The 72,089-nt window shown below is 44.6% G+C and overlaps 1 long non-coding RNA gene across 1 annotated transcript; it reads left to right on the top strand.

Moving 5' to 3' along the window:
• Positions 1-35,552: 35,552 nt before the first annotated feature.
• LOC123638288 lies at positions 35,553-40,854 on the top strand. Its single transcript, XR_006735290.1, has 3 exons — positions 35,553-35,569; positions 38,105-38,254; positions 40,841-40,854. It is a non-coding gene; the product is annotated as an uncharacterized LOC123638288 (long non-coding RNA).
• The last annotated feature ends 31,235 nt before the right edge of the window (positions 40,855-72,089 follow it).

Here is a 72,089-nt window from a genome sequence, read left to right as displayed (position 1 = left end):
ACTCACAGTGGCTGAAATCAGGGGCTGTGCTGTCCAGGCACCTGGCACCTGGCACCTGGCACCTGGCCTCTGTCCCCCACTCTCTCCAGTTGCATTGTCAAACTCTTTCCTCTCTCCTGAGGTTTTATTGTCTGGTGTTTTCTTTTTGCTGTAGCCTTTTACAATCTTCCATTTATATATAACACACTGTTTTAAAATGTAGGTTTTATTATTATTCCAGTATGGCGCGACTGACAGATCAGGAGACAACTGTCATTGAAATGAGAGCTTGTTATACATTCGGAGCCCAAGAAAGGAGGGCACCATGCCACTCCATGGGGGCGGGTGGCACAGGGTCAGTCAGGAGGCAGAGGGAGTGAGGGGGACATGGGCGTGAGACTTTATTGTGGTTTCCAAAGGAAGAAATGTAGAAGGCAAGGTAAGCATGTTTGGGATTAGCTAGGGTGAATAATTCCAGTAGGCTGTGGGGCACAGGGACTGTCCCTTGTGTCTGGTGGCTGGTCTGAGCTGATCAGGGCAGGTGGCTAATAGGCCAGAGTGTAAGAGCCCAAGGAAGGAGGTGGTGGGGGTGTGTGCTGTGGACTGGTCGGTTTGCATGTGAGAAGCATCTTACAGACTGGTCCTGTGCTAGCGCTAGGAACTAGCTAGCCCTGGAAGGGGCAGCAAGGCCCCACATGTCCAAACTTCAGAATAAAAAGACATGCTTAATACACACATATTCTTCATGGAATAGAAAGAATTACAAGGGCAGTACTTCAGTTTCTTCAATGCTGTTCCCCCATGTGCCACCGTCTTTTTCTCTCTCTATTTTTTCCCTTTACCAGTCACAAAGTTAATTCTCTTTAAGAGGATTTCTTTTCAACCAACCCATGACCTCCGACACTATGCCATCTCTTGTGTTGAACACCCCATATGACCAGACATGGGCCTACTACATCTATTTATTTACGACTGTATTTAGGAACCATTTTTTATGGATCTGCCTCTCCCTAGATCAGGGGCAGAAGCCATGGTTATTTAATTTGGTAGCCCCAATGCTCTCCATAGTACCTTGTACATAGTCAGGATTCAATATAGGTCTGTTAAAATAAATGTTGATTAAGGAATATATCTTATGGTATCAGGCCAAGATTCTTCTTTGGCCAATCATCAAGCTTTATCGTTGAAAAGAAAATCTTTTGGAAGAAAACAACTCGCTCAAGGTTGCACAACAAAGAGTAGAAGAGGCAATGTTAGAACCTGTTGTCGAAACCACAAGGGGCTTTCAGCCTAAGTCCAGTTGCTCTTTGCATAAAGACCCAGTTATTTAGATGAGGCTTGCCAAGGAAGAAAGGAATTTTTTGATATCACAGACATCTTACCAGGAGAATGGGAGAAGCTGCCTCAAATCCTCTCCAGGAACAGAGATCCCGGGCTTTTAAAGGAGGGGCCACGAGCTTTGGGGCAGGTCTTGGTGTAACTAACAATTCCATCGGTGCCTTGGGGGCAGAGGGGGATGGTGAGTTTTGGTATCAGGAAGTCTGCCCAGAGGCCTTCAGAATCTCAGCTCCTTTGTCTTGGAGAAAATCCACTATTTCTGGGAAACAATTCATAATGTCAAGTGGTTAGTTAAGGGAGAGGATTATAAAAAAACATATAGGGGGTCACTGAAATTTGTTCATGGGGCCGGTTACAAACCCATGTTTGTTGGAGTTACAGATTGGAGTGACATTAAAAGATGATCATTATGACAGTTAATTTGGATATTTTAATGATACTGGGCCAGAAATTTTTAGAATATGCAAAGTCTGTCTTCAAGTAGTTTTACCTCTGAACAAGGCCCCCAAAGTGAAATATATGCATGAAAAAATAGCGTGCAAAGCCAAGCAACGCTTTGTTTTCAGCTGGAACTTCAGCCACCAAAACAGGATGTGTCCATATGAACTGGGCCAGGTCCTAAGTGAGCTCTGCCTAAAATCAAAGTAGACAGGCCTGACGTCATTTGTTTCTTCCCCAAATCTAAGCCTTTACTGCATCACCCTGAAGAAAAGAAAGGCCAGTCGAAACTTCCAGAAGGTGCCAGAGAGTAAGCGAGAGCTCTGGCCTAGGTTTCTGACCCAGACTTTCTTAGGCCAGCCAGGCTCCCAGTCCATGGGGGAAGAAACATTTAGAGCTGTAAGAGAAGGATCACTTCAGCCAGGAGGAAGGAGGGGCCGGGTCAGGGGCGAGCCCACCTTTTACTATCCCATGCCTCGGTCCAGGACACCCACTACTATCTTGGCCAATGAAACGTCACAAACATGACCAAGGAGAGCAACATCTCCTTTTGAGAAAGAAGCTTTCCCTGCTCCTCAGAGGAAAGGAGGGTAAGAGAGAGCTTTCAGTTCTTTCTGGAAGCAGGTGGAACCCAGTTCTTCCAGGTCTGGCCAAGCCCCAGCACATTGCCTCAGGGTAGGAACTGTAATTTAATTCCACTTCTGCTAGATCTTCACCTTGCAATCAGATTACCTCCCTGTGTAATGAAGTCCCTCCATTGATCAAAACAGGTGACAGTGTTAAGGTTTTCATCTCCACAGAGAAGGAGTGGAATGTATGTGTAGCAAAGCTGATTACACAATTAACCATAATGCATACAACATGGTGTGGGAATTCTTAAGCAACCACTCATTCTGCTAGGCAGAAAATGTTCTTAGATCTTGAGAATTAAAGTCTACTCTAGCCTATACATGTGGATCCACACTTCATGTAAAAACACAACTGCCCTATGTCCTAGTGGTGGTGGAAATGTCTATTTCCCTTAGTTTAAACCACATATTGCTTTTCTTTTCCCTACAAGGCTAACGTTCTGTCACTTCCTTTAGTCGTGAGGCCCCCTCCCCTCCTCTCCAGTGCGCATTCTACTGGGATCCCCAGAAAACCAATTTTGACTAATTTCATCGAACTCCATTCATAAAGCTACACCACAATGTCCTTTCTTGCCTCCTTTTCTATGTCCTAAGTCTTAATACTTATGCACATACTTTTGTCCCATTACATAAAGTTGAGTAGCCAATTCCAGCTCTCAGTACCTTGTATTCATGCCCCACACAGTCTGGTTCTCTTCTTGTTTATTTCTTGGAGTGGATACTTCTTGAGATAGGGATCATTTCTGGAGCTTTGGTTGGAATCCCCCAGGGCCCAGTCAAGAGCAGTTCTCTGTGCAGAATGAGCGTTCAACAAACATTAACTGACTGATGGTGATGATGTAAATGACGATGTACTCACAGTTGGTAGAAAAAAACAAACATTTAGCCTTCTTGCCTACTTTTGCTGGATTACTTTTTCTTACGGTGTTATAATAGTTACCTTCTAGTACTCTTTCTTCAGCTTAGCTAAGGATTCTTCCCTTAGTTTAGATACTTTCTCCAGATGTTGGAAGTTATTAGACATGAAAAAACATACATGACCCTGATTTGATTAAAGAGCATATTAATAAAAAGCCAATTATTCTGTCTAATACAAATGTGTATTAATTTTATGTTATGTGCAAATATTTAGGCATGGATCCGTGTACACATACATCCATTAAACTAGTCAAATACCTAAATTAAAAATGGCAAGCCAAAAAAAATTCTGAGTGCAAAGGTGTGATTGCTTTGAAAATAGCCAATTTAGAAAAGTTTGGCCTTTAATTGGCCAAGTTAAACAAGGGACAATTACTACTAACTTGGTCCCTAAAGATTGGCTCTAATCATGTCATGTTTAACTTGGCTGGTTAAATTGCAAATAGCGTTATCCTTTTCTGATTTGGTTCATTTGGCTAATATAGTGTCTTTCTGTGACTTTTTCTTTCCTTAGTTGGCCTTTTCTGTGAATGGAAACTCCATGGATTAGGAAATACCATACCTATTTTTCTTAAAAAAATAGAAAAACGTATGTGTGGCTTTTGTTTTTGTTTTAAAGAATCTCTGATATAACTTTATGAGCTCATAGTCATAAAAACATCACAGGTCCATCACTAAATTAGTATGTACATGTCAAAAGTCTTTATAGACTTCATATCTCAAAATACTTTTGCATATTTTTGTTTTGCTTCATGTTATAGGTGAAGAAGAATGTTATTATTGTACTAACTTTAACTTCTTGTGTTACTGAGAGAGAAGTAGTTTAACTTCCACATTCAATGTTAAATTAGTTCAAGGATGCCACACAATTCCACGAGGACACAGACAAGGATGGTTAAATATTTATCTCAATTTCCATCTAAGAGCATCAGAATTGAGAGAAGCCCAATTTCTTAGTTCAGAATGGCCAATTGCATGCATATTAGATGAAGAGGGCATCTAATTTCATATATACCATGGAATGCATCAACCTAAGAAATAGGAAATTGTTTTCTCTGGTAGAGAAACACACATATACACGCATGTGTGTAAACACTCATTTATTTACTATAAACAATAAACATTTAAAGAATGACTACAATGTGTTGGGCTCTGTATTAGGCACTGGATGTGCAGAAATGAGTAAGACAGTCTTAAGCCTGTGATATCTAGTATATGTTTGCATTGGATTATTTGCACTTGACAAGTCAGGGAAAAAAATGGCTTCAAATTCCAAACTTTAGCTCTCTATGCCTCTTTTCAATTTATAACAAATAGTATGATTGGTCTTCCGCATCTCTCCCTTGCATACCACCACCTGATTCTGTTTGCCCCCCACTCCCCGTGACATTCCATCTTCTACTTCAGTTTCCACTGTTCTCCTGCTCTCTCTAACCTCAACATGAACTCTCAGGGAAGAGCTAATTAGTCTACCCTGGTTACAAGGAATTGTCTAATAAGAACTCTCTATATTAACCCTCCCATGGTTATTTACCCTGAGGCAGAGCTAGCAAAAAATGCTCATGAAAGAAAGACAATTTTCAGATACCTTCAGGTACATTATTTACTTGTGAATGAGCCACAGCTACCAAGTCATTTTCCATCTGAATTCACAGCTAAATCACTTAACCATTTCCACATTTTATATTCCTCCAAATCAAGACCTCCTTTCAGGTCAAAAACTGTGTTGGGGACATGGAAGGGAGGAGAGGGGATCCCCACGGTGTTCCGAGTTTACCCACTGGGCATGGGGATGGTCCGGTCTGCACATTTATTATCACAAGTACTATCCTGATGTGGCTTGATCTGATGTACCGACAGTCCCCAACTTATGATGGTTCGACTTAAAAATTTTCAACTTTATAATGGTGCAAAGCAATAAGCTTTCAGTAGAAACTGTACTTTGAATTTTGAATTTTGATCTTTTCCTAGGCTAGTGATATATGGTATGACATTGTCTCGAGAAGCTGCGCAGTGGCCGCGACCCCAGCTGCCAGTCAGCCACAGGATCACGAGAGTGAAAACTGACGCTGTACAGTGCACTGTGCTGCCAGGTGATTTTGCCCAGCTGCAGGAAAATGCAAACTGTCTGGGCACATTTAAAGGAAGCCAGGCTAAGCCCTGATGTTCTGTAAGTTAGGTGTATTAAATGCATTTTGGACTTAAGGTATTTCCAAATTACAACCGGTTTATGGGGATGTAGCCCCATCACAAGTCAAGGAGCATCTGTATTATTTCTGAAGGACCCAGGCCTGTGGCCTACATTGATAAATTCTGTGCGTCAGCGCACTGCTCTATTGTGCAATTTTGACTTTCAGGTACACACAAAGTAATAAAATGATTCTGTATGTGAAATGCCTGTTAGGCATGCTGGTCATTCCACGTACAAGCAAGAGATCCAACAAATAAAAACCAGCCAACAAATAATGAATGCAGCATGAGGACCAGAAAGCCCAAAGTTACAGAATGGTCAATGGTATAGACTAGAAACTATAAATAATAATTTTGCAATTAAAACAGAATTTTTTCTTCTGGGATTCAGGAGAAGGTATCTATGGCTGCAGTCCCCAACCCCTGGGCCACAGACCCATACTCGGTGGCCTGTTAGGAACTGGGCTGCCTGAGCTCTTCCTCCCCCATATCCCCTCACCCCTGCCCGGTCCATGGAAAAATTGTCTTCCATGAAACTTGGGAACTGGGTGCAGAGCAGGAGGTGAGTGGCAGGCATTCAAGTCAAGGTTCATCTGTATTTACAGCCACTCCCCATCACTACCTGAGCTCTGCCTACTCTTTGCCCCCATGACCCACCATCTGTGGAAAATTGTCTTCTATGAAACCAGTCCTTGGTGCCAAAAAGTGTAGGAACCACTGATCTGTGGGATATGGTGATATACATTGCCAGGAATGCCTGACACTATAGGCAGGTTTTTGTTGTTTTTCCAACCAAATCTTACCAAGAGTAAGTAGGTAACAAGGAGGTAATCCCATAAAAGTTGAGGGACAAGAGGTCGAGCCCTGCCCCCATCACACACATGAGCTGCACACACACACACACACACACACACACACACACACACACACACACTCTTTCATGCGCACATACCCATGCTGTGGCCCCTGAGGAGGCTTCAGAGAGCATAGTCAGAAAATCTCTGCCTTAGATATTTACCCTAATAGAGCTTAAAGCAATAATAGCTGGGCTTGGCTTGGTGCCAAACTGTAAGTTTGTAATTAGTTCCAGAAAAAGAAAAAGATACTCAAATCAAAAATGAGTTTAGGAGGGAGGGAGGAGTCTGATTTGGAATGTCTGTCTGCATGTGCTTAGAAATCATGTCTGAAATACCGGCAATCTTGAGTCCTGGGTTTAACTTTGACTACTAACTAATCTTGTGACCTTGAACAAGTTACTTAAGCTCCTCTATTTCTCATATTTGTCCCTCAATTTTCTCATGTTGGTAATGATAGAATTGCAGCAAATGATCTCTGTCTACAAACGTTTATGGAGCTGCTGTGTGCTACCATATGTAGAAAAATACATTCCAAAGACAAATATGAGGGGGCCTGAAAATTCTTTCCCATGAATATCCAGTTTACTGGGCAATAAATAAAAGGAGAAAACAAGGTCATATTGCAAAATACAGCCTGTCATTTTCAATGACTCTGAGTCATCTTTCATCAAGTGGTCCCTTCCGGTTGTGGAACCAATTCTTAGAATTAGGGGGAATTTACAACATGGAGTTTCAACTTCATCACATCTCGTAAGCTGCCATCCATCCATAGGGAAAAGGGATCCAGCAGCGGGACCAATCGAAGTCTGATGCTATGAGATCTGGCTGGTCACTCTATGTGCAGGACCTTGGTCTCCTCCCTTTTCTGGATTTCCCATACAGCATGAACCAGGGCATCGCTGGACAAGAGCAGCATGCCATTGGGGGTAGACCAAAGCCAAGTGACTGATGATGATTCAGAGCTCCATGCACATGCTCTAGCATTCATCACACAACTATGTGAGACAACCTTGAGGGACAGAACCCCTTGGAAGGTCCCCAGAACATATTCAATCGCTTTCTGCCCAAAGTTATCTTGTCCAACTCCTGTTGGAGCTCTTACCTTCACTTCTTCTGTTTGTTTGGCTGCTACCTTTCTATTCAGTTCTTTATTTCCCCCAGTAGAAGCAAGAAGTTTTCAAATTGTACGTTTGTCCTCACAGAAAATATTGACTATATATTCTGAATGTTGTAGTCAGCCTAATGAAAATGAAATCCATATCAAAGACATATAGTCAACAGGCACATTGAAACATGCTTCAAGATGATTCCAAGTATGTTTACATATCATTCAACTCATTCTCAACTAAACCATCCCTTTTGGGAAAGATCTTCTGAGACATCCTATTATAACAATGCTGGTACTATTAATTTCTGAAATTATTTGAGAACCAGCCTTCCTTAATTAGCTTGGCTAATTGCAATTTTCTTATGTAAGATTAAGAATGTTCACCTTGACATTGGATTTTATGGGTTATGTAGGTTCAAGTGAATAATCAGGGCAGTTTGTAAAATTTAAGATCATGTTCTACGTGGAGAAAGAAGGAAAACATAGGGTTTTCTTTCTTTAATACAATGCTGAAACCAATCGTTTATTCATTCAACATTTATCAAGCAATTACTATGTGTCAGGCATAGTTCTAAGCACAGAGTAGACAGAAAAGAGTAAAACCATCTAATCCTGTGAATTTTGTTGTAAGGGTATTTTGAACATAGGCAACCTGTGATCGAGAAGGATAGATTTGAGGAGTTACATTCAGTCATGCCTTCTCAAAGTCTTAGTACGACTGTATGTAATGGAAACAAGAACTCTGATGTTTTTTCAGAATTACCAGTACGACAAAAATGGGCCAAAAATAGAATAGATAGTGGAAATTGCCTATATTTAATACATTTCTATAGTATTAGTTATTTTGCACAGCAAATTCTCACCTGAACTTACATTTTTGTCACAAAGAAATGTTACCCAGTAAAACAATCAAATCAAAATTATCTATCCTAAGAAAGAGCATGACATAATAGAAAAGGCAATAAATAGCTCTCTTCTCTCCTTCTGAGCATGAGGAATTATCCCTGAACTTCAGTGAAGCTCAGTTTTTTTCTTGGTAAAATGAAAGAAATAAATTGTTCCACCTTGGAATTAAGTAGCATTTGTAATTACTGTCATCTTCTGAGACAGGCTAAATTCATGAGGGCAGAGACCACGCTATCTGCTCCCTGTGCTATCCCAAGTGCCTCGCTTAGTTACAAAGTCTGCAAGACACTCAGAAATATTTGTGGAAAGACAGTAAGTATTTGTTAAAGATTATTGGGAAGGTGAGATGAGAAAATAGGTGACAGATGACTGGAACATTGCAAAACATTATTCTTAAATTAAAGAATTCACTTTACATCCTGCTGTTTTGAGATTTTGCAGATTTGGTAAACTGAGTTGCTCACCAAAAACACTTCTGGGCCCAAATTTTTGTGAATAAAATCTTAGTAACCAGCTGCACTAGCGGTTTCCCAGTTTTGCCCTGAGAGGATCTATCATTCCTGGGCATTTTAAAACAAGGTTTCAAAGTGAAACTTCATCTAAGTCCCTGAGAGCATAGTCTTCCATTGGCACCAAGATGGGATTTTGTGATACCCAGTGGGGAACTCGTGGACTCCATAAGTTTTGCCAAGTCTGGCTTTGAAATAAACTCTTTACACAACTCAGGGCCGGGATGCAGAGCCACACAAACTTAAATTAAGGGAAGATTTAGACAGGCCTCCTGGAGAGCCCCATCACAGTGAGTCATGTAGCTTTAAGCAGTAATCAGTCCCGCCCTGTTGTTCTTCAGAAGAAATCAATTTCTTTCCCAGCTGCCAAGCACAGCATTTCTTCATCCAAGTTCACTGAAGTTGGTTTCCTTCAAGGGGGGTGTTCATCACCGTCCCCCACCATCTTCCAGGCGGAGGGTTCTGCTGAGTAATCCCTCGCTCAGGGCTGGAGCCCAGGCGAGCTCAGTGTTGGAAGGAGAAACACTTTCTGTGAAGGTCCCTTTAAAACAACCGCCCTCACAAATTACCTGTGACACCTCTGGCCCCCTCACATCTTGCCTCCACCTCCACCCAGGACCCAGGTGGCAGCGCTGGCTGTGAGCCCCACATCTCTGTGCCGTATAAGACCAAGTCACCAGCAGCCGGCAGGCTCCGTCTCATGACTTAGCCGGTTCCCAGACATGACCCTGGCTCTACCGCCCGTGAGCGCCTGCCACTTCCATCCCAAGCCAAACCTCACTCCAGACAATGACTCGTAGAGGTCCCCTCTGAGCTCTGATCACAGATATCCGTAGAGAGCTGGTTCCTGACACCTCTGCAACACTGCCCAAGTTAAACATGATGACCACGCAGTCTGGTGTCACGTCTGAAGTATTTCATTTATTTCCCTTCAGGGGCAGCAATAATATATTTTTTTTCTCCCTCAATGAATGCCCCATTGAAACCTCGAAGGGAAGACAACTAACTGTGAAGGACATTTACCATCGGCATATAAGTTCCGAGGTTTATGATGTGTCTGAGAGAACCAGACACAGAGACCTTACACTGGGCACTTAGGATTTTCTGGAAAGCCAGCAGCGCCCTGCTCACACCTGGAGCCCTGCGGAGTGTTCCCGACTGGCGATTGCAGCCAGATGTCACACTTAACCATTGATGCTCAGTTTCTGGGCACTGGGTGACGTGAGACCGAGACAGGACCCTGGGGAAGTTTCGTGTAGGGAGATGTTCTCAGCGAGCATGCGTGCGTACGCAGGTATGTGTACACTGTGTGTGTCCATGTGTGCATGTGTGTGTGCGTACACATCGTGTGTGTGCATGTGTATAAAGGGGAAGAATTCTTGCAGGGAAGGATTAACTTTTCAGCAGTTCTAGGGTACCCAGAAGACACACCTGACGACAGTGGTTAGAGGGAAACACTCTTTCAAGCGCTTCTGAAGGTTCACAGGTTGTCCCTGGAGAGGAGGGTACAAGCAGAGATGCTCCCCTCACCCCATCTCACCTCCTCGCCTCAGTGTCGTTTTCAGCTCCCTACTGGAAGGGAGCAGAGCTGCCCTGCCCCTCTGCCAGCCCAGTGCAACCCCTGGAGGAGCCTGCCTGAGCCACCTCCCTGCTTCCTGCAGACACTCCCAGCCCCGCACCCGCCGGCTGGGTGACTGTCACAGCAGGGAAGGCCCCCTGGGTCCATCCACAGCCCGGGGCAAGGCCAGCACTGACAAACACCAAACAGCTGGAGGAGAACAAGGGAGACTTGGGAAGTGACCCTCACAATGAAGCCAAAGCCAACACTGGGCTGAAACAAAATGACACTTTATCAACCATTGGAAAAATGGGCCACTACTGCTCAGTCCTAAGGAATAGGAGTGGTATTTATTCAGTTTTGATTTTGAAACCATTTCAGACTTAGAGAAAAGTTGCAATAGAACAAAAAATTCCCAAAATAACTTCACCGAGAATCCCCAAATGTGAATATTTTGCCTTTACCACATTTCTTTGTCATATTCTATGTGTGTTTGCAGGTGACTATACATATATATCATTTTAATAATATACCTAAGACATATAATTTTCTTTTCTGAACTTTTTGAGTTTAAGGTGCAGGCATTATGCCGTTTTACTCCTAAATTCTTTCGATACTATTATCTAATTTATAGACTTTGTCCAAAGTTCTTTCATTGTCCTAGTCATATCCTTTATAGCAAAATAAAGTATTTTTTTTCTGGCTCAGGATCCAGTCCAGGATCATGTGCTGCATTTAACTATTTTGTCTCTTTGGTCTCCTTGAAACTAGAATAGTTCTGAAGTCTTTCTTTGTCTTTCATGAACTTGAACTTTTTGTAGAATGTCCCCGAATTCGGATTTGTGTGCTGTTTCCCCATGAGTAGATTCAGACAGTGCGCTTTGGGCAGGAATGCCACAGAGGGGTGTGACATCCTCATGCCTCACATCAGTAGGCAGGATGTTGATTTGTCTGGGAAGTGGTGCAGTTAACTTTGATCACTTGGTTGAAGTTCACCCTGCTCTGGGTTTCTCCACTATAAAGTTACTATTTTCACCTTTGTAACTAAAAATAATCTCATGGTGAGATACTTTATATTAGGTAAATATCCTGTTTGTCATCAAGCTTTCACCAGGTTTTCACTGGCTTTAGCAACCATTGGTGATTCTTGCCTGAATCATTTCTAACCATGATGTTTAGCAAATGATAATTTCCTCATATCATTATTCCTGCTACACTTATTAGTTGGCTTTCCACTTTCCTTTCGCTCCTATTTTTTTTGTTCTTTATTTATATCAGTGTGGACTCGTGGATTCTTATTTTATTCAATAGATAATAATCTGCTAATGTGGTACTGATAGTTAAACAGTGACAGCAAAACACTGGGATCTGAGAGGCCATATGGAAGTGTGGCCTGACTTTTAATGGTCCTGGGATAGGGTTGCCATAAAGAGAACTGAGAAATGGAGCTTGAGGCAAATGAGACATTGATTTGGATTGTGGTCAAGAAAGAAAATTGAGGCCAAGGGCTCCACGTGGAGCTGTCCATAGCAGGTGGAGTCAGGAAATCGTATCTTATCCAGAAACCCAACATTCTGGGCCTTCAGATGGCTGCTGTGCCACGTGGGAGTCAGATACAGCGGGGTTGGATGGCATCTGGTCAACTTGAGGGCCATGAAGATCAGGTTGGCAGAAGCTTCACTGATTTTGGAATTGATTTGACTCTCACAAAAGACAAGCTGGCTGTTCATGGGACAGTGACGAAATGTGAATTAAAGGTTACCTGAGGTCACGAGGAGAGGCCTTCCGAAGCAATTTCTGTCAGCATTCCAGACTCTGGAGCTCACTCATCATGTGATCTGCCTCCTGCTCGCCTCTTCTTTCTCACCAACCTCTTACCTTGATCACTTTTGACTTACTCATTGTCGTGTGCCTTAGGCACTCGGGGCATTGCTTTATCCAGAAGACTGGTCCTCATACCTGAGGATTTCCCTTACTGAACACTTCTTAGAACTGGGTATACCTGCCCATGCTCACCTGTGAGTTATGATTTGGAGGAACTGCGAAGGGCCCTCTGTTGGTCAAAACTCTTTAGTCGCAAGCAACAGAAATCAACTTGAGCTCATTTAAACATAAAAAGACATTGCACACATAAACAGCTGTCAGAAGGAACCCAGGAGCAGAAATGTCAAGAGACCTTGGGAAAAGATTAAATCAGATCTGAGAGCTGACCAGACCCTCTGTGTTTTTGTCTTTGTGACTTTTGATGTCAGCTTCATTATCTTCTCTTCCTCCTGCAGACTGAGTTTCCCTGCTTCCCTGGTCCACGTGGAGGAATCCGCCTGCCCCTTTGCATGTGGAGTTTACAGGGGATGGCACCAGTCAGATTTCAGAGAAAGAGGAATCTTCGTGCATTAGGCAGATCACCCTCTGGGGCTATTACTCTCAAATTTCCCTCATTTGTGTTTTAGATTTCACTGTTTGTAAGTCACTATTTTGTGTTAGAAATCTTTGATTAAGTATATTTAATAAAATTTCAAATGATTTAAAAGTAAATTGTTGAAAAGAACAACAGAAAATAAAACCTATATGCATAATTTATCATCTGGTGACAGTAGTGTAAATATTTTGGTATATATTCTTCTATCCTTAACTTTGTGTGTGTTTATTAACCATATGAGTATATTATACATCTACTGTTTTATACCTTGCTAGTCCCACTTAATAGCACCATGCTACTTTCACATTTACATTTCTTCTGAGACACAATTTGTAATGGTTGTATGGTATTCCTTCATATGGCTGTGCCATCATTTAACCAATTCTCTGTGTATTACACATTCTTTGGGGTGCCCATTTGGTTCACAAGCCAACTCAGAGAATTAATTGCCCTTGTCCAAGAGCTATGATATCATTTTGACTCTGTGTCCTGCCAACAACTTGATTTTGGATTTCTGGCCTCCAGAACTGTGAGAGAGTAAACTTCCATTGTTTCCAGCCACCCAGCTTGTGGCACTGTGTTATGACAGCCACAGGAAAGGAACACAGGTCCCTTCCTGGGTCCAGCTGCGTCATTGTCCTTGGACTCAGGCAAGAGGGGGTCCCTGCCTTGGGACACCTGCTTCCCCTGTCTTCCAGCCAGGCCCTCCCATGGGGCTAAGAAGGGCACACGAATGAACCCCATGTCCTCCCCACTTAAACCACACTCTGGTAACCAGGATCCCTGAATTCCCAACCCAAATGGCCTAAACCAGCTTAAGGGTTCTGTGGACCCCTCCCCCAGGTCTATCCCCTCAAAGGCATTTCACGTTGCTGGTCCACAGCGTGCAGGGACTGTGCACCTCGAGGTCCAAATAGTAGGCAAAAGTGGTCTTTTGTGGGAGGTGCAGATGGACTTGAATGTGCAGGCTGGTGGGTGTGACGTGTGAGCAAGGTCCCTCGGATGCCGGGCACAGCAGGAGGTACAAAGAGGAGAGTGGGTTGGGAACCCGGGACCAGGAGGCCAGGGGACCAAGGACCAGAGTCTGGCTCCCCGTGGGCCGTATTTTCTGAGATGTCTGGTGCTGCAGGTTGTTTTCAAGGAATATCTGTCGAGGTAGGAAGCCAGAACATCATGTTTAACGGCTCCTCAGCTTGGTGGATAACTTTTAAATACTTCACCTCTGGAATGCGGCCCTCCATTTGTCCTCTCACCCGCCAGCCGCAAATGTCAAAGGCGGCCTGCCCTGCCGCTGCGCTCAGCCTCACTCCCGCCAGACAGGCTTATCTTTGTATCACCAGCACCCCCTGTTTCTTTCAAAGCCGGCTGGTCTTGGCTTCTGTTTCTTGCCTCTATAAAATCTTAGTATACTCTATTTTAAAAATTTAAGTTATTTTTAGTTTGTTGCCATTATACATTATACTACAGTGAACATCCAAGTGCATACATTTTGTTACATATTTCCACTTATTTCCTTAAGATAAAGTCCTAGAAAGGGAATAACTGAATCAATGGGTGTGCAGATCTGTAAGACTTTTCATATACCAAATTCTCCCCCCCGGACCGTGTAGAAGAGAATGCCTATTCTCTTCATCCTTGAAGGCAATTAAAAATACCTTTTAGGCCTTTTTTTTTAACTTCAAATGTATGAAGTTATTAGTGTCGATGAGTTAATCGAATCACGTTTCTGCTCAATGGAACGTTCTGTTAATAGAAAATAGTGGGCCCTGAGCGTGGGGATATGCAGGACTTGCTAAAAGGGTTTAAAAGGCACAGACAGGGGAGGAAGGTGAAGAAGAACATCCCTTACCTTGCAGCTTTGCCCACAGCAGGCCCTTACCCTTCCACCTGGAGGATTCCTATTTCCCTTTAATGTCACCGAGGGTGCCTTTCAAACAGTGATTTGGAGGGAGACTCCCAGGGGTACCTACATCTGACCTTGCACATCTCATTTTTGTTTTCTGGAGAGGTGGAAGGGACAGTAGTGGTAAAATGATGGAAGGGCACCAGTATCTTTTCTGCTTCTGAAAATCAGAGTGGCCTGTCTCATCACTCCGTTGCAAGGACAAGGATGAAAGTGTAAGGATGGAATAGCAGAGTGTGCAGCTGAAGTGTAATATTGCTGTCACCAGCGTGGGGGGAGAGCAGGGACTTTTTTCAAAGGAGTTGACAAGGGCTATCAGAGCATACAGGTTAGAGGGGAGGAAGAAGAGCCATTATTTCAAAACTAAAAAGAGTAGAAAGCCAAAGATATTAGTCATCTACTATCTTTCTGGGCAGTTAAGTTAAATTAAAACTCACCCTCATATTCTTCCCAGGTTGACTGATATACACACACACACACAAACACACACATGCACGCACACACGCTCATACACGGGCTGCACACAATTCTTCAGCCTCTGCCTGTGGAAACAAAATCAATATCATGCTACACATAAAACACCTATTTAATCTAAAATTGCATTTTATAGTCCATTTACCCTGCCAGAGTAGCCCAAAGTCAGTCACTTCTTTCTGTTCATTTCCAAGCCGCAGCTCACTTCTCATTGTTCTCCCTGTCAGTGCTAAACTTGTGAAGGGGCTTTGAAACCGACAAGAAAAGCTGCAAGAGAGAAACTGCAGCGGCGAGACCCTGGGTGAAAAAGGAGCGTGAGCGCGTGCGCACTCTAGCACGCTCACACACATGCCTCTAAGCTGGCATATATTTCTTTAGATTTTTTTGTTCTTCCAATGCACTGTAGCATGACAAAAGAAGGAAGAAAAAGAAATAGAAGCCTCAGAAGACTATGTGCATGTGTGTGCGTGTGCATACGCATCCACGCAGTTCTATGTGTTGGGCACATGGGTTATGATGTTGATACTGCAGACATATAATCAAAGTGATGTCCATAAAGTGTATGCTCTGCCTTAGGGGCCTGTGTTTTACTTGAGTAATCCATCCCTCAGTCAGTGGATTCAGTCCTTGCATGATGTATCACAGTCTAATTTGTTCTTTATGTAAGAAAAACAAAATTCCAACCAAGCTGAGCTAAAGCAGGCTGAGCGAACACCTGTCGTCTGAAGCATCGTGTGTATAGTTCAGAGGTTTCCAAAAGACCTTGATTATAGTTACTCCATGTGGCAGTGACAAACTCATTCCATAAATGCATGTGGATGAGATATTCAGCTTTCTTTAGCTTCCTTGAACTCAATTTCTATTCTGAGCCTCCATCTGTCCAGGTGATTGAACACGATCTTGGTCATTTCAGGGTCCCTCCCCATCTCCCGTGTGAATTCCAGGGTGATGATGTCGTACCAAGGTGCCAGGCAGCATAAGGGTCCCCATTGCTCTGTATTCACATTGGCATCCACTGAGATGCTGTTGCCTGGCCTGGTCCTCCGACATCCATCCACACAGATGGCTGCATCGTCCCCTGCTGCTCCAGTGTCCTGTCTTCCTCCAGTCACAGGATTGTCCCACTGCTCCTACCCACCCTGGGATACCAAGAAATCTGGGACGCCCCAGCCACCTCCCTTTCTCTCCCAGACACATGGGATTCTTTGGCTGCACCCTTCTCTGGCTGCCTAAGGCTCCATCTGGAACCCACATAGCCTCTCCACTGCAGGCCACCTTCCCCGCAAGGCTCTCCCCAAGAGGGAGGCTTAGGCTTTCCCTGTGCTCACGTGCCTCCAACGCCCCTGGGGCCCAGTGCCCTCTCAACAGATGCAGGTCTTGGCTTAGTGACCTGTTTCTCTTCTCCGATTCACTGCTCATCTCCGGTTTGGGGAATGCTTTCTGATCTGTAGAAGTTGTAGCAGCTTCCTTTCCTTGTCCCTTTGTGCCCATCTCCTGGCTTCTGTGTGCATTTGCTTTTAATGGTGTGCACCCATGACTGTCTCCTGAGACCTGCCCTTGCAGCCACTTTGCCTATGTCCATGCACTGCTAGAGAGCCTGAAGTGTCTGAGTTTATACCCAAACTCCCCCACTCCCACGGTGGTCTTTAGCCAAAACTGATGGGTGAGGGAATGTGAAAGCTCAGCTCTCTTCTCCCGAGTTAGCACAAGTTCCAAGGCATAGTCATGCTCAGAGCTCTCTTGAGGGATCAGGCTGAAGCTAGGATCGCACCCTCGCTTGGCTTCTTCCCCTTCCATAGCGGACATGGTGGTGTGCCATCCAGATCCAGCTTGGGGACTGAGGGACTTAGCCTCCAGCTACTGGGCATGCAGCCCTCAGCTCAGAGTCCTCATGGAATTGCCTCAGCTGAAGTTGCCTCCACCCAAAGAGATGTCCCTCCTCGGGGCAGCCCTCATCCGATGCCTGGGTGATGCAGAAGTATAAAGACCCAAATGCCTTGTCCCAGTCTGGGACAACTCTGAAGGGTCACTCCAGCTTCCGAGCTCTCCTTGTGGCCGAAGCCTTTCTTGAGGCTGCCCCACAGCCCACCTTCTACCCAGTCCTGCCAACGGCCCTTCCTTTTGGCAGATGGAAACACCAAGTATGTATTGTAACAAACTTCCTGCACCTTAACAAGCAGGTTGGTGCAGAGGTCAGAGCATTGGCGAGCCTGTCCTGCTACTTGCAGGAGGTGCTATCACCGGCAAAAGACTCCGTTTCCCTCTACCTCAGTTTTCTCATCTGTAATAATACCTATCTATCTGAGTTGTAGAGAGAAGCAAGAAAGATTTTTAAAAATTGCTTTAAATAGTGCCTAGCACATAGAAAGTTTTCAGTAAATGCTAGCTATTTTATAATGCATGCAAGGTCTTTGCATTTTTTCTGAGGGCAAGACTGGTAAAATTTAAAAGCTGGGAAAAAATGTCAAGCTTCACCTAGGTCATCGCTTCCTGAGATAATGAATTTGGAAGTTGAACTTGAAAGAAGGGAACCAGTAAAAGGAAGAGCAGGCAGAAGGACAGGGGGGTAATTGGTTAATATTTCAGAATAGTATCCTGTTATATCTACTTAGATTCTTTCATCTTGGAATAAGCTTATGCATGTAACATGGGAAAACCATCTAGTTAACTTGAGATAAGGTTTTTTTAAAATCAGAAATCATAATGTTTGGTGACCATCTTCAGATCCTTAAAGTGCTGTTTAGTCAAACTTCAAGTGCTAAGTTTTCAATTAAACCATTCCAATTCCAAACAGGATCACAGGAAGAAAAAAAAAAGAAAGAAAGAAACCATCAAATTAGTTGAAACGTGTAGAAATAGCTTCATTTGGTGGGAGGGGAGGAAAAAGAAGGGGTTAGTTCTCTGTTAACTTGACAATGAATCTACCCCCAAAACAAGGTTGTTTCCTGTCAGAGGGCTATTTTGGACTCTGCAGATGCCAAAAAAATAAGGCCTCTTTCACCCACAGCAGGTGTGCACGTAACACTTGGCTCCTGGCTCTCGGGTATAAAACAACAGCTTTAGGAATTGCCTGCTAATTGAAAAACAAGCCTAAGACACTCACCCCTTCTAACCTTCTTAGCTGTCAGAACCATCTAATTCTAAAGCCAGCAACTTTGGGGGGGACACCTTATTGACAATAACGCTAGAAGTACAGCTTGGATTTGGAATGAAATATTTCTAATCCTTCTCTGGGGGAAGCGAGCTTAGCACAATGAATCCACGGGCTTTGGCCCTCCTGAGGTATTTTTCTCATTCTTCCTGGCACGGATAAAATCTAAACTGTACTTAAGAAACGGTGTTAAATGTGTTAGTTGACTGAATCTGGCATTTATAATGCAATTTAGCAAAGTTTTATATTGACAGCATGACATTTTTAAAGGGCCCTTTCTGATTAACAAGGTTCAGAATCACTCCCTTGATTACGCTTGCAGAGTATAAAACGCTACAGGCTCTGGAAGCAATGAATCGGGCTCTGTTAGCATTAGACGCATATTGCTTTCTTAGTGACCATTTTGAGGGAGGCTCAGGCTGGAACCACATTTTTCAGGACAGAAGAAAATCTGTTTTCTCACTTTCGTCGGGGGGACTTTCTGTGAGAAAAGGCCCCAATGGGCTGAGGAGAGGCTGCAGATTCCAAGCCAAGGCTGAGCAACTTGTCCTCACGGAGGCCCCGATGTTACTCCTGTTTTCCTTGTCTGGATAAAGCGAGTCTAAGAAATCCAGCCTGGGGCAGCCGGGAGGAGGACAGAAAATTGTCTTTCCAAAGAGCAGATTGATAAAGTTTTTAATTTATCTTAGCTCCATTACTGTCACTGTTACCATTAAGCTAAATATTTCCTGAATATCCCCTAAATATGCAACAATCTCATTTGGACCTCACAGAAGAAAGAAGCAAGATGTGTCAGCAATCTTTTTACAAATGAAGCAAATGCAACACAGAGAACAATATAAATTGTTCCATCTTATTTACAGTGGACTCAGACATATGTCCAATCTCTTGAAATTGATGATTTTAGCAACCGTCCACTGAGCTTCCAAACATGTGCTAGACACTCTAAGTATGCCACCTAGAGTGGTTTTGTGCGTGTGTGCGTGTGTGTGTGTGTGTGTAGTAAACTATTTATAACACCTAGTTATAAATAGTTACCATTTTAACCATTTTTAAGTTACAATTCCACAGCATTAAGTACACTTACATTGTTGTGCAACCATTACCACCATCCATCTCCAGAACTTGTTTCATCATCCTGAAGTGAAATTCTGTGCCCATTAAGCAATGACTCTCTCTTCCCCACCCTGCAGCCCCTGGTAACCACCATTCTAATTTCTGTCTCTACGAATTTGATTATTCTAGGCACCTTATACAAGTGGAATCATATAATATTTGTCCTTTGTAACTGGCTTGTTTCACTGAGCATGATGTCTTCATTCAACCATGTTGTAGCATGCACCAGAATTCCTTCCTTTTTAAGGCTGAATAATATTGCATTGTATGTATAGACCACATTTTGCTTATTCTTCATCCACGGATGGGCACTTGTGTTGTTTCCACGTTTCGGATATTTTGACTAACACTACCATGAACATGAGTATACAAATATGTGTATGAGTGTATGTGAGTGTACAAATCAATCTTATCTTTGATTTCTATGGTTACCCTGGAGCAGAGGTCTGGTTTCCACTTGGCAGGTGAGGAAACTGACGCTAAGAGAAATGACCCACCGAAGACTATACACCTAGCAAGTGGTGACTCCGGGACATGAAGCCATATCTATCTGCCATCCTCCCTACCTCTGTACCCTGGTTGAGTTCAATTCATGCATTGTGTCCACTCAGCATTAGTACTTCTGTAGGTAGCAAGTGTCCTTTGGGACAATCTCTTCTTCATCATAGTTGTGATATATTCTCCTATTAATGGATTGCATCAGGACCTGGCAAGAATCCAATGACAGATACTCAGAGAGTTCGTAGATGTCAACTGCCCCTTCCTCGGCATGCAGGGAAGAATTCAAGAGGTAGAGAACTTAGGAGACAGTTCCTATGTGTGCCTGTACACTGACATCCATCTTGATGGAGAAATGAATTTCCACTCTCAAAACCACGTGTCAGTCAACCTGGATCCAGAGCGGAGAGCCCAGACCCAGGGAGTTACACAGGTATCCAATTCTATTCTCTGCACTGCAGGCCACCAAGGGCTTAGGGAAAGGGATATTGAGACTAGTTACAAAAAAAGAAAAAATTGATGTTCCTGATACTTAAGATTACATTTCAACCTCTCTGGGCTTTGAACTCCTTACTGATGTTTCAGGAATATTATTTTGAACCCAGAGGGAGAGTTTAATGTGTTTGCTCACTTGTGGACAAGTCCAAAATGATTCCATGTGCAGAATCTTACTTGCATAGGTTTTGTTTTGAACTAAGGAGGAGGAAGGAGGTTGGTAGGGGACAGAAAACGCAAGTGAGTGTGGGAGTGGACTGCTGCCAGGCCTGCCTCATACAACTGTGTCCGTGTGGCTGCGAGTGACATAGGGGATCTGCTCTTGTATAAAGGCACGGGGCACATGCCCTGGGGGCCACGGCCCTAGTTGAAGGACAGGGAGGAATCTCCTCTCCGGCACCCCAAGCCCCCAGACCTCAGGAAGCACTGGGCAATGTGGGCATTATCCGGTGAGCAGGAGGCAGTAGCTGAGGGGAGAAATCTCAGGCAACACAGCAGGGAGAGGCCGCCACCACGTGGGGGCAACTAGAGAGTAAGACAATGGCAGGTGCTAATGAACAGCTTACAAATGGGGACCCTCCAGATCTGACAGGGGGACCTTGATGGCTACCCTACACAAGCAAGATGAGCAAGAACAGAGAAACCAGGCTGTTGTGCTGTTCCTTTGGACTCCTCTGTCCCTGCAGCCTGACACTCTCAGAAATCGGATGGTTCTTCCCACCCCTAACACACTACAACTCGCAGCAGCAATATTAACCATGATCCACAGAGTAAAACAAAGACTGAGGAACCCACCCGCCGAGGCAGGGAGGCAGTCAGCACACACACCGTAAACACCATGACAATGGCAGCTCCTTGAAAACAAGTTTTATAACATGTTTCTGACGAGCCCAGGACCCCCGGCTTCGGGTTGCTGATTACAGCACTAATGGGAGACTCCGGGCCCTGCGCAGCGTCTGAGCTCAGCAACCCCTCCCGCGCCACGAGCCTGATGCGTGCCAGCCCATCCCCCGGGCACGCCGCAGCTCTGCATGTCAAAGCAGCGCCTGGCAACATGTCACAATTAAAGGACCTATCAGCATTTCCATTCTAAATACCCCCTTTGGAAGGATTTATTATTTGTCCATTAAAATAAATTGAAGACTTGCTAGAACACAGGGCCTCAGCATGTAAGCAATTTGTTGGAGGGGCTTTATTTTGGGGGTGTGTGTGTGTGTGTGTGTGTGAGACTAGATTCAAACCTGATTTATTTGTAAGCTAACGGAAAACACCATCAAAAGAGGACTTGACAATTAATATGCGTTTTTTTTCTAGAAACAATAGCAAAGGACAGTCAAGGAGTGCAACTCTAATCTGGGAAGAAGCTGTTGGGCCTCTTTCCTCTCCCCAAACATCAAAGCCAAGCTCTCTCTGTGGCTCAGCCCAAGTGGATTGATCAATTGACTTTCTAAATGACAAACCTGCAGGCAGATGGTGCCTGTCCTGGGCAGTTTCTCTGGGTGGTTTCCTGCGATGGGCTGAAGTGTCCCCATCCTGGAGAAAGGGCTGACAGTAAGGCCACTGTTAGCAGAAACTCCTGCAGGCCATAACCCCTTCCTGTTCCGTGCTCGTTATTGGGGGATGTTGGTCCTAGACCCGAATCATAACTCACCTCCAACACTAGAGTCCACGCTTTTAATGTCTGTGTTTCCAAACTCAGGGGGAGATTCAGGCTGGCCATGTCAGTTCGTTTGTGAAACTGAAATGTGACTTTACAAATGCAGAACAAGAAAAGAGACTTTCACTAGGGATTTCCAAAGACCGTTGTCAGCACATTTCATAGCCTAAGCTGGCAGGACTGAGAGCTGAGAAGGGAAGAAATATCCCAGCATAAAAAAATCCAAAGGTTTACCCAAAGATGGCACAGTGAGGTAACAAGAGCTAACACATGGCTCATTCTGCCTGTAGGTGTCGGGCCCTATCCTAGGAGCTTCCTCTGTATTAACACACTGAATCCTAACAAAAGTCTTCAGTAAACGTGGGGTATAAGGCTACCCCACGTTTACTGAAAAGAATGCTGTGGCCTTAGAGATCGAGTGGCTTGTCCAAGGACACACGCAGGCAGCAAGGTGAGAGGAAGGATTTGGGCCCCCTACACCGGAACTGCTCGTTCCGCGGCCTGCGGGCCCGGCCAGCTCTCCTTTGATCACTGCAGAGCTGCCCCAGAGAGAGGGCAGCCTGAGCAAATGTTAAGGAAAGGATAGTCTGATCCTTTATTTTTCACCTTGAAAATAGGTTTGTCCACTTTCTTGGGCAGTAAAAGGAAGTGTATGTGTTGGCATGTGTGAGCGTGTGTCCGTGTGCATGTAGACCTGTTCCTTGTGCGTGACATCATGGCTGCTAGAACTGAAGAGAAAGGACTTTGGGGAAAAGGCATCTGGTCCTGAAGCACGTCACAGCCCACCACACGCAGCCCCTAATAGTGGCACGTGGGGCCTGAGGCCCAGGTCTCCCGCTCAGTCCAGAGCCCCTCTGACTAAGGAGAGTCCTCTGGCAAAAGGACAGGTGGAGACAGAGTTTGCTCAAGAGTCAGAAAAGCCCAGAGGAGAGCAGTGCAGGAGGGAAGGAAAGTCAGCGGGACAGTCTCTAGAGCTGTGCTTTCCACAGTCTCCCAGCACATTCCTCACGCAGGAAACACACTTGCTACTCTTGGCAGAGAGGAGGAATATAAAGAGGGTACCGTGCTTCCCATGACCGGGGCACCCCAGCACTACCTAGGATGCACCACCTACCCTTCCAGACAGGGCCTTGTTCCTCACAAACACTGTTGTTTTTAAAAGAAGTCTAATGAGCAGAAAATGCTGTTGCCAAATATTGCATAGGCAGTGCCCCAGTGCTGCCTGCAAGTTCTACTCCTTCCCAGCTCCTTGGAGTCCAAGGATGCATGTCCCTTCCCACCTCACCCCAGGGATCGCTCCAAGTCCCTGGAGAGGGGATGGAGAACACTCCCAGGCTCAGCAGCCAGGATCTCTAACAGTGAACGGTGTTGGGCCCCCTCCCTCAGATACCGCTGGTTTGGATAAATCTCAAAACATTAGGAGTAGATGGTCCCCCCAGTTAATTCTTTTAATTACTCTTGAACACCTTTGACTGTTGTTTTCTTTTTAACCTCCTTTGTCTTGATGATGGGAGCTTTTCTGCACCACTTTTGAGGCCACTAGCACCCCAGACAATTTTTTAAAAGCCAAAAAGGGGACCCTCCCTCCTGCAGATTTTGCCTCTCCTGTCTCTCTTTGCTTCTCATTGAACATTTAGTCACCTGTGTCTTTCCGAGAGGAGCCGCATCCCCCTCCTCGGGACTTCCCGCTTGCATCCTGAGGGAGCACAGGAGAGGAGGACAGGTGGGCTGCTCACCTTTCTTGCTCTGAGTGCTCCCGCCCAGGTGAGGAGCGTTAGAAGGCACCTCAGCTATGGCATCCAAAGCCCAGCTCCGTGACTAGAATCTATGTGGACAGCTTGCTTAACTAGCCATTCCTCAGTTTCCTCTTTTATAAATTTGGAAAAATAATTCCCTCATCATTAGGCCTGCTGTGAGGATTAAATGAGATGAATATAACATGTCCAGCAACTAACAGATCCTCAGGAAATGTCTGTTCTCTTAGTAACTATTATGGACTGAATCTTTGTGTCCCCCAAAATTAATATGTTGAAATCCTAATTCCCGAAGTGATGGTATTAGGAGGTGGGGCCTTTGGGGAGTAATTAGGTCATGAGGGTGGAGCTCTCATGAATGGGATTAGTGCCTTTATAAGAAGAGAGGAGAGAGCTTGCTCTCACTCTCTGCTCTCTGCCCTGTGAGGATACAATGAGAAGGTGGCTGGCTGCAAACCAGGAAGTGAGTCCTCACCAGACACTAGATCTGCCAGCACCTAGATCTTGGACTAGGCCTCCAGAACTGTGAGAAATAAATGTTTGTTATTTAAGCCATGAAGTCTATACTATTTGTTACAGCAACACAAGCAGACTAACACAGTCACCTAAAGCCAACGGAGGCAGGACTGAATTCAAGATTTGGAATGCTGTCAATTCTCTTTCGATCAGAGGCACAGCAAACAGCTCTCCTTGCCCCAAGAGGACACTGAAAGCCGGTTGCTACCATCATTTCCTACTTTCCTCAATTTGCAAAAACCCCCAATTGCCTTCCTTTTTGTATTCAAAGTGATAACTAGCATGCCCCACCCCCATTTTTTGCAGGTAAAGAGAGACATAAGACGATCACGACTCCTTCTAAAAATAGTGTTGACCCAAGCAGCCCCAAAGTCAAGGGCTTTGAGCAAGCATGCCATGATGTGTTCTAGGATCCTCCACTAGATCACACACTTCCATAGAAAGGCCTGAATACAGACTTCCAGAGGACTGAGGTCTTTGCATATTCAGTTCACCCATGTATATAAAGCTCCCAGAAAAGTGTCTGGCAGATAGTAGGTCCTCAAAAAATATGCATTGAATGAGTAAGTATTTGCTGACTGAATGAATGCTTCAGGAGCAGAATGGCTTCAAAACCAGCTGGCTTCAGGACTGAACACCTCCTCTACTCACCCTGGGACTTCCTGAAAGTCACTTGTCTTTCCCTGTCCTATTCCCTTATCCCTAAAGTAGAAAAAATCCCACCAATGCTAGGGATGGCCTTATGGATTAGGGGTGGCACATGCAAAACGTGGCATACAGAGAAGAAACCAGAGTGGCTTAGCACCCTTAGGCATCATCCCTGGGGATCTGGAGTCAGGAGCAACTGGCCCCCTCTGTGGGACGAGAACTGTCATTGACAGTTGGTGACCTTGAAAGTGTAAAGTGGTGCATACCCTTCAATCTCCCAGGGCTGAGAAGGAAACCTACAGGTCCTTGATTCTTAGCTTTAGTCAGAGCTTCTCCAGAAAGCTCATGTTGATCAGATTCTTGTAGTGAAACTTCTCCATCCTCCTAGCTGGTGGCCTGTGTGACAAATGATCCACACTGGCAAGACCCCACCCTTGTCGTTGCTGCCTTGTCCTCACAACCGGTTACCTAGGCATCACCTGCCCTCTTACTTCTTCCTCCCTCTCTCCCTGTCTCTTTCCAGCTTTGATGGTTCAAGGCCAAAGATACCAACAGAGACCTCATTTATCCTCAGTGTGGATTACTTAGATAAGTTATACTTTGGATTTGCAAATCAATTAGGTCAAGTTTATGCTTTCCATTTTTGGCTAGGGGTGAGAGAGGCAACTATATACCAATAGAATATCTCACTTCTAGAGCTATCCCTCCTTGCAAGATCAAATTATCCCCTCCCTATCAACATTCACAGTCTGTTTGCACTAGTATGGCTTTGATAGAACTTGTATCAGTATAAATATTACTTTAGCTTTTAACTGCTAATTATATCAACATAAACTTAATTTATAGTGATAATCACAGTCATAATGTGCTGCTGCCAAACATCACCATGGATGCTTTGAGGCATCGTGTAAACTCAGCCATTAGCAATCATGTAAATGCTCCCATTACTCATTATTATACTGGCTAAAGAACTTCTCTAATTGACTTCTTCCCAAAGTCCATAGTAGGCAAGAACAACAGAAGACTAGACAACGGTGATCAATTTATTACACCACCTTGTTTCTCACAATAGCCCATGCCGATAAATATAAAGTGGCAAAGGAGGACCTCAACATGGCATGAACAGAGTCTCAATTTTGAATTTAGTTTTGGTCTTCTCAGTCAAATCACAACACTCTCAGTCAGGCAACTGCCAAATAACACTTAACTACTATCACCCAATGTCAGGATTAAAAAAAGTTGATTTTTTTTTTTGTCATCTTGTAAATTCATACTGCTTTACAATTCAAGAAATTTAAAGTGCTTTACTTATTTGAATTCTTGCTCCTTTTTCTGTAGCAGTTTAGTGGATATTTGCTGTTTATGCCACCCAGTATCCACTTTCTGGTTGTGAGGCAGCAGTACCCTCATTTTGCTTGGGAGAACCCCCCCCCGTCCAACCCTCTCAGCCCATATTCTCATAATGCAGTGGACTCCATCCCTGGGCAGGGCTGCGAGTGAAGCATATGATCTAGGACAATCCAATCAGAACAGTCCACCTGCCCCCTAGCCCCAGTGATTGGTTCACGAGTTTGCACGTGACTGGAGTCTGGCCAATCAAGGTCAAGGAGACTCAAGTCTGGGAAGCGTGATTTCTCTCCTCTCCATTGAGTATCAGGCTCATAGAAAAACCCTGTGGGGCTGCAGTCCCAATCCCCGGACCCCGGCGGAAACCTGAGAACGATGTAGCCTGCCGAAGACAGAAACAAGCCCTCATGACATGGAAGCTTCTAAATCACAGCGCATCCGAAACCAGCTCTTTTCCTGGACTTTTCAATTATATGTGTGTCAAGAATCCCTTTTTGCTTACCCCAGTTGGGTCGTCTACTGTCACAACCGAAAAAAATCCTAACTGATGTAGGCAGCAAGTGGACTTTGGATATGATTATATCCGTATGTAAAGTGAACAGATGTGAGTATAGAAAAATGATGTCCAGTCAGTAAAGGAGCGGTGTGAATTAAATACAGAGGGTGAGCAGATCCTAAGTATTCTAAAACCAAAGCTCTACGAAAATATAAAAGAATTTTAACAAAATTTAAAAATCAAAAGCCAGAGTTTCCGGTACAAAAACCGATGGCTTTTCCTTTTCTAATCTTTCTGATTCTCTAGTTGGTTCAGTGCCAAAGAAAGCAAATATTTAAGTAGGCAAAGAAGCTTCAGGAGAGTTGTAGGGGATTTGAGGTCGGTTGGGGGGCTGTTCAAAATCTATGAAATGATCAATTCTAAATTCAGAAAAGTCGAGGGACTAAAGTAAAATGTGAAAAGCTAGATTTGTAAGATCCTCTTGTCCTTGGGAAATCTGGTTTAGTGTGCAAAGCTGAGTAAGTGTGAGGAAAATAAAATCCTGGGGGCTCAGAAGATGCCATTTTTCATCTCTGCATTCGTATTCCCAGCACCCCACCTGCTGCTCTCTGTAGTGCCGGGGCATGTTATCTGTCATGGTCCCCCCAATTAGCACTTTGAATGCAATCACAACAATGGGGACCATGCCCTCATCTGCCATGGGCGGGCTGGTTTCTGCAATTAAGCTAAAGTTCAGGTTTTGGCTAATAACAGGCAAGGAATGTGACAGGGAAGGGAATGCTTACTCATTAACTCATGCTAATGGGTGCTGGATCCAGCCAGCCACCAGCCAGGCACGCGGTGTCACTCTGATCTCGGAGTGTTTGCAGGTTTATTTCACAACATCACTGAGGTCTGGCAGTTATCTAATCAGGAGCAGTTTTAAGGGTAAAGAAAAGGATAATTTTGTTTTAAGTGCCAGTCTTAGGTCTCAATATTTTATGAAATAGTCATTAATTTTCAATACAAGGCTGACGGTGATATTATGAGGCCTGCATGTTTATGCAGAAAACGTTCCTTGGATATCCCTAAGAGTTTGGTGAATGTAGGGGAAACAATTATCTCTTATTTATGTAAGGCAAATGATAATTATCACAGCAGTCTAAGCTGTGTGACAAGGTAGGTCACTGCAAAGAAGGGGACGGACTGACAGTGACTCTAACAGTGGACAATATGGGAAGTGGGAAAATGAAGCTATTTTGCTTGTGGCAGAAATCATGGAATCCATTCATTCCATCATTCCTTCAGCACAAATGTACTGAGTACCTACCAAGTGCCTGGAACTCCACTAAGCTTCTGTGCATTCCGTTCTAAACAACCCAGAAACCACCCTTGTCCTCTGGGAGTTGATATTCTTTTGGCCACAGGGAATTAGGTCTCAGGAGACCCAATTAGGTCTTGTATGCAGGGAAAGTAGTAAAGGACCAATTGCTGCCACCCAAGAAATCTGACTACTTCTCACACTTGGGTTACCCAATTTTAGGCATTGGTGACCTAAAAAAGTATTGATGCTCATGTAAACAGTGTGTTTGAGTATTTAGGATCTTAAGGATTAACCTACAGGCATTGATGCAGACTTTGTTCTTTTTAGGTCAGTTGGATAAAGCAGGCACTTGGCCCCCGATCCTCTTTGTCCCAGTTAAACCATTATTCTGTGTAGCATCGTCACAGACACTGCTGAGCCCCAGCCCCAGTCAGCTGTCAGTGTAGAACACACAAAGGCAACTCGTGGTTAAGACTATATTTGTCATGACTATAGGATAAACAGCTTAAAACACATACTCAAGACATAATGGGTCATTTTTCAAAAACGATAATGTCTGTGAAAACCCATTGAACAGTTTTAAGGACTACGCAAATCTGGAGCACAATCAGGGTCATCTATCCTGGGGGTCATTTTGTTGGACTCTATATTACAACAGCTGCAGATGTGTTCCTAAATTGATGATTCCATTTTAACTATTAATAACATGAAAGCAAGTTCCAACTTCCCTCCAGAGCACCATCTATTCAAAATTAATTTATTAAAAATGCATTCTAGTCATTAGTGCTAAGCAGATTTATGAAAAGCGGATCATCAGGAATACATAGACGTGCAAGCCCTCAAGTTTAAGTCTGTGTCATGTTTGCTATTATTTATCCAGAATCCTGGTCACGTGTGTCAATATTTGTAGACTACCACTCTTGAGGTTATTTATTTCTCCTGGTCCATTTCTCATGGTGACACGGCTTTCCAGCATCGTCTGACAGGTGGCAGTTGACACCAATCTATATTAACTGCAGTTTATGCTGAAAATATTCCGCTAAGTGAAGGCAATGTTCAGATTATGGTCTGGGTGTATGTTGAGTTCTAGGGACAGTCTTAAAATTTCTCCTCATTTTTAAATGATGAGCATCTTGGCTTTTAATTTTTTGACTGGCATTTTTATTATTTTGGGGGTAGGTTGTCAGCTGATTTAGTGACAGCTGGTCACACCAGTTACCAAATATATTTTTAAAAGAAAAATCTTTAATAAAAACTCAGGTAAACTCTTGTGTAGGGTTTCTCTATTAATCGTTGCACAAACGGAGGAATGTATTATGGAGGTGGAAAAGCAGATTAAAAAAAAAAAACAAAGACCTTTTTGTTTTCAAATAATAACTGTAAAAGAGTTAATTTAGGGGCCAGCTGTTCATGCTGGGATTGTGCTTTCCTTGGAATTGTGTAATTATTTAAGTATTAATAAAAATGCAAGCCAGTTTGTAATTTTAGAAAGAAAATTATTTACATCCATTCATGATTGAATTCTAGAGCTACAAAGAATCATAGAGATCACTTGATCTGTTTGACTATTGAACATACAGAGGGCTAAGGAAGTGAGTCACTCACAGACCCACAGCTGCGGTGGTACAACCTGAACTTGAACCCAGATTTTCCATATCATCACAGCCTTCTAGCTCTCTGCTTATCATTCTACGTGAATCTGTGCTTTCTGTTACTTTGTCTTACTGCTTATCTATGGGAAGGAGAGAAATGCAGAATTTTAGAGTTGGAAAGGACTCATTTACTGGTATGCACTGCGTAAATGTTTATTTGGCTCGCCTCTGTTATGTGGCAGGCATTACGTTAGCTATTGTGAAAGCTAACATAAGTCACTTTCCTGCCTAAAATTTTAATACTGTGGGGTGTTTGTGTGTGAGCATGAGCACGCATGTATGTGTGTGTATGTGTGCGTGTTGGCATGGGGCGGGCCTGGAGGTCGATAGGGACAGTTGCTAGGGGAGAAAAGTCATCTGGTAAGTGCACCGAAGTGCGCTAGGCGTAGGGCACATGATGCCAAGTCTGTCCTGGGGAAGGAGGGAGCCCAGGAGAAAGTGGGCTTCTTCAGAATCAGAATCATCCAGGGAGTTTTATTTATTTATTTTTTTAAATACAGCTTCCAGAGCATGTCTTAGAACCATTACACTAGAATTTCTAGAGTTGGAGAACCAAATTTGCATTTTCTAAACACCTACATTTTTCTGCTTTTCAGCCAAGTTTGCCATCCACTGTTCTACTCTACCCAAAGGTAAAGCGGCTGGTCTGGATGGATTTATAAGAGCAGATGTCTCTTGCATGAAACCTTGGGAGCTGAGGGGCTTTCCAGGCAGTCAGAGAGGACCTTAGACCTAGCTTAGGCCAGCGTTCCTCAGCCAGTCATCGTCTCCACCAGGCCACCTCTGACCATCCCTGGCAGAACAAAAGCTGGTGGGTCACCATACCCTACCCCACAGCCTGGCTGCGTGTTCCTCTCCCATCAGTGACCTGAGCAGTCAGCAGACGAAGGCGCCTGTGGAAAGCTTGTAACGCCAACATTCAGGGGTGGGAACTATCTCTATTTCACTGGGATTAGAAATAGGTCTCCCTGGAGGAACCCTCAGCAATTCCAGAACAGTCTGCATTCCATTGCTAACTCACGGTAAAACAAGAAAATAAGACAGTAAGGTGGATTTTCCCTAAAGCTAAACTTATTCGATTTTTAAAATTCTGAGTAAAAGGATCTCTATTGTTTATAAAAATGTGAAATAATAGTTAGCCACATTTTAAAGTGTCGTTTATTTGTAAAAATTAAAAGTTATCAACTGTGTGTGTCAGTCCCTGAAATTTAGAGAAATGTTTTACTGATCCTGGAAACCCAGCTATCTGGGGACAACCAGTCCAGGACTTCTAAACAGAACTTTTTTCTTTCCTTCCCTCTTATCTTGCCACTCTTTGTCCTTAGGTACACTAAAATCCCACTGCAGATAACCCCTGAACCTTTATAAATTGCTTCTCTTTTTTTTCCTCCTATCTTAACAAACTTTGATTTCCGTTCGATTTATCTTATTCACCATTACTGTACTTGCTGAAAGCTATCCGAGTGCAGGTATAGTTGAAATGACTTATTTAAACTTTCATTAGGAACATGACCATTTATTTGAACCCCTAAAATCACTAGGCAGAATTTCAGATATAATACAATTTTTGTCTCACCAGCAGAGGTAGAGAGATTATTATTCCTTTTCACCAAACCAGTTTCCTCGGGAGAGCTGCTTTTTTGCAATCACAATATTTGATGTCATCCCTTGCTCCAGAATCTTAGATCAGCAAGTAGAAGTACTTGTTTCTCTCGTGGCTAGGGGCTCAATTTATGTGGATATGAATAAGATTTATGGTGTGTAATAAACATTACTAAAACGTGACAAAAGAGTGAAGATTTAAAGACACTTACTAATTTAAGATGACATTTTAAACATTCACGGTCTTTAGAGAAATACATATTTCAGGTCTTTATGCAGGTTTCCAGGCAGAACGCCTATCAGGAAATGAAAATCATCTGTGTACTTTTCTCTCTTTTCGTACAACTCCCCACTCCCATTTATCACTCCCCAGTAGCTACCCTATCCATCAGTGTTTAGTGGTGCCTTTATGCTCAGCACCTAGATGTTAAACAAATTAGAATCTTAATATATGAGGTGTGACCATGAGTTCTAAAAGGAAATAGAGAAGAAAAAACTTGGGGGTGTGGGGAAACCGGCTACAACTTAGTTATGGATGCCGTTTGAGAACCTTAAGTTTTCAAGCACTGAAACTGACATAGTGCCAGTCTTCTGGAAAATTCTGCCCATGCTATTTGTTCCCTTACAGGGGAAATTATACAAGTAACTCCACCAAGAAAACATGTCTTGGATTTGGAAAGTTGGTACTTGGCCAATTTTCACACATCTGGTTCACTGGGCAGTCTTCGCTTATCAGCTAATAAGGACTTAGGTGAACCCAGCTTAGTCCTGGGCAACCTAATCCGCGTTTGATCTCACCTGGACGCCGCCCTCAGCTCTGGCCTGGTGCTCTCCATTCAGGGCCTCTTTTGTTTCCAGCACAAAATGGTCTCGTGTTGTTAAATGGTCTCTAATTTTTCTAATAGTAGACAGTAGAGTTTCTTGCTGGTTTTCAGTAAGCATGCTTTATTTTGCCTCCCTAATTTGCTCTGAGTTGAATCTGATTGCATTTACTTGGGCAAAAAGGGAGGGGCTGTGGCTACCCTGAAAGCCATGTGCTTGAAGTAGCCCTAATGATCTCATGGGGTGTTGTGTGTAATGCAAACCCCAGGTCCCCTCCACTCGGAGTAGATGCCAGTCTCGGTGACTGACATGCACTTAAGCACTCAGGGCTATTTTTCAGTATGTGATTTACTCTCTCCCTTTAATTACCCTGGAGATGGCAAGCCTTGAATACTCGAGGCTTGGCTTTCAGGGTACAGAGTATTCCCTGGACCAGGTCACACACAGCACCTGGTCCCTTTGGGGCCTGAGCTAGTTCAGGGAGGAACTCCATGACAGCTTCCAGGGTGGACCTAGCTCTGCATTTCTAGGAATTTCAAAAATATATATCTAGCAGAGGAGACTCGGTGGTGAATTATGGCCAGCCGCAGAAGAGAATTTAGCTCATTCCAAGGAAGCCCATAATGTTCAACAACCCATATTACAGAGAGCTATTTTTCTCTCTTCTCACATAGTGGCACCCCATGCCCCACACATGGAGGGTTTACTAAGTGTGGTTTACTTTCTTCCATGGGTAGCACTTGCTCTAGGGGCCACCCAGGTCCTGCCACATCTTTATGAATAAATGAAATTTGTCTTGACATCACTTCCGGTTCCTGCACTCAACATGAGCTCTGTTAACACTTAGACACAGAGGAAATGAGTCAGGGCCACACAGCTTGCAAAGACGGTTTCCTATAGCTGAGGGCTTTTGCGTACCCATGGCCTTGAACATTTTTTGGTGAATGAGCCTATTTTCTCTTACCTTTATAGATCCTGTACCTTACCTATCATCATGTGGATAACATCCCTTGAGTGAGTTCTCCACCAGTGGAAGAGTCGTGGCCTGTCAGGCCTGCCTTCTGCCCAGGGCAGAGAGAGGCTCAGCCCTGCCAAGTTCATCCTGGCCTCACTGTCGCATCTGAGCTAACCACTGGGAGGGCCTTTTCCTTAAAAATGGTAACCTTCTTCTATCACAGGCCATTCTATGCTATCATCTAGCACGTATCTCGTACCAATCTAGTATGTATTGGTTACCAATAAAGCAAATTGCTTCCTTGAAGAAAATTTCAGCAGCTAAAGATGCTTAGAGCTAGGCTTAGCCCTTACCAAAGTCTTAGATGATTCCTCTTTCGTGCCTTGATACTGTCATCAGTATTTGGAGGCAGTGTAGCAAAACGGTTAGGTGCTCAGGCTTTGGCATCAGAAAGAAAGCTGTGTGACCTCAGGTAAAGTACTTAATATCTCTGGATCTCATAAAATGAGAGTGTTATGGTTGAACAGTCTCTAAAGTCCTTTGTGGTACTAAAAATCTGTGATTCGATACTAACAGTGGTTTGCGGGCAACTCTGGACATGGGGTAGGTATAGTGAACAGTATGTTTGGGAAATTTGCCTGTTTTTCAAATTGTGCTCATCTTTACTCAAGGACTTTTAGTTAGGCCTATCTGACTGGTTTTTTTCCTTCCATTCATTCATAGTGTTGACTGGCTCCTTTTGCTTTTCTCTCAAAGCAAATGAAGCTATTTAGGCTTGCCCTTAAGTGCAAAATCTAGATCCTCAAAGCAAAAGTACTAAGAACTATTAAGAAGGAATTGTAAAAACCAACCCAGATTAATAGATGCAATTTAACTAAGCTAGTTGGTCCATTTTGAAAATTCTCTGGGAACCAGGGTCAGGTCCCTGTTCTAACTGCTGCCTGAAAAGTTAACCTCTCCCAAGTAGGTAGGAGTGAACAATGTCATATTAAACAAACCAACCAACCAAACCCCAACCTGGAAGGGGAAGATAACTGAAATAAGATTGGGGTAATGTTAATAATGGTTAACACTGGTGATAGATGATGGGTTTGTGGAGTCATTATTCTCTTCTCTTTACTTATGTGCATATATTTTAAATTTTCCAATATAAAAAGTTAAAAATGGATCACAGACCTAAACGTAAAATGTAAAACTATAAAACTCTTAGAAGATAGCATAGGAGAAAATCTAGAGGTACTTAGGCTTAGCAATGACTTTTTAGATAATGACACCAAAGGCATGATGAAAGAAATAATTGATAAGCTGGACATCATTAAAATTAAAAATTTCTGCTCTGCAAAAGGCACTGTCAAGAGAATGAAAAGACAAGATATAGACTGGGAGAGAATATTTTCAAAAGACGTATCTGATAAGGGACTGTTATCTAAAATATACAAAGAACTCTTAAAACTCAACAGTAAGAAATGGAACAACCTGATTTCTAAAAATAGGCCAAAGACTTTTAACAGACACACCTATCCAAAGAAGATATACAGATGGCAAATATGCATATAAAAAGCTGCTCCATGTCATATGTCATCAGGGAAATGCAAATTAAAACAACAATGAGATACCTATTAGCATAGCCAAAAGCCACTGACAACACCAAATGTTGCTGGTGAGGATATGGAGCAACCGGAACTTTCATTCACTGCTATTGGGAATGCCGAATGGTACAGAAACTTTAGAAGACAACTTGGCCATTTTTCCATAAAACTAGACATACTCTTACTGTATGATCCAGCAATGATATTCGTTGGTATTGACCTAAATGAGTTGAAAACTTATGCCCACACAAAAACCTACACACAGATGTTTATAGAAGCTTTATTCATAATTGCCCAAACTTGAAAGCAACCAAAATGTCCTTCAGGAGGTGAATGGATAAACTCTGACACATCCAGACAATGGAATATTATTCAGCACTAAAAAGAAATGAGCTATCAAGACATGAAAAGACATGGAGGAAACTTAAATGCATATTACCAAAGTGAAAGAAGCCAATCTAAGAAGGCTACATACTTTATAATTCCAACTATATGATATCCTGTAAAAGGCAAGACTATGGAGACAGTAAAAAGATCAGTGGTTGCCAGGGGTTAGGGAGAGGGTGGGGTGAACAGGTGGGGCACAGGGGATTCCTGGGGCAGTGAAGCTACTCTGCATGATATCACAATGGTGGTGATATCATGCCACTATCCATTTGTTCAAATCCATAGATTGAATGTCCAACACCAAGAGTGAACCCTCATGTAAAGTATGGACGTTGGGTGAAAATGATATGTCAATGTAGGTTCACTGATTGTAACAAATGAGCTTCTCTGGTGGAGTCTGTTGATAGTGGGGAGGCTGTGTGTGGGGACGGCCAGGGGGTGGATGGGGACCTCTCCACCTTCTGCTTAATTTTGCTGTGAACCTCAAACTGCTCTAGAAAATGAAGTCTTTTTAAAAAGTTTAAAAGATTCAGGCCTCAAGCCCTGTAGCAGTTCCCACTCAAGGACTACGTGACAGGCTGCAGAAGAAAGGGTAGAAGGCTGTGGAATCGATCTGGCTGAAGTCCCTGAAAGCACTAATGAGTGAGGATGCTGGCTGTCCATCGTTCTCCCGTTAACTGCTTTGGGAATAGCAGAAGAGCCCCATAATGATCTTACGAACGTCAGAGTTCCTCCTTGGAGAAATGGAATCATTGCCACATTGTATCTAAAGGTGGACCACAATCCTTTATGAAATCAATTAGACGAGGCCAAGGAAATCATTTTCTCCTGCTTCATATAAGTGTACTTGACCTCATCTTCCCCCAGTGGGCAATAGTTTGTGTGCATGTGTGTGTGTGTTGTGGGTTTTTCCATGGATGTTTTTAATATGGGCTCTGAAAGTTCACAGCAAAGATCTGAAGACTCATTGCAAAATATTTCTTTAAGCACCTGTTTCCTTGAATAGACTGTGAGCTACTCATTTCTATACCCCCTGACCTAACACAGGATCTGCTTTTCTAAGGGCAGAAAGAATTCTGGTTAAATGGGGTTAAAATGATACTAAAGAATGAGGTTTAGCAGATGTGCCTAGAGGAAACCCAACCTCAAGGCAGCTATATCAGCAAGAGCACATACTTAGGATTCAGATAGATTCAGGTTCAAATCCTGTTGCCCACTAGGAAGCCAGGTGGCACTGGGTCTATGATTTTGTCTCTGTGTCTCAGGGATGGGGTGGGTACCTCTGCTGAGCTGCATCACAGCACTGTGGTGTGGCCATGAGCCAGAACATAAACGTGCTTGAGAAATAAAGTGACATTTAAATGCATTATATAATTGTAAACATTTGAGAGGATCAGTATAAGAATGGTGTGAATTTTCTAAATAATGTAGGCAATTTGTTTCAAAACAACAAATGTCCTAAGATTTTTTTTCTTTAACCAAAAGTCATAGCTGTTTAAGTCCAAAACCTCCAAATTGCTTGAAAGTAAAGAATAAGTGATAATTTCTTTGCACCGCAATTGAAAATGGAAAGGTTAGAATCGGCATTGGAAAAATGAACTGGAGAACAAGCACTAGGACTGCCCAGGGAAGTCTGATGACAGAGGTTGAGTTTTGAAACCAGCATAAATTGCAAAAATAATGCTGTATTTCTTCTCTCTTTTTTTCTGGCTAAATGTGTATTTTTTCAATGATCTTTCTGATACCAAGGGAAAGCCCTAAATGCCTATCCTTCTTGCCTAAGAGAGAAAAAAATAAAGCAAAGTCAAGCTCCTATTCCATTCCCTTTCCAGCATTTTTTGAGTCAACATAATGCCTCTCCAAGGAAAGAAATGATCTTTCAGCCCTCCAGATGAGCCTGAGCTTTCAAGTCCTTCCTCTAGTCTGTGCCCACCTGGAGGCTCCAAGACCTCCCACACGTCAATCAGCCATGGATAAGACCGAGGCTGGTATATTGTGTACTGTTACTCATCACCGTGTGTGACCAGAGTCCCGGAGAGACTGAGCTTCTTGCTTCCTGCTACTATCTTTGAAATGAATGAGGGAGATCTGGGGTGATGTTAGCCATGAAGCAAAGTTGCTAACTGGGACTTCTTCATTGGACAAATATTAAAAGTAGACAGCTGAGCTCATAGCTGTAACTTGTACGTGGACCTTGGACACAGCTTGATGAGTGTGGCCCAGATCTGCTGCATGCCCCAGGCTTTAGCCCTCTCCTCCAGGGGTGGATTCTCCCCTCCTTTTCAGACCCATATTCTTGATGCTGGAAGAAGGCAAGAGGAATCCTGACTCTGGCTGGCAGCTCCAAGCCATTTGGAGAAAGGAGCACTGAGATGTCAATGACCTTTTCCCACCTTTGCAGCCTCCCAGCCAGGCTTGCGAGCCCCCCACCTCCACGACCCAGGAAGTCCTGCACTCGTGCAAGCAAGTCCTAGCCCCGTCTCAGCCATTCCCGGGCAGTCAGGAAATCTCCACTGGAGTGAGCAGTAGAACGCTGTCTCAAGTTCTTCTCCCATTATTTGTTGCTCATCACCTCTGTCCACAGCTGTGTGCTTATCCGTGAATAGAAGATTCATTCATCTATTCACCCACTGATTGATCAAATCTCTATTAAGTGCTTTTTATGTTACAGGTTTCAGGCCAGGCTCTGGGGGAACAGTAGTGAATGAAAAGTCTCTTTACCTTCAAGATCTTTCCAGGCCAGGAATTTTTGTGTGTGTTTTTACTGGTTTTCGTTTGGTTTGGTTTCAATTCTTTGTCTCAGTGCCCAGTGAGAGGCCGCTTGGCCTTCGTGGTCTTTCCATGCCAGGCATTTTGTCTGTAGGTTTGTTGATTTGTCTGTTTGCTTTAGTTCTTTGTTTCAGTGCCCAGGACGGTGGGTGATCTTCAGTGGCCGAGCAGCACATACCTGCAATTACCAACGAAAGCAGCCAGTGCCACCCTCCTGGAGCGATGGACCCGGGACAAATCACACCTTCTGCCCCCTCACTTCTCCCAGAAGGTAACACTGAACTAAAATGAACATCAAGAAAACCTTAGGAAAGAGCCAGAAGGAAACGATCCAACAGGGCAACTTGCAGGCTGAGGTGCAGGTGAGGGAACACGGGTGTGGGGGCAGGAAGGAGAAGATCTTGGCAGATCAGCAGGCACAGTGTTCATGGGGTGAATTCTAAACAACTTTCCTTGATGTGAATTTTAAAAACCTTTTAGCAGATTTTGACTTAGGAACCGCCTTCCCTTTCCTCATCCCCTTTGCCCCAAAGTAGTCCTGGATACCTGATTTAAAGACATCACAAGGTACCCCAACATCACCAGTAAGTGAGCACCCCATTTACCCAGGTACCACGCTAAAAACCACCCTGAGAGAGGACCCATGAGCCACGAGAAGCCAGAGGCCATCCCCTCGCTGCCCTCGGCAGCAGCACTGCTACTCAGGCTAATCTTTGTCCTCTTGTCCCTCATGTGACGGTTGCTGGCAGAAAGCCAGACCTGAGGATGAAAACACTATCATGGAATCCTACACCTCCCATTGGAGAAAGCCAGAGATAAGTGTCAGGAGGGGCAAGAGAACACCCACAAGGCGAGGAGACCCAGAAATCTGCTTCATAGCTGAGGGCCCTTGAGTTCTATCCCCACTCTGCTGTCTGGCATCACGGTTCCCTTACCCTCACCCCATAAGGGATTCATGACAATCGAGGAAATAATAAATGTGAAAAGCATTTCCAAAGTTCCTGCCTTAATTTTTTTAAATCTGTAAAATGGGTATAGTGACAGCATCTACCTATAAGGGTTATTGCAGAGCCTAAATAAACATGAAGAGTCTATGGTAGTGACAGGGATAAAGTTAGCATGTGTGTGAGATGCATATAAATGTTCACCATTATAACAGTCAGGTCTGGGCAGGGCGTAAATGGCAGAGTAAAGAGTTAACCTGGGGAGTTATTTAATGTTGATGCTATTTACAGAGGTGGTGGCAGGTTTTAGGAATCAGTGAGGCATGGCGACATGACCAAGGACTAGCAATGGCCCCAGCCTGGAGCTATGGAAGAGGTGGGGTGCGGATTGGGGGGATGAGCATACTGACCTTTCCCTCCTCCCACCCTCTGATGTCCTCTCTATGTCTCTGGTGCCAAAACCAGACAAAAGCAGGAGGCGAGTGGGTCCAGGCGAAGCAGTCCATGGGTCTGTCTCTGGGGGCACAGAGCTTGAATCTGACAGAGGAGACCAGGCAGGAGAGCTAGCACAGCTATTCTTGGTAGTGAATCTGTTATTAGTATTCCTATTAGTATTAACCAGTGCAAATTAACATCACTATTAACATTGGGTAACTCCAATAATAGGACCTATTTCTTGTTACAGATCTGAGTTTTGTTTTTAAAATAGCTTCACGTATTATTTTTCTTTAGCGGGGTCTGACTCTCCGTTGGAGGGATTTGTTGATGTTGCTCTTTCCATTTGACCAGCTGTTGTCATCCATGAGTTAAAGAGTAACCAGCGTCCAACATGATTGCGGTCTGATCCTGATTTGGAATCCACTCCTTGGAGCCCATCTCCCATCCTCGGGAATCTCAATTTCCCTTACCAGTAAAACGAAAGAAGAGTTCTAACTCTCACAGCAGAGTTGTGAGAAAGGCTACCCTGCCAGAACTGTACAAATAACGAGGAATTGGCAAATAAAAAATTCTAAAATATTTCTTAATAATATGCGCAAGTTCTGACTTAACAAGCATGGCATATTGTGGCTACCCCGTTAAAAAAAAAATCCGCTGATCATTTTTCACAACTTATTTATTCTTGATGCCTATTTTCCCTTCCAAGGAAAGAAAGGGGATAAAAGAACTTCAACATCTTTTTTCTTTACCGAGTGCTTTTTACATTATTCCTGAAATTCGTTCCTACATGTAGAATATATTTAGGAGTCTGCCTTCTGATTTAAAATATATATCTAAATCACTTCCTATAGACTTTTAAAGCATTTTGTTCATCTAAATGTGTATATTTCTGCTCTAATTGAAATTCCTAAATAGTCACTTTCTGAACTGTCAAAATTGTAAAGCTGTTGATGGGTGCAGCTCTGGGGTTTCCATGGCAACTACTTTCATTGCCTAGGAGATGCTGGTCTGCTGATACTATCACTGAACTGGCTCAAATCTCGAAAACTTGGCGGCGCCCAAAAATGTGCAAGCATGTCCTGAAAGTTTAACGGGCTTTTATTTTTAATGGCTGGCACCAAGCTTGGCTCCATCAGGGCTTGGGAAGAGGCAGCTCTGTTTTGCGGTTCTTCATTGTGTAGAGGATGGGAGATTTGACAAGCATGCTAATACTACCAGATCCTATTTGGATGGTAACCTTTTATGTGAATAGCTCCCAAATCACATTACCATCACTCACTGCTGCTGGGACGGAAGTTGAGTTAGGGTGACAGAGTCTTAGCTCACTCATGTGATGACAAGATGCTTCTGAATATAAGTTAAATTAGAGTATAGACTGTCTCACCACTCTCCTACTTTTTTGTTTGTTTCTTTTCTTTTTTCTGTCTCTGTTTGCTCTTTTTGTCTTTCTTTCCCTCGTTCTTTCTTGTCTGAAGAGACAGGAATGCCGGAAGCTGTAAACACCGTGGTTTGTTACACACTTTTGATGTCTGTTCAAATGTGGTGCTTCAGTCCTCAACGACCTCCAGTTAAACCATTTGTGGGAAAGTTACATTAAAAATAAATCATTTCATGATAAGCAGTTTTACTGGTGCATGTTCAAAAATTACCCAGGGAGAGGGAAATCATTTAGTTCGCCCTTTTTTCCTATCCACGGAACTCAAGTTTCTTCTAATTACATCCGGAGGATCATTTAAACAGGGTGGTCCATTTTAAAGCAGTCACATTTAAATCTACTTTGCATTAAATGAGCTTGCTTTTAGATGAGTTTGGCTAGCTCAAGAATACATCACAAAATGCAAATCTGATGATAAATAAAGCTTTGGCTACATCGTGGAAATGGGGAGCGTTTCAAAAAATGATGTTAGCACTGACTGCTAAGTGAAATGGCATTCCTTGAACACTCCTCATATTTTAAACATTTAAATGTATGCTACTAAATCAAATATGTCCATTTAATATGTGGCAATTCGGAAGTCACACAAAATAGGAAGATAAGGTGCAAGTTTTCCCTCACAAGTTAACACTGGTGAAAATATTAATACAAGGTGGAATAGGGCTGTGAGAAGTCAAAAATATAAGGAAATGGTTCTGCATACTTATTTGAGGAGCTGTTTTGAAGTAACTAGCAGCAGAATGTGAACCGCTGTGTGCCAATTATACCACATCTCCTTGGGACACAAAGCTGTTGAGTTGTTGCCCTTCTTAGGTTTGGCTCTTAGAAGACAGAAGTCACAAAAAGGGTAAAAATTAGCTATTGCTAAAAATAATTTAGTGGTCTTTTAAAAAAATGTTTCAGACTTGGCCAGGCTCGGTGGCTCATGCCTATAATCCTAGCACTCTGGGAGCCCGAGGCGAGCAGATTGTTTGAGCTCAGGAGTTCGAGACCAGCCTGAGCAAGAGCAAGACCCCATCTCTACTAAAAATAGAAAGAAATTATATGGACAGCTAAAAATATATATAGAAAAAATTAGCCAGGCATGGTGGCACATGCATGTAGTCCCAGCTACTCGGAAGGCTGAGGCAGAAGGATTGCTTGAGTCCAGGAGTTTGAGGTTGCTGTGAGCTAGGATGATGCCACAGTACTCACTCTAGCCCAGGCAACAGAGTGAGACTCTGTCTCAAAAAAAAAAAATTGCTAAAAAAAAAAAATATATTTCAGACTTTATACATGCAAAAAAAAGGATTATTCCCTTGAAAGTATTAGCCTTCTTGATAGCCAATCTAATTATCACAATCATGCTGCCATTATTTATTTTTTTTTTGAAATTCCAATTTCTTATTTTTTTAATTGCCTTCAGAGACCGCAACATATCTGTGTCACATACTTCTAATTATTTACCAAAACCTATACTTTCTTCTTTTGTAGTATTATATGGAAGCCAAGTATGTGGCTTCTGTAATAACAAAATGGCAGCTGGGCTCATGGCTCCCCAGCCAGTGACTACCAGCTGTGGCCATGTAACTAAGTTTTCAGTGGAAAATGGTCATTTCTGGGCTTTGGTGTAAAATGTTGCACATGAGCTCCCCCATGACCTTCCCCATCCCACAGGAACCATAGGAACCCAGCATTGACCTAGAGGAGATGGCAGAGCAGCATAAGGGAAGGAACCTGGGTCCCTGAATGACTGCATGGAGTAGATCTGCCCTGCCAACCAGGTTCTCTCTTCTTGAACTTGTTAGGAGAATGTAAATTTCTTTTTTCTCTAATTACCACTGCATTGTTGGGTCTTTGGATATAGAGTTCTAAAATGTGTAGGCAATGAGGCCGGGCGCGGTGGCTCACGCCTGTAATCCTAGCTCTGGGAGGCCGAGGCGAGTGGATCGCTCGAGGTCAGGAGTTCGAGACCAGCCTGAGCAAGAGTGAGACCTCGTCTCTACTAAAAATAGAAAGAAATTATCTGGCCAACTAAAAAATATATATACAAAAAAAAAAAAAATTAGCCGGGCATGGTGGCTCATGCCTGTAGTCCCAGCTACTCGGGAGGCTGAGGCAGTAGGATCGCTTAAGCCCAGGAGTTTGAGGTTGCTGTGAGCTAGGCTGATGCCACGGCACTCACTCTAGCCCGGGTAACAAAGTGAGACTCTGTCTCAAAAAAAAAAAAAAATAAATAAAATGTGTAGGCAATGAAAATGGTGATTCTAATAGCAAACAAAACCTACATGGAAAAGTAAGTCCTTGTGTAGATGTTTAGGAAGAAGTTTCATTAATTTATAATCAGTCCTTATATCAGGCTTACAAAGTGAGTGAATCAGAAGGACACAGACAAGGGCCTAAAGGGGAGTGACAGGAAAATAGATAAAGGAAGCATTGCAGAAAACACAACCAAAATTAATCAGGTCCAATGCTGTAATATTTTTAATGAAAGATATGTTCCTCTAAATTTTTTTTGTCGAGCTTCACTTTAACATTATTCTGTATATAACAAAATTCTAAATAACTGAGATGCTTCTGGGAAGGACACTTTATGAGGTTTTGTTCCCAAAATACTAAATTCTCAGAAGGATCTCTATGGGTCCATGTTTCAATTATCTGCAGCTGTGCAACGAACTATCCTAAACTTAATGGCTTACAATGAAATTTATGACTCATCACAATGCTGTAAGTTGGCTTAGATCAGTCTGGAGGTTCTTCTGCTCCCTGTAGCATAGCTGGGGTGACTGGCGTGTCTGTTTTCAGCTGGGAGCTTGGCAGAAGTGGGAACATCCACAATGGCCTCTCATGCCCCAAGCTCTCTCTCAATACAGTCCCTCATCATCCAGACATCTAACCTGCGCTTCCTAAAAGCATGGCAACTGATGTCCAAAAGGGAGCATTCCAAGAGAGAAAAAGTGGAAGTTACCAGTTTTTTTAAGGCCTGGGCTCAGAAGTGTTGGAATGTCACTTTTGTTAGTCAAAGCACATCCTATTCAAGGGAGGGGAAGTAGATTCACCTGTTGAGATGTGAGGGGCAGCTTGCACCTACAAAGGGGAAGTTGGTGTTACTGGCCTAGTGTGAACCTACCTTCTATAGACCACTGTGATGTAATAAAGAAAATAACTGGTCTTTAACCCCAGTTCCCAGCACAGAGCTTCATAAACACTTGGAATTTCCTGATAGGATTGTCTTTTGTTGTTTATGACAAGACCCTTTCTACCATACATGAGTTTATTGCTCATGCGGTAACTTACTACTGGGCCTCTAGATAGCTTCAGGGTGGGGGCTGGTCCCCAGAAAAAACAAGCGCATGATTACAGTTGGAATTTCAGCCCCACATCCTGACCTCTGGGGAGGAGAGAGGATCTACAAAGGCTAGAGGTTGAGTTCAACCACCAATGACCAATGTTTGGATCAGTCATGCCTTTGTGATGAAACCTCGATGGAACTCTGACCCAAGGAGCTCAGAGAAGTTTCTGGTTGGTGAGCCCATCCCTGTGCTGGGAGGGCAGGATTCCACCCCCCAGACCTTGCCCTGTGTCCTCTTCATCTGCCTCTTCATTTGTATCCTTTATAATAAAATGGAAACAGTGAGCATAGCATTTCCTTGAGTTCCTTAAGTCATTCTAGTGAATTCTGAAGCCAGAGGAAGTTGTGGGAACCCCCAAATTTGTTGCCAAGTCAGACAGAAGTGCAGATGGCCTGAGGACCTTACTTGCAGCCGAAGGAAGGGCAGTATTGTTGGAGACCTTGCCTTTTAACTTGTGGGATCTGATGCTAAATCTGCGTAGTTAGTGTCAGAATCTAATTGAATTGTAGGAGGCTCAGTCAGTCTCAGAGCATCACTGTCAGAATGCAGCCACCTAATAAAGTCACCTTGTGACTGAAACAAAAGTCTCAGGGTGCGGAGAGCTTGGGTGAAATTACTCATACTGGTACTGGCCATGTGGATCTCACAAAGATTTCGTTTTCTCATCAGTGTTGGTAAAAGAATAATATCTATATTCAGGTTTAACAAGGAATTCAAATATACAGAAAAAGCACCTTAGCAACACAAAGCAAATATTAGCTTCTACTATTGTGGCCCAGACCTAATGCATAATCAAAAATCTTATTTATAACCCACCAAGAGCATTGTGGCCAGATTTTTACCCTTTCACAAGTCAAGTGAGAAATAATGAATGTAGATTCCCAAAGCTAAAGACATAAATTTGGTTCTACATGTCTTCTGTGTGCGTGTCTGGGATTTTTTTCAGCCGAGTTTTTTCCATTCAGTTCCAGGCCAGAAATGCGACAATTTCTTCTCATGAATCATCTTTCTGTGGCACTATTCCACACCCGGCAGAAAAATTATGTGAGGCCACGGTCTTTGCTGGCCTCCACTCAAAGAAAACATGCAAAACCGAACTCCATGTGGTCTTTGAGTCATCCCTCAGATCCTGGATTCTCTCAGCCCTTGAAAGCAAGTTAGGTTAGTGGGAATCCCAGCAGGGTGCTGTGGAGAAGCCAGCTCTCGAGACCCAGCAGAAAGGGCTGCGATGGAGACGTGAGTAAACGAGGGCATCTGGCCCCAGGATCTTGCTGCATCCAATCATGAAAGGTAAAATGAGCCTGTGTAATTTTTAACAATGCAAGGCTCTTGATTGATAGGATGCTGTTTTCCCAGGTCCATTATACCCCACTCCAAAGACAGTCAGAGACAGGTAAGATTTTACAAAAGAGCAAAAAAAAAAAAAATAGCAAGAATATATTGTCGACAGACTGTGCTCAGGACCATAGGGATTAGAAAACATGTGGAAAACATCCACCAACTTAATTCAAACATATATTGAGGACTTCCTGTTCACCAGAGGATGTGTGACACATAGTCTCTGGCTTCAAATGCTCTGTGTGTGTACACACACACACACACACACACCTTAGAAGAGACAATATACAATGAGTACATCATGCTTTTCATAATTATCATCAAGCTCTTACAAAAGAAAACCCAAGAGCAGTTCTCCAAAACCCCATGCACAGGCTTCTCCCCGCAGATCCTGAGACATTGGGTGCTGGACCTAACTAGCCAAAAACTCACCGAGTCAGTCCTGGTGAAAAGAGAAAACCATTTCTCTCTCATTAAATGACCTCGCCAAATCGTAAAACCTTAAAAAGAAAGCTTCCAGATCATTTGTCTCCATCGCAAAACTTATAAAAATGAGATGGAAAAAAAAAAGCTAAATTATTTTGGCTCATAAGTTTCAGATGGAGTTGTATATTTCCCTAAAGGGTCAAAAATAGAACATTTATTAAACGGCAAGTTATTCAAAAACCGGCACAGGCCCCAGTTGTCTTTCAAAAGCTCTGATTTACTGCATATTTCTCCCTTGAGAAAGGCCTTTTTTAAATGTTCATTTCCATTTTAAGAGACTCAGGGCTTTGATCTGTTGGGAGCATTCTTTCTCTTTCCCTAACTGGGGCCCGTTGACAACTCAGGGCTTGTGTTTTTCCATGGCCTTCCCTGGGCATTCACACACCATCTCCTGCATCTGCATTCACCCTGGTTAATTTGGAGGTCAGAACTGGTGAGTCCCTATACTAAGTGACATGGAGCCACATTCGGTCTTCACACCTCCACAAAGCTCCTGCTTCCAGGAGGTAAGAGAAAGGTGAGGGGGCTTTGGCACCCTGACAGTCTGCAAAAACTGCCAGGTCTTCCTTTAAAGTTACTTCGAAATTTCATAATACATTTAATCTTGTTACTCCAGGAAAGTCAAATCACAGGCACAGTCATATTAGGACAGCGGTCCCCAGCCTTTTGGGCACCAGGGACTGGTTTCATGGAAGGACAACTTTTTCACGGATGGTGGAGGGTCGTGGGAGCAGGCGGTGGCAGAACTCTGCAGCTCAGTCCCTAACAGGCCACGGACCGTCACTAGTCTGTGACCTGGGGGTTGGGGACCACAGTATTAGAATGTCTTGTGGTTTTGAAAGATCCATCTCTTTTCTTTTTTTAACTTTGTGTGGGTAATACCAGTATGTGCATGGTACTCGGGCCATGAGTTTTTCTATTCTAGACATGTTGGAAGAGAAAAGCTGACGTGGGTGGGTCACTCTTAATATCAAAGCTGTTGTTTTCAAGTTATACCACTCCTCTCCCTCTGAACTCACTGTGCCATAGTGCAAATTAGCAAAAAACCTCTCCCTAAGGGGCAGATACAGATCCCAGCCAGGATGTCCATTTTGGTGACACTCACTCCCACTCGCCTCACAACTGTCAACACACTTGTGCCTGCGCCCACCCCCCACTTAGATTCTCCTGCCCCCATCAGCCTAACACACACACTCACGCGCACACTGAAATCACTGGAGTAGCACCAGGCATTCCTTCCAGTGCTAAACAACTTGTTATTCTTCCATCCCTTCCCTCCCTCCTCTCCTTCCTCTTCTTCCTTCTCTCCTCTTCCTCTCCCTTTCTCTAGCCCATTCTCTCTCTTCTGCGATAATACAGTGAATGTTTGCATAAGCTTTCAATCCAGCAACCTGAAGATTCGCCTCCAATGGTGCTGGGCTGGGCCACACTCAGAGGTAGCTGCCTCCCGATTGTCACTCAGCATTTTATCGCCAGGCTGTTCTATTCGAGTCTATTCCGTATGCTAAGCAATTGTTGGTAGAAATAGGATTATGGAACAAGAGGAGGCAGAATGAGCAATTGATAGAGCGGGGCCTGCCTGCCGTGGGCTCCAGCTGCCATTCTTCACAGGTAAATGACACGCACAGGCTTAAAAAAAAATAACTCTCCCATTTTCTGGTAGCACATTGTTGTTTGTTTGTTTGTCAGATTACACATTCAATCAATTGTGACAAGCTGCTGCACCATGCCGGGCATCGCGCAGTCCCGTGTAAACCCGGAACTCCGTGGGCAGAAAGGAAACCAACTCAAACTGCTCTCCGAGGGCTGTGACCCACTGCAGAGAGAGGAAGAGATCGCAGGGGGTTTTTCCAACCGACTTTCTGCGGCAGGGAGGGAAAGAAATTGTGTTCCCCAGGAGAAAGTGGTTAATCTTATTTTATTTTATTTTATTTTATTTTTGTAGCTGCAGGCAATCTGTGGATAAGTGAGTATTACCATCCTGGTACATCTCTAATTAATAAGATCAATTGCCGCTGTATTTTCTTTTACAAACTCATTTAGATATGTCAGGGCTGCAATTATTTTGAGAATGATCTGTCTTTACGCTTATTCATCTTTCCTCTTCCTCAAGGAGCAAATAAAACTGTCAGCTTAAATGCCCTTTGAAGTCTGTTTTAGATCCTTGATTGAAAATTAAAAACAAAGCTCTCTAGCCTAGTGCCATTTGCAGGGTCAAAGTTCCTGTCCTCATGTTGTTTTTTTTGTTTGTGTGTCTGTGTGTTTGTGTGTGTGTGCATACATGTATATGTGTGTATATTGATTTCTGTTTTTAAAAGGATAACATGTTGGCTTTCAAATCCCACATTGCGCCCCACTGCTTCCATCTCCTTAGATGTGCAAGAACTCTGAAACCTTAGATTATTTTAAAACTGAGAAGCACTGGACATTTTGCTTATCTGTTTGTTTTTCATTTCTGGGAAGGCTCTCTCTCTCCAAATGGACATTTTGTTATAACCTTGAAGATGATTAAGGCAGCTTCACTCTCCACTTTCACATCTTCTGTGATAATTAGCACCAGCGGAATGTGCAGAAATCCATCCCCACTGCTAAGAACCCAGACGTCATCTCACCAGGGAGGACGAGGGTCCTTTGCAGGTCTGCACGCCGGCTCCGACAGCTTCACCAAAGCAACACCCAAAACCTGTCTGCTGGTCCGGTCCCTCGCTGAGAAGCCTCCCACAGATACAGACAAATAAACCTGGTCGTCCCTGCAGGGCCGGAGGGATGCTTCCGGACTCTCCATCTGGGGAGCGTAAACCCACACCGTTTCAAGAGGAGATTTAAACCTTTTCTTGGAGAAGACAGAGGTTGGCACGAGGCTAACAAATCAAAGAAACTGCACTGAGGCCAAGCAGCCGTCTCTCCCAGGCCATCCCCCGACTGCTTCTTCCGTCCCTGCCTTCTGGCTGATTTGTCTTGAAGGTTTTAACATTATCCCTCTGTTGACAAATGAATGCTTTTCTGGAAAATGAGGTATTTCCAGAAGCTGGCAGACACCAAGCGGAGCACCGTCAGCGCTCCGCGGCTCCCTGGCTCTCTGGATGCGTTATTTGTTACAGGAAAGGCCTGGAGGTTTTTGTACGAGCATTACGTTCAAGGTGATGACAAATGTAGTCTGGCCGGGGAGGTAATAAGGGAATTTCTAGCCAGGTCCTGTCTAGACCACGGTTGGTTAAGGGGGGAAAGCCACAAAAGGGGGCTATAGTACCCCGTTCCTCAGAGAAACTGTCCTCAGGGAGCGCCAGGCACATTTCCAGCCCGAACCCCCGTCCGGCCCCCGATGGGGGGCTGCCGTAAATAACATTAGCCTGTCTTTCAGCGAGCTCTGGGAAGCTTATAAACTGAACACGGGTTTTGTTGTCTGTAGTTGCGCATTAAGCTCAGTACTGTCAAGTCTAATTATTCTCATTAAGGCCTGAAAGTTTTAGGGATTAATTAAGCAGAGAGCAAAAGCTTATGCAGAACAGCAATATTTTCCCCCCTCGAGGATTAGCCCGTCATTCTGGTGGGGTTTTCCTTGAGCGGTGCCCATTGCTTTATAAGATAGCAAAGTGTGGAGCTCGTATAATATGGATTAGAAACGGCCTGCATTTCACATGTGCTATTCAGCCATGAAAATAAGCCCTGGTCCTTGTGCCCATAACCCAGAAGGCTTGCTAATGAGAACCAGGCAGCAGGGCTAATGAGAAATTCAATCCGTGCAGCCTTCTCCTTCCCATTTCCTTTCAATTTACTTCCCACAGGATCCGATGTGTGTAGGAGAGGTCTGAGTGGATGCTAGTATTCGCCTCTTTGCTTGGTGGGAATCTTAGAAAATATCTGATTTTAGCCCCCCTTGCGAGAGATGCAGAAACTGGGATTCAGCAACCTGCTCAAGGGACAGAGTTAACAGCAAAGCTACTTTAAAGAGAAGGTGGCAGGAAACTTCAGGAAGCATGGAAGGTCGTTGGGTATATTAGAATGGCGAGGGTCCTTAGGGGTCAGGTTTTGACATGACCAAAAACTCCACGGAAATGCGAAGGTCCCCCAAGGAAGTGAGGACGACGGTGAGGACCTAATTTGCATGCGAGCCCGGGAGCGCTGGTGTCCTGTTTGCTGAAGGATGTCAAGGCTTCCTGAAGAAATGGGGGACAGGGAGGGGTAGTTAGGCCCTGGCACCCCCAGACATAAAGAGGGAAGTCCAATGTGGGTAATCTGTTTTCTTCCAGTAGCTCCAGTTTTCCGCAAGGCAGATTTGGGGGGCACTTCTGCCTTCGATCTCGCCACTTCACATAAGGGCGCCATCCCATTTGATGACTTGGAATGGCGCATTCCTGCCTCCCACACCCCCAAGCCCATTCCTCACTTATCTCTGTAGATTAGATGCCTGATGCCTGCCCTGAAGGGGGCTGCAGCAGTGACAGAATCCCCAGGGCCTGTCTGTGCTGAAGGGTGGCATCCACCACCTGCACCCCAGACCCTCCCATACCTGGCAGGCTCCCTCTGCCCAGCGACGTCCCCTTCACCCCAGCAATCCTCCACCAGGCACACCCAAGGACAGCCCAGCGTCCTGCAGGTGGCAAGAGAGAGTACCCCCCTCAGACACTGGCTGGACTCCACAGGAAGGAGTGAGCTTGGAGGTCATACTGGGTCAGATACCTTCATGAACCCTCTTTTCTTGTCCCTGGGGAACCTGTTTTGGCTCCTCAAAGAAGCCCTTGGGAAAAGTGCAGCTTGTAGAGGCTGCATTCACTGGGCAGACCCCACACTCCAAGAGGGTCAGTGAGGCTGGGCGTGACAGCCCAACGGGAGCAGCAACTGTCCAGTGATGTCCACAAAGGGTGCCAAAGGCCCAACAGCCACCACCGTAATAGTCAGGCTGGGGACCATTTCCTGAACATGGCATGTTCTTCCAGCCCCTTGATCTTTGCTCATGGAGGGTGTCGTTCCCTCTACAATTCTCCAGAACACTTTTTTCGTAGTTTTTTGTGTTTTCTAAGCACGGCACTTGCTTATGCATCTATCTCCCTGTGAACGCTGAGTCCCAGAAGGCCCCACTGTCCTTGTTTATCTTTGCTCCCCCATGGCCTGTGTTATGGCCTGAATGGGTGTGTCCCCTCACCAAATGCATACGGGGAAGCCCTTATCCCCAAGGTGATGGTATTGGGAGGTGGGACCTTGGGAGGTGATTAGGGTTAGACGAGGTCATGCGGGTGGGGCCCTCAGGATGGGATTAGTGCCCTTATAAAAAGAGGAGGAGACACCAGGTCTCTTGCTCCCTCTCTGCCTGCAATCCCCCCAAAAAGGCCACATGAGGACATAGCGGAAGAGAACCCTCCTCAGAATGCGAGCATGCTAGCACCCTGATCTCCAACTCCTCAGCCCCTAGAACTATGAAAAATAAATGTTTATTATGTGACTCACCCAGTCTGTGGTCATCTGTGATAGCAGCCAAACTAAGACGGTGAGGACAGTGTTAGTTGCACAACTGGTGCTTAGCAAACTTGCTGACTGACTGGCTGGGGTCTCTCACCTGCAACTAAACAGTGGCCCAACAATTAGAAAATACATTTTCAGCTTCCACTGTGGGAAAGATAACATGCTGAGCAATGTAAAAAAATAACTCCTTTGCAAAACCAAACCAAAGGTCCAAGTTGCTTAACACAGTATTAGTTTTTCTCAAACGGGTATGTGCTGTTATACATACACACAAGCCTCATTAATCATATTGCCAGGGTGCACATTGAATAACCTTAAAGGAGAAATCAATTACCTAAATTCATGGTTCTCATAATTCGAAGTATTTGTATCTCAGGCATAGGTTTTAAATCAGAACTGTTTAGCATGAGGGATGGGGAGATGGGAGGCAGGTGTGCTTTTTAAATTTTTAAGAAACTTAAGGGTAAGGGTTAGAGCAACTTATATCTGTTAATGGGTTATTTCTGTATCATTTTAATGTTGCAAGCATATAAGGCAAAAGAAATATTTTATAAATAATACAACTAATTGCCAGGTCTTTTGTTATTTCTGAATCTACTAGCGGAGGCTAGTCAATAGCTCTTAGTACTGCTGCTCAAGCTCTTATAAAGGCAAAGAAATCTGTGTACCCTGGAGCAGGAGGAGAGGCACATAGGATAAAAGGATGTAACAAATACAGGGTGAAGAATACTTAATATCATTTTCCCTGCTGCTTGCTAATTACAATGACTGGAGATGCTGGAAGTTTAAATATGTCTCCCTGTCTTTTTTTCTTATTCTTTAATTAGTTCTGTCCAATGAGCATCCTGGCTGACACGTGGAAGGTGTGCTCAGGAGTGCTTCACCAATGACACTGTAGGATTGCCGGATTTAGCAAAAAGAATGCTTATGACTGCTTTACACTTCTAACATGTGGGTAGAGAATTACATGCACTTTACCGACAGATTATTCTCTTTCCTCTTTTAAGCTGCATTTTGGCCCATCCATTCTTGACCACTTACCTTTAAGGCTGCTGTTGCTAGGGAGCTGGCATGTGACAAAGGGCTCCACCTCTTGGAGATCAGAGGGACCAGGAAGCGGCAAGTAGCAGCCAGTGGGATCTGGGCAGCTAAATGCAAGTGGCACTTCGCCCTCATTGGCAAAGCAGCACCAGGGAGCTGCGCTGGTGCCTGCCCCACTTCCCCCTCCATCTCCCCTGCAACTCAACTGTCCCCCCGGGGCTGGGTGAGTGAGGGAAACAGGAGAGATCACCCCTCAGAGTGGCTCAGCGACTGCCACTGCTTAGCTCCACTCATTGTCATGGGGGAGGGCATATCTGATCTTTCCATATTTTTCAAGTGATGCCAGGTATTGGGAAGTTATGTGAAGTCACCAAGTTCTTAAGCATTGATGACCAAGTCAACTCTTTGAAATGAAACTGTGTAAGTTAAATGAGATGTCTCTGTGGGCTTCCAGGCTGTGACCTCTGCTTTAAGGGAAGCCCCACGGCTGTTCCTCTTTCCTGCCCCACCACCCCGAGGCCTTCTATGGAATCACTGAGGAGAGACGGGCAGTAAACCAAATGAGCAGGAAAAATGCACAGTGTATTCGGTTCACAGGGCTACAGAAAGAAAAAAAGCAGGGTGAAGACCGTAGGAAAGCATGGGTTGGGGTCCACTTTGGAATAGGGAAATTGGAGAGAGCTTCAGTGAGAAGTCAACAAGTCAACAAGGACCTGAGGAGAAAGGCATATAGAGAACAAGAGAAGAATATTCTAGAGAGAGAGGGAACAGCAAGTGCAAAGGCCCTGAGGCATGTGGCAAAGGGACCAGCCAGCAGGAGAGGTGTGAGTGAGTGCAGAGAGAAGGAGGAGGAAGAGAGGAGGCTGGAGACAGGTGCCCAGCAGCCCCTGCGGAAAGGAAAGCCAGGTAAGGGTGAGGAGGGAAGGGTTTGAGTGAAGCAGAGACTGGATCTTGCATGCTCTCACAAGTCACCCCGGGGCTGCCATGTAGGCTGCAGGGAGGCAAAGTGGGGCAGGGAGGCTGTGACTGTGGCCCGGGTGGGAGACAATGGCAGCTCAGACAAGGAGGATGGCACGAAGATGGAGAGAAAGGGCCGGATCCACGCATAGGCCGTGCCCAGGAAACACCAGGTGTGGCATGTCCTGCCGCCTGGATTTTTCAGTCACCTAGCAAAAGTAGAACGTGGCATCATTTTAAAAACATTCTCAATTTACAAAACCAAAACTGCTCACTTAGCTGCCCCCAGACTCTTCACTGCCTTGATCATCTGGCTCTCTCCCTACTGGTGTCGAGATCTGTTGACTCTCGCAGGATGAGTTAAGTGAGATCACAGACATATAAAAGGGGAATAGACAGATCTGAAAATAAGCACTGGCTCAGCCACCCAGAACCTAAGACAGCCCAAAATAAACCACATCCCCCGCTACTTTATTTTTTATATACTTATGGGGTTGTTATTGTTTAACGCTTTGTAATTTTCAAGGTGGCAACCAGTCTTGGCAAAAAAGAAAAAAAAAAAAAAAGATGCGCAGGAGGAGAAGTGAAAGAACAGCGGGAGCAGGACCCTCAGCCGGGAGCCCAGGGCCGGGGAGCACTCCCGGCTCTTGCCCCCACCCCCAGCGGCTGTGTGTAAAGAGAATGGGGAATGCAGACTTGAGCCTTCCAGAATCTCTGAATGTCTCTAATCAGTTACAGACTTAATGTCTGATATATGTGCTACGTGCCACAGCATTTCCTGTTAATTAAAAGCCATCCCATAACTCTGCGGGTAAAAGGACTTACTCCACACGCCAGATCTTCCCAGGCGTGCTCGGGAAGAGAGTTGGGGGAAAGGCATGGTCACCTGGAAACAGCCCGCTTGTCACCCTGGAGGTAGCGCCCCCTCCCCACCCACAGCAGAGGCTCAGATGCCCCACTGAAGAGGTGGGTAACTGTCTTCTCTCAACTCCAGAAATTCCTCTACACTCTGCCCGCCGTAGCACCCTCTGCGGGCTCCTGTTCTGGCCTGGCTTCATCGGCGGCACCATGTGTGGTTTCTCCTATTTGCCGAGAGTCCCTCATGGAGGCGCCCTTAGTGCTCATCCGTATCCCCCCAGCGTCCCCCTCCGTGCCCACAGGCTGGTTACTGCAAACCCTGGCCCCAGCCGCTTGCAGGGAAACCAGAGTGCCAGGTCACTGCTCCAGCAAGCATGCGTCGTGGAGGATGAGCCAGGAGTCACTGGGTAATGCCCAGCGTCCTCATCCCTCAGGTGGATTCAGTCTGAGGCACGTTCCGGTGTCTCCGGGAGCGCCCTGGTGGGTCAAACTCCAGTCGCCCACCCTAGCAAATGGCTTAACAAAGCCCCCTTGATTGGCTCCCTCCCCTCTCTGTCTCCCTTCCCCCCTCCATGCTTCCTGGCCTCACCCCCTGAATAAACTACTTACACCTGAAGTCCTGCTTGAGCGTCTGCATTCAGAGGGACCTAACCAAGACACCCCTCCACCTGAGGACACAGAGGAGTGGCCGCCAGCCTCTGACTGGAGCTTCCCCAGGGAACGTCTGCCTGCCCAGCTCCTCTGACTCAGCAGTGACACCCGCAGGCAGGGCCCTTCCAGTCCAGGCTGGGCTCCTATGGCAGCTCCCAGCACAGCCTGGCATCCTTGTCCCAGCTTGTTGGGGGCCCATAAGTGCGGGAGACATGACTCCTCACCCATCCCCCCATCCCACCTGCTGGGGGCTCACGCTCCTCCCTGTCCCAGGAGCCATGGGCTCTTAGCAGGGTGGCCCATGTGGCATTCTGCAGCCCGCTGCCGCCTGGTAGCTGCGGTTTCCCCATCAGCTGCTGCATGCGTCTCAGAGAGACACTGCTGGGCCTCAGCCCAGACTTCCTGACTTTGCCAGGCTCGGCGCAGCGGGATGAGCAGGGAGCCCACGTGCGGAGTTTTGCAGAGTCCTCCAGCCCCAAGCTCATCTTTTGGTTGCCAAGCTCCACACATGGCTGAAGACCTGGAAGCAGATCCCCAAAGGTGGCCAAAAAAGACCCTCAGAGGTGACAGGTGCTCATGAGGGGTCAGGTCTTGAAGTCAGTCATAATTTGGGTTTCTAATGGCAACGTAGCCTTTATATGAGGGGCATGGCTGGTAATGTCTGGGCCGACTGCCTACACTCAAAGCCGCACCTTTGATGCTAAACGCTGACACTGTGGGTTTCAAAGCTCCGAGGTAGAATCCGAGGTATCTGACAAGCTATCCATAGTGGGAGCCAGGACATCCAGAGGTTTCTGGAAACATCCTTGGGTATTTTTAGTGCCCCACTCCTCACTCTTCTTCCCTGACAGCTCCTAAAGTCAATCTCAACAAGCAAGGAGGCGCCGGCATTCCAGCAGCCGGCCCGTCTCACCTCCATCCCGGCCCCATGTGCGCTGACCTCACAGAGCTTCTTGCTCTAGCGCTTCAGGGGTCGGTCTGTCCCAGGAGGGTCCTGTGCCCAGATACTGCTGCCTATGCACCTGATTCTTGTAGGAGCTGGGCCCCAGCAAAATGAGTTCCAGGAGGGCCAGCATGTATCTCCAGTGCCTGGAACATTGCCTGCACTTGATAGGTGCTTAATAAAACCTGCCACATAACTGAATGAAGGAAGCAACTCATTGGTAAGGCTCAGAGCATAGCCTGGCCAGGCAGCCCCCGAGGCACAGATCCCAGTGAGGCCTCAACCCTTGCACCCCCTCTTCCAGCCAGTCCTTAGTTTTCCTCTTTGTAAAGTGGGACCCAGTGAAGGTTGTGAAATGGAAGTGGTCTGACCGGATTTCTGAAAGAAGGCCACACCTGGCAGAATCACAAGGTATTGAACTTGACTGCCTCTCTCCTTGGACCAGAACCCTGGTCACCTCCTCTGAGTGCCCTGCTTGACTGGGCCTGAACTTGGGCTTCTCAAAAGCAAATTTGAGTAAGAATTCTGCTAAGTCAGTTTAGCAAAAATTGCCCACCCTGGTATCTGATTACCCTCAATATCTTACCACCCTTGGGCTGCCCTCCTCGTAATCTTATCAAGTCAGTTTAGCTAAAACCCCCTTATCCTTGAAGTTTCCTCGTAGTAATTTTCCATCCACTGAGCCCCACCCTGCTCCTTGGTTATAAGTCCCCACTTGTCCTTGTCCTTGATGGAGTCGGAATAGAGTCTGGTCTCTCTCTCCCACTGCAAGACCCCGTGGCTGTGGTCACTGTACCTACTGCCATGCCCATTGAATAAAGTCTTCCTTACCAGCTTCAGCAAACTGAGCCCAGAAAATTCTAGAAGACGGAAGAGGTGAGTTCAATCATCATCGAGAGGGAGGCATGGTGAAGATACAGAGCTGTGACACGCCTGGGGACAAGGTAGACAGGATTGGGTGACCAGAGGGATGTGAAAGGCAAGAGAGAGGCCAGAGTTCTAGATTGTTCCAGATCTCCCTAGATTGAGACTGGAGGATGACACCATTAACCAAAATCAAGAACATATCAGGAATAACAATTTGCACTTTGCCCTTAGGTACCGCAGTCTCACAATGGCATACCTTGACTCCTAAATAATATCAAATCAGAAATGTCTCAAAGTCATCTATCTGAGCAATTTGATGGAGACCTATAGATACATCTTTGCTAAACCAGGCCATAAAATGTATACCCTATTGACACATAATTCCTCAAATACCTGCCTTGTTTTCCCCTTCCTTCTGGAAACACACACATGACCTTTTGAAACACACGTTTTCAGAGTGCCCAGGGAACAGTGGGCTGGGGGTCCCAGCTGTGTAGGGTGTGTTACCTTCTGCCGGCTGTCGGGGCCCTGTGGGCCAGAACAGGCCTCTCTGGCCTGAAAGTAGTGAGTACTTGGCATATGCTGACAGCAGTTGCTTTTCAAAGGCGCTGTAAATTCCAGCGCATTGTTCTATTCCCTTTTCCATTCAGAGGCGCAGCAGGAGGTATTTGGCAGGCGGGGAACTAAAGCCGCACACGTATGCTAATCCCTCTCAGGGTGGGTCTCAGCTTTGCTCCGGCATTCTCCCTCTCTCCTCCCATCCGTCTAGTCTTTCAACTTTCTTCCTCTTTCCATCTCTGTTTCTGATTTCTTTGCCACATGAGTGTGGCTTCATGAGAAAGGAGATTGTTCTTTAGAAACAGGCCATTCCCACAACAGGTGACGATGTGGAACAGATCGGCACTATCCAAACACAAATCCCAACCCTGGCCCTGTGGCTATGGGACCCTGGCTGTGGCGTGAGGGCGAACAGAGGGGCAGGGAAGGGCGGCAGGCCCAGAAGAGTACACTGGACAAATCCTTAGCAAGCTCCTACCATGCTGGGCATTGAGGGAGCAACAAAGAACAAGAGAGTCCCCTGTTTTCAAGGAGGTTGGAGTCCAGTGGGCCACGCTATGCCTAATGTCACCTCCCTGAGAAAGAAGCCCTGCCACTGCCTGTTAGAGGTGAGCAGGCTTAGACGCAGACCCAGGAAGACCTTCCCAGCACCAAAACCTTATTAGTGGCAAACTTCTCGGGTCTATTGACTCTGCCTCTGCTATCACAGCTGCCCACTGGCTTAATAGCATCATCAACGCACCCATTCTGGATAATTCTATTACAGGATTTTAAATGATCCTTATAACCTATTAAACAGGAAAAAATTTTAAGAACCCAAAATCCAGTTTAATGTGTTTCCAGTTTCCCTTTAAGTTCAAGATCATCGAGGTTGCATAGAATGACTTGAAAATGTGACCTATTATCTAACATCCTTTATGATTAAGATCACCTAAGAGGGTGTGGCTTTAACCCTGAAGCATCCCATTATGCTAACACAAAGGAGTTAGGCCCTTAAACCAGCTCAGTAAATGCCAGACCCAAATATTCTAGAAGGTGCATAAATTTGGTTACTGGCCTCTCCTCTTGTTGAGTATTTGCCATCAGCTAATTACTGTGTCCATTTCGTCACACTGTGACCTAATGCCACACTCCAGTCACAGGAATGGATGGTTGCCAGTGTTGTTAATAGACCGTCCCAAAGGACTTTATTCCAGATTTGCCAGGCAAGGAGAGCAGCAGGAAGCCCAGCTGCAGAGGGTATTATTTTTTTTGCGCATGGTAAAGAGGTTGGCACCTTTGACATTCAAAGGCGTTTCCTTAACACTAAAGAAACTCCAGTCCAGCTTCCTCCAGGCAGGGGAGACGTAGAGGATGCATGTGAGTGGGATCTCCAGGCAGCTGCTGTGAGCTGGTGGAGCTTGGGCAGAACACACTCCAAAGCACCCCCTGCTGCATGCGGCTTGCTTGGGAATGCCAGCCACATCGCCCTGCCTGGGGCTTCTGCAGATGACTGGCTGCTTTCATCAAAGGCAACATGCCACCCGCTGGAGGAGCAAGAGGTGAAGGCACAAGTAGTGACAGGCTCTAACGAAAGTGGCGTCACCGTAAGCCAGAATGGAATCTTGCAGTCTGGACAAAACCCCAGGTGCCTCATCAACTCAGCCACACCCAGCCATGGGGACAACTAGAAAGAGAGAGAGCACCCAGGGTGGCAGGGCAGCTGGCTGCTCTGCAGGGGAGAAAACCAGTGTCAGGATTAGAGTTGACCTCAGTAAGTGTGTGTTGAATGAACAAGACTTGAGTGGAATGGACCAAGTTTGAATGTAGGTCCATAACTGGTGACTGTGTGGCCTTAGGCAAATTACTGAACCTCTCTGAGTCTCAGTTTCCTCAAAAGTAACAATAACAGCCACCTCAGAGTGTCACTGTGAAGATTACATGAGATACTATATGTGCATAGACCGCGTGAGCACACACAAACACCACAACACACAGTAGGTCAATAAATGTTAGTTCCTTTGTCACACCTGCATCCTACTCACTTATCTGTGAAAGCCACTCGAGGCAGGGAACCCTGATAGAAAGACCATCATCTATAGGTTAAACATATGGAGCACAAGTCTGAATCCTACCCGTCCATTTAGCAGCAAGAATAGACACAGTTAATTTCACAGATGCCATCTTCATTTCCAAGACGTCACTGCTGTCACAGGTTGCCACCAGCATTCGCCCATACAGCTGAGACTGGAGCCTCTAGAACCTTCTACACTCTGCAGTGAACAGCCCCACCGTTGCACTTGGCCCTTCCTTTCCTGTAGGCCACCCTGGGAGGGTCTCGGTGAGCCCTGGTAGTCTTTCTGCACGTGGTTTACCTCCCAATCCCCCTTCATTCTTGCCCTCTGGCCCAGTTCTCTCTTCCAGGATGCAGTCTCTCACCCAGGTGGGAAGCTTGCCCCCTCCTGCCCACCACAGCTCCTGCCCCTCATTGGAAGCCCAAGACCTCACTCTCCCAGGGGATTTTTCCATATTAATCCTGCCCAACAGGGAGGTCTTGAAATTGCATCTCATTTATGTTTCTGTGTGTGTGCAGACCCCATGGCTGCCTTGCTTCCTGTCTTACCTTTTAATCCTCCCAAAGTCTGAAACAATAACTTACATATAAGCACCACTAAGCACCTAGTAAACTCGTGGTGAGACTCAGCCATTCCTTTTTACTTAGACACTGCTGATTTATAAGTGGGTTCTTAGAAAGGGGGAAAGCTAGGTGACAGTCAAGAGGAGGAAGTTGCCAAATTCTCCTCACAGAAAACGTCTAGACAAAAAGCAGAGTGGTAGATAGAGCCTTCTCCCCACCCTCCTCCAGCCTTGGAGATCTTCAAGTGTGAGCTCCAAAGTGAGCTCTGCCTCACGAATGAAAGGGGTGAGTGTGGGCAGAAAGCCACCGTGGGAAGCCAGGGAGGGCAGGCCTGCCCTCTCCACCCTGGCACCTGGCTTCAAGCCCCTCGGGAAAGGAAGCTCTGTTTAAAGAAGCGTTTCTGCCACCAGCGTCTCGGCTCTCAATGGAGGCAAAGAAGCAGAACGAACTCCACTCAAGGTCAGGCAATCTCTAGCTCCCACCTGGGGAGATACATCAGCTCACCTTCATCCCCACAGCAAACCAGAAACCCAAGTGTCTCTCCCTTTGGGTGCCATGGCCTCAGCATGTGAATAAATCCAGTGGGAAGCCTGGGCCCTAATGTTCCATGCAACCTAGACCCAAAGTGGGAATGGTTGCGTCACTCCAAAATGGCAAGTTGGGCACCAGCCTTGGGCCTTGGCTGAGCCCACCACTGTCACAACAGATAGTGGTCATGGAGTCCTGGGTCTCACCTTTGGGTGGATCAAAGGGTTTACACTCCACTGCTATTGGCTGAGGGCACATAGGCACATAGGGGATTGGATGGTGGCCCCCAAGAAGATGTGTCTACATCCTAAACTCCAGAACCTGTGAGTGTGACCTTATTAGAAAAAAGGTCTTTGCAGAGGTAGTTAAGTTAAGGATCTCGAGATGAGATCATTCTGCACTATCCATGTGGGCACTAAATCTAATGACATGTGTCCTTACAACAGACACACAGAGGAGAGACCTGTGGAGAAGAGGAAAGGCCATGCGAAGGTGGAAGAAGAGATTGGAGTGAGGGAGCCCCAAGCCGTGGATGGCTGGAGCCACCATAAATGGACGAGGCCAGGAGGGACTCTCCCCTGGAGCCCCCAGAGGGAGCATGGCCCTGCCAACACCTTGGTTCTGGACTTCCAGCCTCCAGTTCTGCGAGACAATAAATTCCTGTTGTTTTAAGCCCCCGAATGTGTGTTAGCTGTTACAACAGTCCCAGGGAACTAATACAAGGGGTGGGGACAGATTTACCCACCTGAGAACATGGCCTTCCTTGGTCCTCTTTTTGTCTCCATGAGCTTCCCTTTCTTCTCCCTCATCCACTCTGTACAGCCACATGGGTCCCTAAGTCTCCCATAAAACTGGGGGACTCATGAGGCCCTTTGAAGGATGGTGAGTTATTTAGGTCCCTGGGCATGGAACCAAAGCCCGAAGCAATCCTTCTCAGGAGCGACGTGCACAGTCTCAGCAAGGACCTGGCTCGGAACCGGAGCTCAACAAGTGAGCATCCACCTTCTGTTGCCCCCATGGGCTCTCCCTGAGGGATGGTGAGCGCTTGTGCCACCTGGTTCCGGTGGCAGCATCAGTGGGGCTGCTGTGAAAGCCCGTGCAGCGTGTGCTGCACACAGGTGCCCGCCGAGGGCAGAGGGGCAGCTGAACTCCAGCCACGCTCCATTCACCAAAGAGTACCCTGGGGCCTGGCTCTTGGCAGCCCAAAGTTAGGCGGCATTTTGTTTTTTGTCAGTCTGCCCACTCTAAGAGGGCATATTTTAAAGTCATAAGAAGATACTGTCAGGGTATCTTTTGAAAAAATTTTGGATATGGATTGCGGTAATGGTTGCACAACATGGTAAATGTAATTAATGTCACTGAATTGTACCCTTAAAATTGTTAACATGATGAATTTGGGGTTATACATATTTCACCACAATTATAAAAGGATTAATAATCTAATATATCCCAACTCATTGAATTGCACATGTTAAGTGGGCACACTGGATGGTATGTGAATTATATCTAAATGGAGCCATTTTTAAAAAACGCAAACAAATAAAACAACATTTTGCAAAATCATAAAACCTAAGACTACAATTAAACTGGGTATGTGAAAAAAAATTTTTTTTAAAGACACTGTACGTGCTGGCAAAGGCTAGCCTTGCTCTGTCTATAACTGGCTGCCGTCTCGTGGCTACATCCTGGAGCTCGGCTTTTGGCAGCTGGTCGATGCAGGAGATGATATTCAGCCACAGGCAGAAACCCTGGTGGTCGAACTCTGATTCTCTGGCCACCGACTCATCAGTAGGGCTGCCCATCTCTCAGACTCTGACCTTAACATTCCCATTTTCTCTCTTCTCCGTGCCCTAACCCTCCAGGTGCCGGCTTTTTCTCTGCCTTTCCTATCTTAATTAGCACACCCTGCATTTTCCAAACCAACTCTTCTGTCTCTGGTTTTCCATTAAGCCTTTAGTTTTGCACTACATCATATCTTTGATGTTTTTGAGAGCTGTGAGCAGGGTCTTAGGATGTTTCGACTGAAGGAATTATTAAATAGCAACAATGTTTAATATGCTCTATATTTGTACACAGGAAATACAGATAGACAAAAAAACAGAAACAACTTGTCAATTTCCCCGGCTTGCACTACGCTGGGAAGGATAATCTAGAATTCCTGACACACTGCATTTGCTGCAAAGACATTATGAAAGAGGATTGGAAATACCCACCTAGCAATGATAGAAGAACTCGGTCGGAAAAACATATATAAATGACTATCTATTGTTCCTGGGGAGGTGCCATGTCCAGATAAGGGTATATATTGTGATTAGATTTAATACTAGTGTAAACGTTCTGCAACCTGCCATTTTCTCAGCTGGATTTGTGCTTTGCTCATATAAGACAATCAACAAAGAGTGGCGGAGAAGCACAGAAGTCTGGAGGAAAGTGATCAGGGCTATGAAAAGAGGGGGAAAAATAACAACAGTCTTGAAAAGATAACAAGCTAGCACACATAACAGGTAATGTTTGGGAAGAAGACGTTAAGGGATTGAGAAAGAGAGAAGAGACACTGTAAGAGCCGTTGTGAGCATGTTTTATCTGCTCCTGATTTTTAGAAAGTCAGCAATTTGCATACTGCACCTGTATTAATCAGATACTTGATTGAGCTTCTCATCCCTTTACTCCATCAAACTGTCTGGAATGACACGGGGGGAATTGACTCTGATGTTCAAATAAGTAGCAGGGAGGAGAGTCTGAAGTCACCACTCAATGAAATAATTTGGCACTTTTATTAGGAAATCGTTATGTTTACCGAAGGAAAACCTCATTTTGACTGGAAATACAGAAAAACCAAGCAGGTAATTTCAAAGGCTGCATGGGGAAGATTAGTCAAGTACATATATGTCCCCAAAGAAAGCCAAGCTGGATAGGTAAATCTAGCTCTCGATTATTCAGCACAGTAGGCAGATTATAACACATCTTTGCTTCTATCTGTGACTCTGAATGACTGTTTTTGGCACTGTTAGTTGGCTGTGCAAGAACCATTCTGACCTACAGAATACTCACTTTCCAGTGTCCTTTGTAGCTAGGGGTGTCTTGGTTTTGGCCAAGGAGACATCAGGAAGTTTGCTGAGGGTGGGGATTGGGGATGGGAAGGCTTTCCTTTCCGGTAAAAGAGACAGGCGAGGACAGAGAGTGAGCTATACCATCTCTTCCCCTCATTTCTGCTCTGTACATGATTACAACACTTTGAGCTGCAATCGCCATTTTGCAACCATAAGATTACAAGAGTAAGGGGCCAAAGGCCAACAGTTAAGGATGTCAGAGTGAGCAGATAGAAAACACCTGGCTCTCTGATGATTCACCTGAGCAGTGGAACCAGCCTATACCTAGCTCCAGATTTCTTAAGTGGAAAAGCAAATGCCTGTTGACTTTAAGGTATTGTTGGTTGGGATTTCTGTTATTTGCAGCCCAAAGGATACCTAACTGACACACCATATTGTAGGTGTCTGATGGGTCTAAAGCAAGAGCTAGTATGTCTGATAATCAGTGTCACTAGCAGCCTGCAGGCATCTGCTTGCACCTGGAGGAGGCTGATGACGGGGCCTGGGGCAACAGCAGAGATGGAGGGGACAGCCTAGGGCCTGCTTCCTGGTCAGAACCACGGACTGGGCCTCGCTCTACGGAGAGAGGGCCAGCGGACAGGAGAAGTTGAAAATCCAAGGGATTTTGTGAGAATCGAGGCATAAACAAAAGTGCTTTGGGAGCTCAGTTACAAGGTACAGCACACACGGGGGGGGGGGGGGGGGCATGCTCCCCGGGTCTGTGAACTCAGCCTGGCTCAGGTCTAGTCAGGATGGGAGGAAGTGCAGCACTGTTTGGTCACCAGAAGGGCTTCCAGATTTAGAAGTCCCAAGAGATGGCACCCTAGGCAGAGAATGGCCACCAATGGGGTTCAGGACATGCTACCCCAAAATATAGCACCTCAGCATTTAAGAAAACGGCAGAAGCAGAAAGGCCTCTCTCACCTTCCCCACTGCCCTTCTCCCCCGAAGCAGGTCATAAAACCTGGGAAGGATTTGCTGACCTTCCCTTGAAACAGGTCATAAGGCCCTCAGTTCAAGAGGTGCACCCCCTGTATCCAGAAGAAAAGAATATTCTTATCTCTGAAGACACAGGGACACATAGAAGAATCTAAACAAACAGGCCGTGCTGGATTCCCTCTAATTTGTTACCATTAGATTAGACCCTTTTGTCCAATCACAATTTTCCACAACTGTCCACTCTTCATCAAACTTAGTGTAAAAATGCACAAGTTTAACAGTTTCTTTGGGTCTTCGTTTTCTTATGAAGGCTTCCATGTCATATAAAACTTACGTCAAATAAATTGGTGCATTTTTCTCTTGTTCATCTGGCTTAGCTATGAACCTAAGATAGGAAGGAAAGATATTTCTTCCCTACACCACAATGAGGCAATGCCCTGGGCCCTCGAAAGCACTGGGCATCAGGGAGAGGGCAGTACTGGAAGATGTGGGTGAGAGGGCTGCTAGCAAATGCCAGGGGTGAAATTGCTGAGTCTTGGAGCATGTGTAGGTTCAGCTTTTGGTAGACCATCATACAGTTTTTCAAGGTGTCATACCAATTTACACTGTATGACACTACAGTACATAATTAGGATACGAGAATTTCAATTGTACCCCACATCCTCACCAACACTTAATGTTGTCAGTCTTTTTAATTTTGGCCGTTATGGTGGATGTGTAATGGTTGTGTCACATTATGGTTTAAATTGGCATTTTCCTGAAGACTAATGAAATCTAATACCTTTACACATGCATATTAGTCATTTGAATAACTTTTTTTTTTTTGAAGTGCTTGTCCTTGACTTTTGCCCATATGTCTATTGAGTTGTCTTTTTCTTATTGATTAATAGGGTTTCTTATCTACTCTGGGAAGGATACCTTTGTCAGATAGATGTATTGCCAATATCTTTTCCCACTCTCTGGTTTGATTTTCAGGCTCTTAATGTATACTTTTTCATGAATTGACATTCTTATTTTTTTATGTAGTTAAATTTATCAATCACTTATTTTGTAGTTACTACTTTTGTTTGTGTGTCCTGTTTAAGAAATAGTTTCTTACCTTAATGTCATAAAGGTAGAGCCCTATTTTTCAACTAGAAGTTGAATTATTTCAGCTTTCATATTTGTGTTTGTAATTTTTCCTGGAGCTGATTTTTTTTAATATAGTGTAAAATAGGAATCAAGTTTTTTTAATATGTATATTTAATTGACTCAGACCATTAGGGAAAAGACCATCTTTTAATGACTGCACTGTTGTGTTAACTTTGCCATAAATCAAGTAACTTTATATGAATGGTTTTTTTAACACTTTCTTCTGATACATTGCTTAATATTTCTATTTTACATGAATACTATGCTCTCTTAATTGCTATAGCTTTATAATCTAGCTTGATGTTATAAGCCCTCTAATTTATTTGTCTTATTTAAGGAGAATTTAGCTATTATTCTTTGCATTTCCACGTAAATTTTATAATCAGCCTGTCGCTTTCCCCCAAAAGAAAAAAAAAGCAAAACCAAATAAGACATCTTAAATCTTGAATATTTAGATCAGTTGGCTTCTTTATAATATTGAATCTCTAATTCATGAAAATACACTATTCCTCCTTCATTAGATCTTTGGTAATTTCCTTCATAATATTTTCTTCCAAATTTTTCATTAGAATTCATTCTAGATATTTCATGTTTGGAGATGCTAAAATAAATAGTATGTAATTTATTTTCTCTTTAATTGTTTCTGGTACATAGGAATACAATTGATTTTTGTATATTGACATTGCATTCAGTAACCTTCCTGAATTTACTTAATGATTTTAATAGTTTTTCTATAAATTCTATTGTCTCTTTTTAAATGCACAATCATGTCATCTACAAATATTAAATACTAGTAGTGCTATATCTTCCTTTTGAGACTTCATAGCTTTCATTTCTTTTATTCTTGCTATAAGTCAAGCACAACATTCAAAAAAAGTTATTCAGGAATCTTTTCTCATTCCTAATCTCATGGGATGGCTTTTGTATTTTACCTTTATAATGATGATTGCAGTCAATTTTTCTGTAGATGGCTTTTGTCAGATTAAGGGAATGCCTTCTATTTTTATTTTGTTAAGTAAGGATTTTATCAGAAATGCATATTCATTTTATCAAATGGTTTTTCTACATCTTTTGCAATGACCACATAATTTTTCTCCTTCATCATTCTATTAGTGTGGAAAATTACAATCACTGTCTTTTTATTATTAAACCAACCCTGTATCTCTAGAATTAACCCAAATTGGTTGTAATTTGTACTTTTTATACGTCACTGGATTTGATTTGCTAATATTTTGATAAATCGTTTTTTAAATTTACATTCATGAAATAGGTCCATCTGTAATTTTTCTGTCTTGTGATTACCTTGCACTATTTTGAATTATATTTGACATTATTAAATAAGTTTCAAAGTGTTTTTTGCTTTGCTATTCTCTGGAAGAATTTTATAAAATCAGTGTGATTTATTTGTTAAAATTTGGAAGAATTCATTGGTGAAATCATCTGGACCTGGAGTTGTCCTGAGGGAAAGGTTTTGAACAACAGATTCAATTTTAATGGATAGTGACCTATTCAGAATTGCTATTTCTCTCTGTATTCATTTTGATAAGGTCTGTTTTTACAAATTATGAAGCTGTTGATAATATCTTTTATTAACGTAAGGAGAATCTGTAATGATGTCCCTTTTTTTGTTCTTTGTGTGATAATTTATGTTCTCTCTCTCACACACACACACTCACACAAATACATAGTCTTCTTAGAGGTTTATAAATTTTGTTAGTCTTTTCAAAAGAAAACAACTTTCATTCTGTTGATTTTTCTTTATTATACATTTGTCATCTATTTCATTAAAACCTTATCTTCATTATCTTGGGGTAAATTGTATCTTATTTTCCAAACTTCTTCATATGAATACACACATAATTATTTTTCAGGTATTTTTCTTTTCTATTATTTGTATCGAAGGCTATCTACGTCAAGCACACATTTTAACAGAACATGTTTTATTATCATTTCATTCATTTTTGTTTTTAATTTCTAGCTTAATTCCACTACAGCCAAAGACTATAATTTCAATCTCTTACAATTTGTTGAGACTCACTTTATGGCCCAGCACATAATCAATTTTGGAAAATGTTTCATGTACACTTGAAAAGAAGGCAGTTCTCCACTTGTTGGGTAAATTTACCTATATTGTAATGGTTCAAATTGTCAGACCTATTGTTCCAACATTCCATAGCCTTACTGACTTCTGACTGCTTGTTTATCATTTATTTATGCTGTTAAACTCCCCCACTATGATTATGGAATTTTAAAGACATCATTTTATTATCTTCTGACAGCCATCACTTCTTTCGAGAAGTCAGCTGTTAGTGTTGCTCCTCTGAATATAATGTCTTTTTTAAAAAAGTCTGGCTATTCTTAAGATGTTTGCTGTCTTTAGTTTTCAGCAGTGATGTATCAGATCATGAGACACCTAGATATATTTGTCTTATATTTATCCTATAGGGGTTTAGTAAGCTTTTAGAATCTGTCGCTGGATATTATTTTTCTGTTTAGGGAAATTCGGGGCTATCATCTCTTCAAATTTTGCTTCTGCTTCATTCTCTCTCTCTCTCTCTCTTCTCCTTCTGGGATTCTAATTATAATCTGAGGCTCCAATTCCACACGTTAGGCCTTTCCCCATGGTGGGCGAACTATCTCCAGACAGGCCCAGGGGCTGCAGCTGGCCCAGATGAACATGCCCATTGGTGCACTTGCAGGCCACCTTACCCGCACACTCCTTGAGAAGCTCTTCCATAAAGCTGCTGTCTGCTTCACCCAACTCCAACGCTGTTTCTCCTTAAACACATTCTGAGATGCTTCTTGGTGCCAGTGACAGTAAGTATTCTCTCTCCTGCCCTACAACGTGCCTTTGAACTTGAGCCCAAAAGGGCTCCCTGAGTAGTCAGGGAGGATCCTGGGTCAAAGCTTGGCCTTTGTCAGCTTTGGGCTATCTAAGAACATGCCAAGAAAAAGTAATAGAATTAGTAGGGAGAGCAGAATAATGCAATTCTGGAGTTTAATAGCTGCACTAGACAGCCAAAAATCCCTTCTGATCCAGAGGAGGGTTTCATCTTGGTCATCATTTAAATGATACCAAAAATGACTTTAGTTTTAAAAAATCTTTGCCTCGACCACCCCCTTCCCCAAACAAAAGAAAAAGAAAGGAAAAAGTGAATCTCACGTACTTAGTTTATAGTTCTTTACATTCTCCTTGTAACAAGCTTACGAGATAGATTTGTCATCTCCATTTGGAGTGGGGAAAACAGGCCTGTGTCACTGAGGCAGTATGTGGCATGTCTCTTTTCCAGTCTGGGCACTGTTAGTGGCACAAAAATTCTGCCTCCCTTTGTTCTCCCTTTCCTTGCTACTCTGTTTTTTCTTCCATAACACATTTGGGGGACTCATGAAAATCGGGCACCCCCAAAACAGCGTCACCCTGCTGCAAGCCCCCCGCAGAGATCTGACTTGAGTTTTAAAAACATGTCCGTGGAGGGGGCGCACAAACCGCTCGGGCTTGGCGCCCTCGGTAATCGAGTTTTGACGTTTTTACTTGCATTTCTGACAGCTGGGTGGCTGCCGCTTCTCCTGCAATTCTCTCACCTTCCCGCTTCCCGGCGATTCAATGAGATTTCTGTGTCCCTGATCTTCAGGGGCCGTTCTTTTTCTCACGCAGCAGTGAACCTTCAGGGAGGGCAAGAGCTAAGACACTTGTTTAATAAAAATGGAGACGCTTAAAACAAGCAAGAGAGGGGAGAGAAGAGAGGAGAAGGGGTCACAGATGCCCTGGAGAAAGCAAGCTTTTGGCCTAGGAGCTGGTGTTTCTGTGTGCTCACGGGCTCGCGTGCATTTGTTGGCTGGGCACGTTTGACAGGGGTGTGCTGGGAAGAAGGGTCCTCAGGTGGGAGGTGGAGGTGGGGGCTGTCTCCGGCAGCGCTTGTAGCCGCTGCAGAGTGTGCTGATTGACACATGATCCCGGGCAGGCCGTCACCGGTGGGCGCATCATCCTGCCACTCAGCCTTAAGAGACGCTCTGTGCTTATTCGCCCGGAAGGCTCTGCTCGGGCTGGCCCCCGCCTCATTGGGCAGGCCACTGCGGCCATCAGCCGTCACCATTCCGGAGGCCTGTCACACGGCCCGACGCCCACCACCGTTCCCAGGAACTTGAGAGGCGCGAAGTTGCTTCTCAGCATTCCCAGGCCCCAGCGCCTCTTCCTGGCTCCTTCCCGGTCCTCCCCTCTGGCCAGCTGCCCACCCAGACCCATGAGCCCCGGTGACAACACAGAAAGTCCCCGTGGGAGGCCCCCAGCAGCCAGGGACGGGGACTCTGTTTTCCGCTGCCATTCCCTCCCAAGTCAGGTGTGAGGCTTGGGGCTGCGGGGTGGGGTTGGTAATCAGTTAGGCAACACTGATTGCATCTTAATAACAAATGCAAAGCACCCGAGAGCAGCAATTTGCAGCGAGGGGAAAAATCAGCAGGTCCCTGGGGGTTGACAGGAAGTAAACACTCTCCAGGCTCGAATTTGGAGGAGGAAAGATGGTTTGTGAGAGTACCCGGGCAAGGCTGAGGCTGCTGGTGCTTCTGGTCCTCGGGGGAAGACAGTGGAAGAAGAGTCCTAGGCTGGACTGAGAGAGGGAAGGCTGGGGCCAGAGCCAGGGCAGCTCCCAGCCCCTGCCTCCATGCTGGGGACTCCAGCGTGAGACTCTCACACTCTCTCCCTGTCCCTTCCACCAAACACACACCAGAAACAAACAGAAAAGACCCCTACTAACAAAATCTGGCCAAACAAGTATACTCAACTCCAAGTATCCCTGGTTGAGGGGTGACTAGGGAAAGGCTCACTTCCCCCACCCCCCAGTCATTGTCACTCTACACACATGGAGTCAGAGGGGGGCTGGGACCTCAGCCATAAAATATCCCTGCCCTGCCAGGAGTTTCCTTTCTCTTATAACCTCTTTGGAATGGAAAGGAGCAGATATCCCCAGCAGAAGGTGAATCGTTTTTCACAGTGTCAATTTTTCTTCCTCTTTGGGAATGTTCCCCACACTGAACACACATATTTTTCTTACATGTAATTCGATTTGGATGGTTTCTTGACCTGCATCCAAATCGAGCGGTGGGTAATTATTACTGTCACTATTGTTATTAATACTGATATTTATCATAATCTCACAAATGCCGGGGACAGCCCTTAATCTTGCTGTTTTATTTGGTTGAGAGGAAAATGTGAGGCCCTGGCCTCCCTCCCAGCTGATCCTCTTGTACTCGCTTTTACCAAATTCCTTCTGTGTGAATAATTAGCCCGGTTTCCAGGGATCTCAAGTCAGCTATAACTCTGAATTGCACTCAGAGGATAGAGCCAAGGCTAGTAGGTAAAAGGGACAAGAAGTCAGATTTATTTCATTAAAATGAGAAATGGTCTAATTGTTAGGGCTTCTAACCAGATACCTTGTGAAGTAATGAGCTCCCCGTCACCAGAAATATTTAAGTAGAAGTCAAAAGATCATCCATCAGTTATGCTGTGTAGGAAAGTAATGAATGAAGACCGTGGTTCTCAAACTTTACATCTATCAGAATCACCTGGAAAGCTTGTTCCAAGATTTTTGGGTCCCATATCCAGAACTAAGGGGAAGGTCAGAAATCATCTGAAGCTTTCCTCCCAGTCTAAGAATTTACGATGCCACAAAATAAGAATTATGTAAAAAGTGACCAAGAGTGATTAGCCCAGGTCAAAGATACAAGAGATGGCAGTTCTTTAATGAACTTCATATGGGTGTTTAACAAAAGGACGACTTTAGCCTTCACCTTTGAGCACCGTCCTACCTCCATAGATTTATCCCACAAATGCTTCTAAGTCCTGTTTTTCTTTCCCACTGCCACGTTTCGCTGGAAACTCTCCACTGCCTCATTTAGTTCAGGTGGGAAACCACATTTATTCGGAAAGATAAAACCCTGGTTTTTACTCTCCCTGTAATAACTGTACACCTTCTGGCTTTAATGCCTTAAAACAAAAATAAAACGGCAAAAACCTGTCTCTCTGCCGTGTGATGAGCGCTCCGTGGTAACACCACCTTATCTGGCGATCTCCATTACTCTGCTTCATTCCCGAGCTGTGAAATCACCTGGAACAATGTTTTGTGTAAACCCCATATGAATCGCATGGGCAGGTGTGAAGGGGAATGAGCAGAAGAGATAACACCTTGTGAAACATGATCTTGTATGTGGGCTTCAAGGCTGTGGAGCATTTTCCATGTAGGAGAGAACAGATAGCACTAACTCCATCTTATTGATAAGGAAGGTGACACTTGGAGAGTCTCTAAATTGCCCAAAGTTCACAGCAAACATTGTAGAAGAAAAATTTCGGTTTTCTCACTCTTGGAGTGATCTTTTCATCTGCCTCCACCAGGCTGCCCTTGGAAACCAAGCCAGCAGGCAAGGGCAGGGGGACAGGGAAGAGGCCCAGTGAAATCTGCAGGGGCAGGTAGGGCTAGAGAGCCTTCGGCAGCCAGCCCCCA

This window comes from Lemur catta, chromosome 5, assembly GCF_020740605.2.
Source record: "Lemur catta isolate mLemCat1 chromosome 5, mLemCat1.pri, whole genome shotgun sequence".
Taxonomy (NCBI): Eukaryota; Metazoa; Chordata; class Mammalia; order Primates; family Lemuridae; genus Lemur; species Lemur catta.
The sequence above is the reverse complement of the archived record's forward strand: the minus strand, read 5'-3'. Positions and strand labels throughout refer to the sequence as shown.